This window comes from Crassostrea angulata, chromosome 7, assembly GCF_025612915.1.
Source record: "Crassostrea angulata isolate pt1a10 chromosome 7, ASM2561291v2, whole genome shotgun sequence".
NCBI lineage: Eukaryota > Metazoa > Mollusca > Bivalvia > Ostreida > Ostreidae > Magallana > Magallana angulata.
In genome coordinates this window covers 37,259,736-37,320,683 of record NC_069117.1, presented here as the reverse complement: position 1 = coordinate 37,320,683, position 60,948 = coordinate 37,259,736, and the positions used below count along the sequence as shown (strand labels likewise).

Below are 60,948 nucleotides of genomic sequence, written 5' to 3'. Positions count from 1 at the left end.
TTTGAGAGAAAAAGAAAACCATTAAAAATCACGGCGTTTTTTTTAACTCAATTTTCGGGTCAAGGTGAGCTCCAGTGCATCTGCAATCTTTCATCTACCATCCCTGAAAATTTGAACTCAATATCTCTTTTCGTTTAGGAGGAGATAACAGGACAAGCAGACTCCTGAAAATCGCTAAAACGTCAATATTTCACGAACGGAAATTACGTCATAAAAATAAAAAAATATATATAAAGTTTGTATCAATATCTACCAGATCTAAAAGATTCACGAAAATCGATAGAGTCGTTTTCAAGAAATCGCTTGTACAAAAAATCGTAAGGAAAAATCACTAGGTCTTCCGTTTCCAACTATTCTTAAAATGGGTCTCAAAAACACAAGATTTCGGGCAGGAACAAGGCAGTTCAGGAAATGTTTACATTCTTATCCTTATCAAGATGGCCGCATATCCCCCTTAATAGTACACAAGATTTGCCAAATACACCCGTTCACTCCATTTAGTCACTGTGACTTCTTATATGCGACCCAAAATTTTATTCGGCTCGGGGTGTTTGTTTAGCTCAATGTCAGTTATCAACTATCTCATTTCGACGTCAATACTTAGGCCGGTTGCATGAGGTACATTTTACACTATTGGTAATTATGCCAAGATAATAGAATTTTTAAATATTTTTTTTTATTCTTCCTTCAACCGCATGGAATGCCTCCACTTTCTTAGACTACCCGACATACCAACTAGCTATACAATGTGGACCCTGTACCTGACAAATCATGCTGATTGCATACGTATATTTGTTCCTTATACTGTAATCTCATTAGTTTACATAAATAGATTTATAAATATATTCATCTACGGTATATCATAAACTGTAGAACACTATTATGTAAGTACAACGTTTACTTGCAATTTAGGTCGAGTTGTGCTTATGATTCCATATTTGTGGATTATGTAATAGATGTACATGTATATATTTATATTTAGAACGTATGCATTTGAATTTCACCTGGAACAGTTGGTATTTGTTCAAATTCAGATATATATGTTAACCGAACTTATTATCGCCGTAGAATTTTAAACAGCATAAATCGAGATATGATTAAAAAAAGAACAGATCTATATACATGTATATTAGTATATTTTTAACAGCAATATTATTAATCTACAACTTCTTTATAATTTAGTATTGTATTTTACTAGTTCTGATCTCATAGGTTGGTGCTTCTGTAATATTAACAAACAACCATCTTTAAGGTGGCTCTATACACCCACAGTTTATTCCAATTTTCAATAGAAGACCACAAAACATATACTTATCAAATATTAAAATGACGATAGGGATACTATAGGTATTTTTAAAGAATTTTTTAATGTTTTTTCGTGTTTTTGTAAAATATTTTTTAAAAAGACAGCTATCAACAAATTGAGAGAAATTATTTTGTCATATGATGGATATTTCCTTCGGACACATAAAAAAAAAATATAACACTTCTTAACATTCAAAAATGTTATTATTGCAATTTTTTTTAGTATTTCCCCAAAACATATTTTTTCATATTTTCTTACTCTTTTGACAAATCATCTGAAAAAGTTGCTTGATGTTATAAGAAAATGTATTTTAATAAATGTCAAATAAAAAATTGAATGAAAACAATTGCAAATAAACACAAAAAATATTTTAAATTTTATTTGGTATGAAAGTTCCTCATGTAAGGGTTATCGTTCCTAAGTCCCAAGGCCCAAATACCTTAGGGACTTTTCATTTCTGAGTTGAAGAAAATTTCCTAAATATAATGTTGGAATGATAAATACATGCATATTTCATTATAGACTTTGCCCTGTATAAGTGAATATATTCGCTTTAGTGCAAAACTAAGTCAAATAAATAAAGGGGAACATTGACTAGGCTAATAGGATTTATATGTATCCCAACCTGAGAGAAATTCAAAGCAACCCTCTCATCCCCGTTAGGTGTCGATATTAATGTGCATTAAAGTATATTATAATTGAAATATTTTCACCTGTTTAGAATTTTCTTTCACGGTATTCAACCAAAAAAAACGTTTTAGAAATTTTTGGAAAGTTAAAAAATTTATTGTTCTCGATCGGAATCGAACTCATAACCTACTGATTTGTAGTGAACCCACTAACCCACTGCGCTACGGTGTAACATATCGTTAATGCTAAAGAAACTCTTTAAAAATTTATACTTGATTTTATTGTTTATTTCGATAAATAATACCACACAACGTGAAGGTGTCACATACCACATTACTTGTAAGTAATGAATTTTCCAATTATCAAATTAAATCTATCCATTTAACAAATTTTTCAAAAAAGCGGTTCTACGAAAGCCGAATAGGGCCACATAAAAAATATTTTTATCTCGTAATTACGAGAAAAGATCTCGTTATTACGAGTAAATCATCTCGTTATTACGAGAAAAGATCTCGTTATTACGAGATTATTTTCTCGTTATTACGAGATTATTTTCTCGTTATTACGAGAAAAGATCTCGTTATTACGAGAAAAGATCTACATAGAATTGTGCGTTTCTGAAAAGAATTCGACTGGATCACCCTTTCAGTCTTTTTCAATCAAGAAACGTTGATTCAATTTTGATTAATATTTAAAAATAACAACGATCATTTTTCATTAATTTCTACATATCAATAATTGGATTTGACATTTTATCTTATATGAATAAAAGGAAAGAACTTCATGTTATTTTACTATTTAACTTATATATATTATAATCCCACTACGAAGTAAATATACCAGGTAGTCCTATAGTCGTAAAAGTTACAGATAACTTTAAAGACTTTATAGTTTCAGTCATGGATATGGATATACACGATTTACCCGATTTTGTGTTTTATATGTTTATACACAACCTACATGTATATTGAAAATAATTGATTTTTTATGCTAACATTTTGGAGTCTGAAAACAAATAACACGTATCCTTCTTAATTATTGATAAACAGTTCGATGAATTTATTAATCAATCTGCTTGCTACTTCTCCTGAAATTCCTTTAAAACTGCTTGATCCGATTTTATATCAAATTATGCGTACGCTTTTAAACGATGATTATGCTAAGTATGTATATATCAATAGACATTGTAGTAGTTCATACACTTTACATAAAAAGACTAGAATAATGAAACGCGACATTTTAAATAGATCTTTTCTCGTAATAACGAAATAATTAACTCGAAATAACGAGATTTTTTCTAATAATAACGTGATCTTTTCTCGTAATTACGAGAAAATTATCTCGTAATAACGAGATCTTTTCTTCTAATAACGAGATCTTTTCTCGTAATAACGAGATAATTAACTCGTAATAACGAGATCTTTTCTCGTAATTACGAGATCTTTTCTCGTTATAACGAGAAAATTAACTTGTAATAACGAGATAATTAACTCGTAATAACGAGATCTTTTCTCGTAATTACGAGATCTTTTCTCGTAATTACGAGAAAATTATCTCGTAATTACGAGAAAATTATCTCGTAATAACGAGATCTTTTCTTCTAATAACGAGATCTTTTCTCGTAATAACGAGATAATTAACTCGTAATAACGAGATCTTTTCTCGTAATTACGAGATCTTTTCTCGTTATAACGAGATAATTAATTCGTAATAACGAGATTATTAACTCGTAATAACGAGATCTTTTCTCGTAATTACGAGATCTTTTCTCGTAATTACGAGATCTTTTCTCGTAATAACGAGATGATTAACTCGTAATAACGAGATCTTTTCTCGTAATTACGAGATAAAAATATTTTTTTTAGTGGCCCTATTCGTCTTTCGTACGGTTCCCATACAATTCACCTCAGTTTAAATCAGCCAGTACCGGAAATGCATGTTTCCAGATTTACTTTTTTGCGTACTGCGTCATCAAAAAGTGGTGTATAGAGCCACCTTAAAAAACCCACGGCCAGTCTCACATACGCCCTGGGTAAACTCATTGAACTTCTTGTTTTCATGAATATTAATTATTCTCAATTCCCCAATGAGAAAGCGGACCTTTTTTGTTTTGTTTTTTCTGAGGTATGAAAATGACGATCATGTTATGAGACAATGCGTTGTTGTTAGACGTTTGTGTAAGCGGTAACAGAATTAATGAGGGTTTCTCCTCATGAGAACGAGAAAAATTAAGCTAGTTGGCCGAGGGTCAGTCATTGTACATGTATATGAGACTTTCGTAGCTGTCCGACGATGACATTAGCATAAACAATATGATAGTACTGTGTGAAACATACTCTTACTTAGAAATATAGTTTGGTTTATTTTAAAATAAACCAGACTAGATTCAATAATGAATCGTTTTATTAATGTCAGGAACCTTTAGCGTTATTTGTATGGAATAAGTTTTATATCGTACGGTTGTCAAGTTTAAACCATTTTGTACAATAAACATGATAGTGGGATTATAATATGAAAACTCTGCGAAATAGAAAACACAGATATTAGTCATTAGCTATCCTCGACTTATCAGTTCATATCCCGATAAATGTGACAGCACACAAATGTCAAAATCTATACTACTATATCAAAATAATAGACTCGAGTTTTTGGGCTGTAATACCAAGAAATCGGAAGAGAACTGTCTTTTGTTTTATATATTTTAAACACCATTGGTACTTGAACATTACCAATTTGTTTTTATATCTTCCCAATCAAGCTCCGCTTATTAATAATCAACGAAAATTCCTTTTAAAAATCCGGAAATCATCTGGATTTTTTGGATTTTACAATCTTGCGCATGCGCATTACATTCACGCTAAATCATGGGAGGCTCTTTACTTTATGTTTCCACAATATCACATTTGCAATGATAAACTCAAACGATATCAATATACGTGTAAATTTTCATTGAAAATTTGTCATATATTCTGTTTATCAAAGGAAATACGGGAGATAACTCAGTGCATTTAATATGAAAAATCCCGAGAGTTCCGAATGTCAACATGGTGTGTAGATTCGAAGCGAGTAAAAAAGTAAAAAAAATTGGTGAAAAAATGTTTAATTCTTCATTAATATAAATAAAGTTTTAGATGAAAGGTATTTACAGCCTCAAAATGGTTTGTTATGAATAATTTGACTGTTATTTTCAATGCAGCTTCATTAATTTTCATAAAAATTGTTTGGGAGCGATTCTGCAATTTTTTGCTACATTACAGGTATATGGGAGGCGTTTTAACTGTGGTGAAGGCCTGTCCCGAGACACATTTAGATTATTTTTACTAAGCAGAGTGTAGTGAAATTAATAGTATTATTATAGGCTTAAAGCTTGGTTATGTAAATGCCAACAATACGTTAATGTCCGATATCATATGCAATGTCAACCCGTGTACGCACGGGTCAAAGTCTAGTTGGTACTAAATGTATCTTAAACGAATTCCCAAGTGAACAATGTAAAACTTGATAACTTTTTAGATGACCCTCAAATATGAATTGTAAAACAAAATGTAAATACAATATTATATAAATATTTAACTTTATACATGATTTATGAAATGAACATTCATCTTAAAAAGGAAACCACAATACACATGACATGCATGCAACGAGACGCTAAGGTAGAGTATTATTGTGTGTTGTACTTGATGTATATTCTAACTTCATGTACTTCAGTATTTCACAAATCATGCTAAAGCATGCTTTCAAGACGACAGTTTTACTTAACCAGTAGGCATTATCTGCAATTTAGCTTCGATTTCAAATCTTTAAAAAAAAGGGGACAATTTTTGGTATTTTTACACTCTTTGAATTTATTGAAATGGGTAATTTGTGATCTCAGTTTTCATCTGATGGAAATAGTACTTTGCTACTCTGTGGGGTCAAAATTCTTCCCTTAAATTAAGCATCAAAGTAAAACTTGAGAATAATTTCATTATTAAGAAATTAAGCACAGTTAGAATAATAAGAACTCTATGTTGTTCCAGAAAGAACATATACCATATTGCACAGACCTTGAAAATCCATGTTTGTCTGTTCCCCTTATCTTTTGAGAGTCTCTACTGTTTGTTTTGCTCTATATCTGTTACAACTATGTCCAGTTACACAGGAACGCCACTCTAGTCTATCCATAAATGAGGCCAACTTCTGAGATCCATCTCTTGAAAATCCACCATCAAACAAATTACAAACGTAAACTGTACTATATGCACTCAACAATACTTCGAACGAATAACGGCGAGGCCATACGATTTATTGCGGTCTTTGCCTATTGCTTATCTTTGTGCAAAACTTGATTTCGCAACGTTGGAATGCCCGCTCGAAACACTATTTAACCCAAGCTCTTCCCGATAAACTAGACAGAAGCGTTATATTGTCTACGGAGGTAAGCCGATCTTTTGATAAAATCCATATAAAATATGCGTAATAATATTGATTGCACTGGTTGATTGTTTAAAGTTGAAACATTTAATCCAATCAAAATTATAAAGTTAAGATTGAAGAGTAAATCTAATTTTTAAAAAAAGTATATCTATATATATATATCTATATATATATATATATATATATATATATATATATATATATATATATATATATATATATATATATATATATATATATATATAATATCAAGAAAAAGAAAACGAACAGTTCTAAAGTTTCTAGACAATGTGATCAATGTGAATAAAAACTTTGGAACTGTTCATTTTCTTTTTTTTTTGAATATTTATACTGTGTGATATCACCTTTCACTCTTTTTGGATTATATATATATATATATATATATATATATATATATATATATATATATATATATATATATATATATATATATATATATTGTCGTTTTTTTAATTCACAAATATTCATACGATAGACCAGAAAATGTTTATTTGGTTATAGTCGTAGAATTCATAATTATTGCAAACCATTCCAAATGGGTTTATGTACATCAATGATCCGGTGATCAAGCATAATGCGAACACAGGAAAAAATTGCGGATAAAGAGGTGTAAATGTACAATATCAAACTAATTTGATTTTTACTTTTTTAACACAGATCTCCAATTTTAGCAATGAAAACTGTCAACAATGTGCCAGTTAATTATCCCATTATTGATTTGCTTTTATAGAATGTGGACAATTTTCTTCTTAGCCTTTTTGGCGACTGCCATTGCACAAGAGTAAGTGATAAATACATGTATATTAGCCTTAATCATCAAAGCAAGTAAAATTATTCCAGTTTTAAATGTTTATATGTCATCGAACAATGCAGTTATTTTGGAGAAGTAAAAGTACATTTACATTAATTGATCATAAGGAATTCCATGGACCATAAATATATCAGATTTTTTTAAATTAATAATTAACCAATGTAAATGAATTTAATGAATTTAGTTAAATAAGAGATAAGAAAATAGTTCCTTATGATAAACTTTTCCTTTTATGAGTTCTATATACAATTGACCAAGAAGAATTCTACATGCATATCAAACAATTTTACTGATAGTAATATCAAATAATTGATTCATTTTACTGCGTTCTTTAACCGCTAAACGTGTTGAAGATTTTCCTTCCCGCAAAAAACCTCCATTATAAACTAAACGAGAGATAGAGAAAAAACACAACGAATTAAACTTTCCAAACACAGTATATCATGCATCACGAACATTGTAAAAAAAACTTAACTGTTAAACATACTTCTTATTTTCTTTATTAAAAATAAAACTAATAGAACGAAACTTTATCATGGATGAAACAAGTGGTAGAGCTAGCGGGCTGATTTGATTGACAGATGCAGCACGTGGACTCAAATTTGCAATTGCATGATGGATTCAATCACAGTGTACCATATTCTTTTATGAATACTAATTTTATGAATATTTAGTATTGGATATTAGTATATTTGACATAAGTGTACGTTAATTACGCCTAAACGCCCCCCCCTCTCTCTCTCTCTCTCTCTCTCTCTCTCTCCTGTAAGTTGTTGTGCAATTAGACGAAGCCGTACGCGATATAGACTTTTTCTTTGGTCGTGAATAGGTGTGAAAACCCTCAAGGGCATGTCGTTTTCTACCCTAAGTTTGTTAATCACTACATGTATACACAGAAAATGATCGTGACTTAAACTTTATATGTATACACAGGAAACGCATACTGATAACACGTTATGATTCCATGTGCTTTAACGCAGCACTAACTTTATATATGAATGATAATTTTATCATTGAATGAAAAATAGATTTGTTAGTTGATTCCCGACATTTGTTCATTTCTCAATTTAAAACATACACTTGTATTGACAGTTTACGGCGCTATGCGTGTCAACTTATAAAAAGAGAAGATGATATTGCTCTGCATTGATACGAGTTCATCTAATGAAAATATTTAATTTTAAGATTGTTATAAAAACAGGATTATCAACTAATAGAAATAATAACTGAAATAAGCCCGTCAAATACAAAGTTATGTGTTCTTATTTACACATCACAAAATTTAACAGCGTATTAATCATGTTATGTTGTAATTCGAATGTAGTTTCCGATTTCATGATATTCTATTTCATAAATATAATTTATTAATTTTATAATAATATGGACCACAATTTATTTACAATGCAGCTGTTATGCTTAAATCTGAAGTCGCATATTTGATGTGGATTTACGCGACCCGCATTGCCTGTAATGTACAGTACAGGTAAAGTAACAACAACAAGCAGCAGCAGGAATAACGGTATATCACACCGTCGCGGTGTCATCATGGTCGCAATCCATACCGCGATCAAAAACCGCGATGGTGTATCGCGGGAACGATAAAAATACCGTGACGGTAACGCGGGCCAATACGGGATCCGCGTTGCCTGTACTGTAAGCGGGTTTAAACTTTTTTTGTGAAGTTATAAAGATGTGACATACATATATGTAGCTGTCTTTGTTACATGAGCTACATAGTACATAAATAATTCAGATTCACTTCTTGTATTCAGCACCTACCTAGTTGTCGTACCCTCAGACGTTCGACCCGGGGTACCCCTCAGTATCAGCGTCAACATTCTACAGTCCCATGGCAACGTTAACGTGAAAGCCGACCTGGTGGACAAGAGAACGAAAAATCATGTTGCCACAACACACGGGACTTTCTCTCAAAGTTCGTATTTAAAATAACCAATTGTTTTGCATTTAAAGCACTTTCCCTTTTTTTTAGATTATAACTCAACATACAATTATGAAAATTACTTTTTATACTTGAAACTATATACATGCGTATAAATTCCCAAAACTCGTCGATAATCATTTTCTCTATAGATGTATTATATATGTTACTACAAAATATGCATTACAAATTATCTCAGTGCGAACATATTTCTCGGAATAAAAAAATCTACAGTGAGGTAATTTATAACAACATTTCATTTACTTTACCGCCACGTTACTTTATCAAATAAGATTTATTTTTTTATATTCTAGATGTTCCAGGCACTCTGACCATCCAGGTAAGATAAAGGGAGCACACATGTTTCTTGTTTTATTTCTTTACAAAGAAGTCTTTATTTCAGTTTTCCCACAAAAAAAGTACAAAAAGCTAAGGAAAAGGAAAATACGAAGGTGTGATTGGTTTGTAATTCTACGGATGCCTTAGTTATCCTAACCAATTCTTGTGTTTGTCATTTCGATTACAACAAAGATTAAAAAAAAATACAACCAACCTGGATATCACTCTCTGTTCCTTTTTATCCAACCGCATTAGTTTTCTTATCTTTTTTAATGTAGTCCATCCATAACTATCATAGTTCATGTCTAATAGATTGCAAGTTTGGTCACAAAAATCTTAGTGTGATTTTTAGGGGTTTATATAATAAAAAAGATTACCCTTTGAAATTTTGAAAAGAATTGGATATTAACAAATTTATCATATGTTGAAGTTTACATTGAAGTCTATGGAACAAAATGCATTTTTAAATATATTTTTTAGTATTTTTCTCACATTTCTCTCGGTAAAACGTAGGAAAAGCTTTCCCTTTCTTTGAATATGCGAAAATAAATCATAATTTACCATCCAACTTTTCAGAAATTGAATTTTTTTTAAATTTTCGTAAAGGGCAGACATATCTTTAAAAAAGTTTTGAGTGCAAAAAGTTCATTTAATTGACTACATACATACACCCGAGTTTGGTTTATGTCAATCTCATAATGACTTTAAAATATGTATTTGATGTAGTATAGATCAATCATAATTGTTACACTTGCCTTAGTTATCGATGGACTACCTTAATAGATAAGCTTGTGAAAGTAAATTAAACATGAATAAATTTAAAATTGCCTTCTATTATTGGTTACTCTTTGTGCTTGATTTTAAATAAGGTACCAGACAGTTTGGGACCGGGATCTTACTCACTGGCCGTTCACGGGACTCATGGATTGAAGTTTACCAATGAGACGGATCTTAACTATCAGTCCAAGAGTGTCTCCATATTCATCCAAACGGACAAAGCCATGTACAAACCAGGGCAAACTGGTGGGTGAAGTTAAACAATTTAATGCAGTATTGCACAGGAATCTTATAATTTGGTTCAATTATTTACAACAAAAATGAATTTTCGAATAAATGTAAAGAGAACGACATTTATTTTAGAAATTAAAAGCGGTATGATAGGTTGAAACTTTCTAAGATAATTATATTACTTCAAAAACCAGACTTAAACATTTTCTGATACGGTAGATTTCATCTTTCCTGCAAGTCCCTATTTGATCGTCGTGAAATTGGCAGAATTGCCAATTGCATGATTGCCAAAGCAAGACACGTAGCATCAATAAATATAAAATACATGTAAATGATAAAGTCATACTAAGAATAGAAGTTAAACATACTAGATTTTTGTATTTTGCAAAGGGTTTTTTTTTTTTTTTTACTAATTTCTCACGAATGAATTGTAGATCAATATATGTGTATGCTTTAAGCTTATCATAATTTGTTGTTTTAGTCAACTTCCGAGCATTTGCTATATATCCTAACATGAGTACCTACACAGGAGCCATGGATATCGAAATTTATGTGAGTAAAATTAACTTTTGCAAAACTAAGACCCAATTAACATTGTAATTTGGGGGAGTTTATATGAAAATTCAAAACAAATGTCATTTCTACAGTATCATTTAAAAACCTCAAAACACAATATTTATTACGCCCAATTGTGATTATTTGGGTTATGAGGCAGCGAATATTTAAACGAAATTAAAATACATTTAAATTGTACATTGCGATCTTAGCTATTGAGATTTTAAGAGCATTAAGGGTGTTTTTTTTTTTACTGATTTCGCCGTAGGTTTCTGATACTTATATACGTATGTTGGGACTGCCTTCTAAGCGAATATTTGTATTAGAATTAACCAATTCTATTTTTGTTGCATTTAAAAAAAAAAAACAGGACCCCAACACTAATAAAATCAAGCAGATTTTGGGCGCCAGGGACTCCACGGGGGTGATCACCAACTTTCTGGAGGTGGATACCCAACCTGTTCTGGGAGACTGGAAAATTAAGGTCATGGCACATGTAAGTCACTACTTTATTGACATTGATTGACATTTTGATATATCGAAATATTATTCTGATACTTTGATATGTTTCTGTTTTTTATCTCAGGGGAAATCCACCGAAAAGACGTTTACAATTGCCCACTACGGTAAGAATAATTTTTCCTGAAATAATCTGGGCTAAAGAAACGTCTGACAATGTTTCAAAATGCACTAAAAATCGTTTTAAAAAGATTTTAATGAAATTGAAACTAAAATAAAAAGTATTTCAAAATGTAAATTAAAAATTTAAAAAACAAATAAAAAAAATGGTTTTAATAACGTGTTAGATAATCAATCACAATTTGGATCTCCATGATGGCTATATTCGAATGTTTTTCGTTCAGTTTTACCAAAGTTTGAGGTGACAGTTGAACTTCCGTCATTCGCTCTTTCTGCCGATGACAACCTTATGGGAACTGTGAGAGCCAAGTATGTATTTGTGTTTGATTTGTTTCATTTTGTTTTGTATTGTTTTGTTTTTTGTTGTTTCAATCGAAATTAATGCTGGTATCAAAATTTGTTGGACATCTTTTTTTTTGTCTTTTACGAATTTACTGTTTCATATTTTTTTTCGAAATCTGTTCGGCATTTTCAATTAAACGGAAGGAATAGGGCTTAAAGAGTAAATATATTTGAAAAATGTAATATACCGATAATATTGGTGACACATCAGTATTATAGCACGAAGCAATTTATTTGGAAGCCACAAGAAAAGGTGCTGATGTGGTTCAGACCATGACATCTAGTGTAAAAAAAAAAGGACACAGAGAATAAACCCAAAACATACAGAGAAAAGAAAAAAAATACTTAATCGAATCGCTTCTTCTCAAGAATTATTACAGTATGTGACATGTGCATGCATCCGATTGAAAATTCATTCAACTGTGAACTCTGTATATATATTATGAGGCACATGAGGTGCAACGTTCTTTGAAGAAATATCAAGAATAACGTCATTAAAAACTAAAAAGTATTAAGAATTTATTTAAAATTTGAAAATACGGCAGAGCTTTAATTAGTTGAATCCCTATGAGATAATGTGGATTCAAGTTTGCTCAATTTATGGTACCTGATACCGATAGAAACCGGTTCACAGAATGGGGGCAAATTCAGCTTTAAAATCTATATGGGTAAATTTACTATTTAGAAATTATTTTCTGAAGTATGTAATCGTAGAACAATTTAGTTTGTGATGTAACTTTGGAAGCATCCTGATAGGTTTTTCCAATCGTGATCCTAGTACAATAATTTAGTCCCAAATAGAGACTGAAAAAAGTTCTTTATGTTGTTACATGGATTTGTTTTTAAACGCTATTTTTTCTTAAAAGTTGCAAGAGTTAATAATCATCAAATCAAATGACCAATTTTCTACACAATAAAGATACATATTTTTTTCAAAGTGAATTTGATTTGAACATATTTTATTATGCAAATATACATTTACATAAAAAGATTAGGCAGCAGGCAATGCCTATGTAAGCCTTCTCCATAATTTTCAAATTAATGACCATAATAGGTATTCAAAGTTTAGAATTGTTTGTTTGGTTAGCGAGGTAGGGTCATGGACTTCTGGTTTTTAGATGTGAAGAGTAGATTAAGTAGTTTCGGTATGTTTATATTTACCTAATCATTTGACACCAGATATACTTATGGTAAACCCGTGGAAGGCACTGTCACGCTGCGCGCTAAAAACGAGTACTGGTACCGACCCTGGAACTACCACGGAGACGAACCAATGATTGAGCAAACACTGACTCTGGTACTTTGCACAGAATTAGTTTAGATTACACATTTTTATAAAACTGTATAGAATTGTTCCTCTATTGCTTTTTATACGATTACTTCGGAGATATTTGCATTTAATATACCATTATGTTGATATTATTAAGATCTCGTTTTAAGCGAAAGAAATTTTGTCATTTTTTCATTTTTTTAAATTTAATCTTAAAATAACACAACATTCATTGTTAACACTTTCTCTGTAAAATCGTATTTTTAGACAAACGGTGAAGCCAAATTCACTCTATCCGGTCTCAGTACACTTAACAAATACCTTAATGAACGGTACATCACTGTGGAGGCCAATGTGACAGAGAGTCTGACCAAAATAACACTGAGTGGGAACAGTAAAATACAGTTCCATCAGCATGCTGAGAAAATGGAGTTCCTCGCCTCGAACCCTAGCACATTCAAGCCCGGACTTCCTTACACTGCCTATGTAAGTACTGGCACATTTATTGGGGCTGAAAGGCAATGGTCACGATTTGAACTGAAGTTTTAAAATGTTATTTTTTTCATTCTTAACGTTAACAGTGCTTAACTTAAGTTTTAACTGACCACAAAAATTGAATGTCATTGGTAGAGGTGAAAAAAGTACTAACAATTGTTTCTTATATAAACAATGCAATAGACTTTAAACTTTTGCTGCTCAAATTGTGACCATATCCCAGTAAAAGTGTTGCTTAGACTCACTGTAAGATTGATTTTTTTCCATTTTCTAAAAAAATTGCGTCTTTGTGTAATCTATTGAATAATCCATAAAACAATATTATGTTAGTTAAACTTTGCGAGAAAATCATTTCTTACTTGGGAATATTAATAAACATGAAATGACTAGTAGTATTTACAGATTTAAAAAAGGCAAGTTTGCAACACCTTTCTTAATATTGTTCTTTGTCATTGTCTTTAACTTCTGTTTTAATTTCCTTCATAAAATGCATCCACGCCTTCAGAGGTCTTTAGATTTTCTTTTCCGATTACTCTTATAAAAACAAAAATATCTCATTACAGTTGTAAATGTAGAAATTATCGAATATAATTATGAAATCCTTGAAAATCTTTTGAATGACTAATAAAAATAATGACTTTTTTCAAAGATAAATATTTTATACAATTTTACTATCATATACTGATGATGAAATTATTTCGATTTGATTTATAATAATTCGAAAACCTCATTCAATATTTGAGTTCTTTGCCTATAAGCACTATCGTATCAATGATATTTATAGATAAGAGTCACCCGCCAGGACGGTAGTCCAATTACTGGAACAAAGCAGTCTGTAGTCCTTCATAACACAATAACCGCCCAGCTTCCAACCCCTTCCACAACACCCCAGTACTACTGGGGACCACAGACCACTAACTATAAACTGGGTGACCAGACATTCACCCTTCCTGATACTGGCGTTGTTGCCATCCAGGTACAGATTCCAGAAAACGCCACAAGTGTCAGTTTACGGGTGAGTTGCACTGTATTATTTTATTTTGTCTATATAATAATAAGGTTTCTATTTTAAAGCTTCTTTCCTTGTGAAAACATTTAAGAAAAAAAATCTCTTTTTTTTCAGGCGGAATATGGATCTGTTTCGAGTTACAAGTCTCTCCAGAAAAGCTATTCTCCTAGTGACAGCTACATCCAATTGTTTTTAAGATCTACCACCTTGCGTGTAAGTTTAAACTTAAGCTAATGTTCTCAAAATAATCTGTATTAAAAGATCTTTATTAGGGAGTTGAATTTCTTATGCTTTTTAGGCAGGAAGTGTTGCAAACTTTGAAGTTCAGTCAACAGAGGGTGTACAGCAGCTTACATATCAGGTAATTTATTAACTTGTTATTTAAGAAATTGAAGTGTGAAAAGTTTTAGAAATTGATTCTCGCAATATTGCTCTCGTTAACCTCTTACCCATTCGTTCTATATGTGCATGCAGATGCATCATCTTGAAAAACATTTGATTAATCGGATTTCTTTGAAAATATGAAATTATATTGATGAAAAATGTTCATCGAAATGTAATTTTTAATGTCATCAGATTTTATCTCGGGGGTCTATTGTACACGCTGGATCTGTGGATGGAAACAACCAACAGTCATTCACATTCAGTGTACCTCTGACGGACAAAATGGCACCCAATGCTCGGATCGTGACATATTACGTCAGAACTGACGGAGAAGTTGTTACCGACAGTATCAGTTTTAACGTTGCAGGAGTTTTTCAAAACCAGGTATGTAAAGTGAGATTTGTTCTTCTTTAAGTGAAGAAATATCGCAAATAGCAGTGTGAAAAAAAATGTCTGATAAAAATTCAGCATTAGAGACTTGTAATTATGAGTATTCCTTCATGATTTTTCTACATAATACATGTATTTACATCAAATTATTGTTAACAGGTTGCTTTAAGTTTTGACAAAACAAAGGCTCAGCCCGGTGAGAACGTCAATGTCCGTGTGACAGCTGACCCTATGTCCACAGTCAATCTGTTGGCCGTTGACCAAAGTGTTCTTTTACTGAAGTCTGGAAATGACATTACCCAAGAGGAGGTAATAAAACATGATTCAAATTGAAAAGATCACTTCCATTTTATTATGTACTTTTAAAAAATTAACAGCAACATTATGTTTTGATATCTTCATTACATTTAATGTCTTACGGGTTTAGCTCAGTTCGTTAAAGCGACAATGAATGAAATGCTTGTCGAAGGATTTTGGATAATTTACATCTTACACCTTAATATCGTTAAGATGCATTTATATGTTTAAATGCTGTCGTAAATTATGAAAATTTAAAAATAGTTATTATTTTGTGAGATACCAGTTGTTAGCAAGAATTGCATCCATCATTATAAATAACATGTCAAAAAAAAGATTAAGGATCCTCTAAAAGTAGTTTAATAATCATAGGTAATTGATGAATTGAAAACATATGATACAATTCATCACCACGACAACGGACCTATTTTCTTTGGCGGCGGAGGCATTATGCCATTAGGAAGAAAGAAGCGTATGATTTGGTGGCCATATCCTACTTACTACGGTGGATCCGATGCCTCTCAAATCTTTGCTGTAAGTGCCAATGTTTATATTGTTATCAGCTCTCTGTTAATTCTATTGATCATGCCGATGAAGACAACTTTTTAATGGGATCACACTACATTTAAAAGACGTTCCTATTTCTTCTCCTTTTTGACCTGATTTTTAAAGAATAATGAAAATCGATTTATAATGGGAAAACAATTACTGGCTTTTGTATAAGCATCTAAACTATCTTAATAATCTTAAAAGTAAAATCAAATTGTGTGATTTTCTACAATCATATTTGGTGTATGTCTTTTTACTTTCAGAATGCCGGAGTAAAAGTGATGACCGATGCTTTGGTGTTTAAACATGTTGAACAACATCCATGTAAGTATTTCATTTTAATTAAGGCTTAGAATTCACCCCACTATTCATGATTATTACATATATTTATTGCAAGTATCATATTTAATGTAAACTTAAATAACAATGGTTGTCTATTGTAACAGTATTTAAAGTCGCAACCCAAATTTGATCTGAACTATAAAATAAATTGTGGTTCACAAAAACACATCAACGACTCAATGCTTTGCATAAAATATGTTTTTAAACATTTCAATTTAGGTTTTAAAAAAAATATAAAGACAGGGGTAGTCAGGTTATATACCTTAGCGAAACAGACAAATTTAAAATAAAATCTTGATGTTTAAGATTATCATTCACACGGATTTTTAATGGGTGGTTTACCTTTACCAATGTTTGTTACAACAACTGTCCCATCATTTACAACAACTACATCAAGCAACAACAACAACAACTTAAAAGAACCAGGTCGTATTCGGAATGTATTTCCGGAAACGTGGTTATGGACAAATGCATCGACAGGGTAAACTCTTGAAATTGCCTTATTTTTTTATTGTCTCAAGGTGGTCTGAAGATTATTACCTAAGGATCATGTTTTGGGTATCCCAGGCCATTTTCATTGTTTTGCATGCATTTGTTTACATGTTTTGTTTTAAACAGCTTATTGTCAGCAAAGTTTGAAAGCACATTATTATTGCAAGAATAGTTTCTGGAAGTCGAATTGACATTTATTAAGGGTTACTTAAAATGAGATGATATAAAAAATGTGTTTAGAACACCTTAAGTTTAAGCGCGTTGATTTATCACTTAGATAATAGTAAAAACGATCCACACAGTCAGAACTATTTTATGTTTTACACAGATTATTGTACAAAATAATTATTCTTTAAGCCTCAATATATTTAATACTAAATAGGGCAATCTTTTTGATAGAAAAATGATCGTTTGTTTAATTGTTTACAACATACGTTCATTTGCTGAATTGATCTGATTCACATCCTTCGCACACCTGATGCATTACAAAGCGAAAAACAACATATGTATTTGTTTTGCTTTGTTTGAAAGTGATTTATCCGGAAATGGCGTTTGGTGGCGCAATAGCTCCAATGGCTCCAATGCCAGCAATGGCAATGACAAATGGCATGGCACCAAATCCGGCTCCTAGTTCCCAATTAAAAGAAGTTGGTCGCGTTCGAAGTGTCTTTCCTGAAACTTGGTTATGGACAAATGCTTCAATTGGGTATTTCTAACATCTGCTTTACACCTGTAACAACTAAATATGACCCCTATGCTAGTATTTATTAATTTCGGAATCGAATATTGCTGTGAAACGGTAAATTTAAAAAAGATATTTCACATCTTATAATCTAAACGTCTGCTTGTCCTTTGCGAAACAAAACCTCGATGCTTACTTTATGATTACCGTACTTTTTAAGGTCTTCCGTTTCCAACGGAAGACCTTATAGTTTTCGTACTGTTTCTTATTAAGGTCTTCCGTTTCCAACGGAAGACCTTATTGTTATTGCTTTGTTTCTTTTTCACTATTATTTTTATTGTTTTTTTTTTTCTGTCACGTTTTCTCAAAAATGCTTCAGCAAATTTTTATGAAATTTTCAGATCTTATTCATGACAAAATTTGTAAGAAAAGTACCCGGGCTTTTTTTGATCGTCACTTCCGGTACCGAGATATTAAAGATTTTACGTTTTTGCTTGTTCACGATTTTTCTCAAAAAGTATTTACGATAGAAACTTCAAATTTTCAGAGATGGTAGAGAGTGAACGGCCGCAGTGCCCTTCGTATATCCGAACGTCCGCCGTCACTTCCGGTCGTCACCGGAAGGAAATGAAAAACCTTGATTTTTCAAATTTTTAGATTTGAATTTTATTTATGTTTTTATTCGATAGAGACGCTTAAAACACTTCAGAATATGAAATTCGTGCTAAAATCGATCCAGGCATTCCCGAGATTTTGAGTTCAAAAGTTCTGAAGCGAGAGTCCGCGTAGCTCAGTCGTTAGAGTGTTGGACTTGTGCCCAGGCGACCCGGGTTCCATCCCCGAGTGCCGATTATTTGTTCCTCCCTAATTTTCTTTTGTTTAACGATTTTACCTTTAAAATGATGGTTTTTATTGTTTTCCGTTTTATTTCTATCATAAATAAAAATAATAACAGCTTTTTTAGTACAAATATAGAGCTCGTTTTTGTCAGCAGTTGGCATCGCCGCCATCAAAGACATGCCGCCGAAGCGCCCCTGCAGTACGACCGCATTAGAGTTCACTGGGTCGCTTTGCCGGCTTCAAAGAAATGCCGCCATCTCAATGACTGTATGCACACAACATTTAGCAATGCACCAACGTTATTCTACATGACCTTAAAAGGAGGACTGATTAGTATTTGTTCACATATATAGATACACGCTTGCCTGTATGCATGCGTTTATTGACATTCGTTGCTGATATACTGATTCCCTAAACACTATAAAAAACTAGAAAATCTCTCTCTCTCTCTCTCTCTCTCTCTCTCTCTCTCTCTCTCTCTCTAAAGTACTTGTACAGGTAACATGCAGTAAATTGGATAGAGGCTAAATGTACATTGGCGTCCAAAAAGTATACATGTATTTATTTCAAGTTACGGGATAATGTCTATGGATTCAAATAATTTGAAATTCATTGCTTAATGATTGTCTTCATACTGATTGGAAGTCAACGCTAAAATTAAAGATGGTGGACTTTTTCCTTTTTTTGTGCATGTCTATATACTGATACAAATCTGTTGCCTGTCTGGGATTAAGAAAAACCTCCAAAGTTTATACACGTAACTATACAACCGAACGGGTGACTGCGACAAGGTTTGAAAACTGACCAGCCGTTTATGAGTGTTTGAGCCTAAGATAAACAGATGTTAAAAAATCAAAAGTTACATCTTTCAAACAACGCTTATACATTGTTCTAACATATGTATATTGTTTAGAAATTGTGTAATTTGTGATATTTAGAATTTAATAGTCTACGTTTAATATAGAAGTCACCGACCGACCCCCCCCCCCCCCCATTCATAAAATCATTTAGTTTTTCTGGCCCGATTTTCCTTGATCTTTGATCTTGGGCCTTTAATTTCAACTAAGTACCATTCTAGATTACTGTACTAATTACCAGACCAATTCGTTCATTATTAACAGAGTTATGAAGTTTTTGGCATTTGAGTTTCAATTGTCGTGATTGACATGTACTGTAAAAAAAATCATAACTCCCAAGCCCTTCACTCAATCCTAATGAAAATTCGTGAAAATGAACCTCGGACACCATTCTTATTGTCTGCCAAATATGCAGCAGATTGAACAATCAAGTCGAAATTCCTGAGATTAAACGGCGCTTATGACCTATACCGGAAAATTAAATTTACACAGTACACGCACCGACACCCCCCCCCCCTCCTCCTATTCAGAAAATCATTTAGTTTTTCTGGCCTGATTTTACTGGATCTTTCATCTTGAACCTTTATTTTCAACCTAGTTCAATTCTAGATTACTGTACTACATGTAATGACCGAATCCGAGATCCACACCTCAAAATTCTATTTTCGATTTATTTACGACGAAAATCAAGCTCAGGTTTTTTCACACCCCCCCCCCCCTCCAGACACCCCTGCGAATGTTATTGTCATTCAAATTTTAGACCACGTGGTTTTATTTTACCCTTTCAGTTTCGCAGTAAAAATCGTACCTCGTGTATAAGGTCTATTTCACAGTACATGTATCTAGGTTCTTAATATAGGTAGTCAAATATAAAATCTAGAGGTTTATTGATTTTAAACTTTATCTTCATTAATTGGTGAATAAAATGTGTTCTAGAAATAAATGTGACTATACAAAAATTAGTTTTTGTTTGCTGTTGCAACAACTAACATGTTTAAAAGAGATCCCTCCTGAGGATTAATTTTTTATCCGCGCCTGACCTAGTAATAACATCAATAGTGAAACAGACTATACCATTTTATGCAGAATGTTCCTTGAAAATGGCTCGATATACTAAGTTTTAATGCAAAACAGACACCCACTATTTTTTTTTAAAACATGGTATTGCACACCACAAGCATCAAACATGGCTATGATTTTATTAAGCAACCCAATGGTTATATTTTCAACCACTCTACACGTGTTTGAACACGAACGATAACTCTGTTCTGAATATTATCGTTTAATATAAATAACTGCTGGATGGTAAAATAAGACATACATCTTGAAAGCTTTTCCTGTTTTAACATAAATCATAGTAGGATGTGATATGAAAAACGACCAGTACTTACGTATTTTGAAAATATTATCCGAACACTTATACTTCCGCTCGAAATTTCACAGGAAGTGAACAAATATCGGTGAAGTCTCGTGAACTTTCATTCGAGCACCTCTGGATTTATTACTTACTTAGCAACGATAAAGAAAACATTCCGAACACATTCGCAGGGGTGCAGACACAAACACACATAAATATTTCAAATGACCTTGCACTGTTACCAAACCTGAATAGTCAGACATCTTACACGTTGTTTTTCATCTCATACAAAAACTCAGCTCTTCTCCCGGGCGGAAACGCCCCAAATTCAAAGACAAATTCGGGAATTATTTCGCGTCAGCCATGTTTTGAGACATCTGCAAAGGCTGTGTGTTCTAATCTCGCCGGAGCCAAGATTTGTTCTTTCTCTCTATTTCTTTCTCTCCTTTTTATTTAATTTTCTAACTAAAATATTCAACATAAAAGGGTTGTTGGACTAAAGTTCAAGTTGAAAAACACTCTTCAATTAAGATTTAGACAAAAACAGTCTTTTATTATTAGGGTCTTCCGTCTTCAGCGGAAGACCCTTCTATTCTTATTGTTATTAGGGTCATCCGTTTACAAAGGAAGACCCTCTTTTTTTTCTTCGGTTTCTTTTTATTACAGGTTATTAGACGTGTTATTAGGTCAAAAGACCTCTTATTTAATATGAAATATATGGGGCTGGTCCTTCAAATTAGGGATCCAACGGGGTGTATAATCCTTCATCCATCGCTCTTTAAGATCACATCTGCATTTCCTGATATGTTTCGTTGATGAAGATAAAAGTCAAGGTCATTTCCTCTTCTAAAAATCGGACGGAAGACCTCCTCGTTGCTCGCAACGAGATCGTGTCTAGTTATTATTATTTTTTTCCCCAAATTTTGTGCACGCGATATCTCGAAAACTATTCGGCCGATTTCGACCATTTTTTCACAGATGATTGCCAGAGGTCATAATTCTAGATGTTTTTTGAAATTTTGAAATCGTCACTTCCGGTTCCGATTTACGGCCGATTTTGTAAATTTTTACGACCAATTTTGTGCAGACTTAAACTCAGAGACTATCAGAGATATGAATATAAAATTTTCAGGATAGGTAGACCATAGATTGAAGTTGTGCACTATGCAGTTTTTTTATGCCAGAGGCGTAACGTTTAGGAGCTCGCCTGGGCTCGAAAATTGGATACGAATTTTGAATCAAAATTTTCATACGCTTTGATCTGTATCTTTTTATCAGTTAATATTTTGTTAACATATATATAACAAAAGTGGTAGATAATAAAAAGTGCTTTCCAACAAATTCAACAAAAAGGGGCTGGTCCCTTTTTTTTAGGGGCCAAGACACTTGTAAACTATAATACAAATAACTTAAATACGATAAAGATTTTGTAATGCATTATAGAAGCAAAGTTGTTAATCGTACCAATATCTATTAGAAAAAATCATTGCCACGCCCATTTATTGCGTAATTAGGGATTTTTAGGGGCCAAAGTACTTCAACTTTGACACGATCTATCTAGAGAAGTAAAAATATTTTGTTAGACATCAAAGAGGAGAAAATGTTTGAATTTATGATTGAAACCGATTCCACTTATCAAAACATGAATTTTTGTCCCCATTAAGGATCTAAAGGGCTGGCTTCTAAAATATTCAATCATTTGTATCTCAAAAATGATCAACAATTTTAGATGGGTGTAAGAACAAAAAATGTTAGTATTCTTAAGACCTTTTCAAAGAAATCAAGAAAAAGGGGCTGGCCCCTTTTTTTTGGGGGGGGGGGGGGGCAAATGACTCGTAAAGTCAATTACAAATTACATGAAAACGATTAAGATTTCGTAATGCAATTTAAAAGCAAAGTTGTTGATTGTAGCAATATCTATCTGGAAAACTCATTGCCACACCCATTTATTACGTAATTAGGGATTTGTATACATTATCTGAAAGTGTGTGTGTGTGGGTTGGGGGGGGGGGGGGTAATTCTGAAATTGTATCGACTATTCATGGTATGATTTAAAACAAAAATCGCAAGGAAGACCTACTCGTTACTCGTAACGAGATCGTATCTAGTTTTTTATCGTATCTTGTCACTATCATCTCTCGAGTGCCCAGGGACCTCTTCTGTATGAAAATGTCAATCGTAGTCAAGGCTTATATGTCTTTATTTTGATGTGCAAGCGGTTTTATATTTCTTTAAGGGTGTTGTTTACTCAGGATTTGAGTTCTCAAATTCGGATTGTTATAAAGTTCAATATAATGAGTAAAATTTGTTCTAAACGAAAAAAGTATTAATGAAATGAATCATTATTGACAAAACATTGGATATTTTTATTTTATTATGGAATTAGGCTCAAACTAAAATAGACTTTTAGCCAAACAGAGGGAATTCGGACTAAATTTTGCAGATTGTGTTTTCTGCGTTAACATTTTTGGCAGTACTCTAATATCAAAAGTTGAGGTTCGATACTTAGCCTATTTAATTTTTCATATTTTTTTATGGTTTTACTTCATTTATTCATTAAAATAAGTGCATGGCACGAATTGCAAAAATATTGAAAAATGCTTAAAAATGATAAAAGATACCATATCTCAAAATTTTGATCATTGACCTCATATAAATTTTATGTCAATAGAATAAGGTCAATATAAGTAGTTCCATACTATATATGTTTTTGTATTATCATCATTCAATTTTTTGTAAATTGGATCAAAAATGGGTAGGGATTTAAAAACTAATAGAGGAAATTCGGACTGGAATATTTCTAAAAAATTGTTGCTGAAATCTTTGTATGAATGCTTTGTACCTATGAAGTGCCACTACAATTCATAAACAGTATTTCATTTTTTAAAGTGTTTTATTATTTGTAATATATTAACATTTCCACCGTAGTGTAAAATTGTATGGGATTTTTCTTGATTTTTCAAAAAATATTCAAAAAGGTCTTTGACCTACTTTTTTGAAAGTGAAAAATAACACTACAATCAAAGGTCTATAACATAAAATAGATGGTTTTTCATTATCATCAGTGGATTTATTTTTCATTCCGAGTAAACGTCATCCTTAAGTTTAAGTAAATGAATTGGATGTTAACTCATCGTAATTGAATCTTGAAAGACGAATATTTCATTGGGTTTTGCTCAGACAAGATGTCTTTTTTTTATTTTGGTTCATTGTTTCTCCATCCAAAAGCTCTTTTTAAGCTGTATTTAACTGAAATCAAAGTACTGAAACTTTTTTGGCTTCTTGAAACGTTGATGATTCTTTTTCTCTCGCTTCGTCAACAACTTCTCACAGACGTTTTTACCGACGCTATTTACTGGTATTCTTGCACACAAGGACTCAACTACACAAAAACTAACATGTACCTAAGAATGTAATGAATTAAACACCAATGCTTATGTAATATTCTTAAATGCTCTAAAACGCTTATATTTATTGTATATGCGTAATATTCATTGATAATAATCGTTTTTCACATGTAAAACTATATTTATAAAGAAGCGGTGTCTGCGCAGTGTTACTCTGACGGTTGTTCAGTTAACATCCGTTACTGTGTACGGTAGCTATAACAGCCCATTGCTTTCGTAATGAGCCCGGCTAATTATGTCTGCCCACTAAAAAACAAAAACAAACAAACATAAACAAAAACAAAAAAGACAATGACAATTGTGTCAATTGTCAATATTGCCTTTTTTGTTTTAATATTTGTTGGCATTGACATTACTTCGACTAGATATTTACATATTGAGGTTACGATCCTCCATTAGAGGTTTTGCAATATTGCCAGATGCTTTTGTGGATGTTTTCATAGGTTTCCATATAAGTGTATTCTATTAAAAAAGGTATCTATTAATTAAATCTGCCCATAAGAAATCCATACTTGCTAAGTAAATGTTTAAAAGATAAATTACCGTTTTTAATTTGCCCCCCCCCCCCCAATAGGGTAATATATTCCTTTCTTTCTAGACGAGATTGTTCTTTAAATTAAGTTAAAGAAAACATGGTTTCTGTAGCAGCAGCGTTTTCTACAATGCTATCAAATATATCTTTTGTAAGATTACACCGGTACCATGACGGGTGGTGGGGCTATTGATGGTATGATGCCAATGCCAATACCAATTACTGCTGTGTTTGGTTCACCGGTGGGAGGAGGAGCTAGTCCATCTTCACTCCAAGCTGTTGGTCGAATTCGAAATGTTTTCCCTGAAACGTGGCTTTGGTCAAATGCAACTACTGGGTACTAAATCAGTATAATTTTAGCACTCCGCAAATTATGTATACTCGTTTTTTTCGTCGTGGAAACTACCTTACTAGCAAACATTTCACTCCATATGTTCATATCCTGTCAACTAAACGAGATGCCTTGTTGTTGTAAAATTCATAAAAATATGAAGTTTTATCTTGTATTTCCGTGGAATGTGTATTTTTCACAGATAAAATGTGACTGGGAGACAGGGCTTATTGAATTTTTTTGTTTTAGTCGATTATGCATTATGCATTTGGATAGTTTCGTGATAATTAATGTAATATTTTCAAAACTTTCGGAAAAATAAGGTAGTTTCCCCAATTTTTTCAAATAAAAAATGCATTTGCTTTGCTTTTTAGTTGAAGATAGGTCTTGAAGACTAATCATCCGTAGTAACTAGTATTAGAATCTGCTGCAAAACATTAAAGATAAAATATTGGAATATCATAGGACCATTGGATTTAAGAAATTCATTGATTTCATTATAAATCTTTTTTGAGAAGTTACAGCTTCTATTTACGCAAATATGACAACCAAACTAATTTCATGAATATCGCTAATTTTCAAATCAAACCACACCGGAATTAAACGGATCTCGACTCGAATGATGGAAACTTTAAATAAATAACTATTTACCCGAAAATTCGGATGTTTGGTTGTAATATGGTTTTTAAATTAACTGAACAATTATGCTCAAATGGTATCTTGACTGCAAATATGAAATTATTTATTAGTGATTTTTATCAATTTTTTTTTTCAATTTAGATCGGGATCAGTTTGTTTTAAATCGGGATAAGTCAAATTTTTAAAATACGCAATGTTTAAAAAATTTCGCCATTTTGACCCAATTTCTATTTTAAAAATTATTATATTTTTCTCAGTGATATACGTCTCTTTAAACAGTTTTATCCAAATGTTTGAAAAACATGAATAAAAGATGTTCTTTTAAAAATTAAAAAAAAAAATAATTAATAAAAATCACTAATAAATAATTTTCTTTAATTATTAGATATTAATATCGTAGATTTATCACACAAAAATAAAGACTTTACAAAATTTTCATTTTCTCATTTAAAATCAACAAAAGAATCGTGTGAAATAATTCAGAGCATCTATCCTGCTTTGAACAACGGAATCATGTTTCAGAAACGATACTCTAACGATCCATAAAACAAAATTTGGGTGTAACATTCCACCTTAAACTTAATAATTAACACAGAAGTTTTCTTTTAATAAAAATAAAAGTATTGAATGCATATATCGTGCAGAAAATGGGCAGTACTCAGTCACATCCGGGTCAGAAATCATAAACTAAGCATGTTTGTCAATAAAGGGTGGTGGATTTAAGTTGTATTAAAGCTTCAATAAAAAGAATATAATGATGGAATGGTGAATTTTATTTTTAAACGATTTTTGTCGTTTAAAATTTTAGATTTTTACAGAAAGTAATTGTACCATTTGAACACTTAACCGTTTATCGTATTACATGCATGTATAATGATTTTTCTAAAATTGCACTTTAAACGGATGCAAAAATGCCACCATGACACCGGCAATATTTATCCGACACTGTTAACTATGATATTATAACATTTGAAAAAGAGAGACCGAAGTGAAAAAAGTTTAGTCTTTTAGAATTGAGACACGAAATGCATTTTTCATGCGTATATGGCCAATCGGGTTTAAATATTTACTTGGATTTTAAGAGTTTATGAGGTTTTCTATTCCATTGTTTAATAGTATAGGAAATAAAATGTAAAATCACCTTCCTCTTAGTGGGAAATGAAATCTAACACATCGGATGTTTTCAGTGATTGATTGTCCTATGTGTGGTATGGCATTTGGGGCTGGAGCCGGTGGCGGCGCCGGAGGAGGTTTTGCTGTAGCAAATTCCTTATCCACCGGCAGCTCAACAAATCTTAAACAAATTGAGCATGTTCGAAGTATTTTTCCTGAGACTTGGCTATGGCAGAACTCAACCACTGGGTATAAATTCTTGAAATAATTGGTTTAAAGGAAATCATTATAGCATTTTTTATATTCTATATACCACTGCATTAGAAATGTATTCAACATTATTAACCAGATCTCAACCAGAAGGATTGCTTGCTTAACTAAAAAATATATAATTTGACAAGGATATTTCTAATTTCCACTTTTTTTGTTTGACTGCAATTTTTATAAAACCTTTTATTAATTTTAAAAGGAGTTTAAGTGTTAAATAAACATGTCTTGTCTCCACTTACCACCATCTCAACTGATTGACCTTTTTCGTCTAGGAATCGCGACTTTTCTAGAAATCGTAATACTGTCCTTTGCGGTGGTTTTACTCCGAACTTATTTTCGAATCCGATGTAGTTTCTAAACACAATTCTCGTTAAACATTTTTATTTCAGTAGATGAATGTTCGAGCAATGAGAAGTGGCAGCCTTGTCGATCTGAAAACAAAATCATTTTTTAAAATAAAAAACATCAAATTAAAATTAAAGAGGACTGGATGGTCGCGGCCATTTTTAGACTATATAAACCGCCTTAAAAAGAGGAGCTCTGTATACAGATACAGGAAAACAATGAAAATTTAAAGTTAAAATTCATGAAGTTTTTCTTTACTAAATAATAGTTTAAAGCTTAACAAATCCTTTATTTTTTAGAGTTTAAGGTAGATTTGAGAGTTAATATTTTTTACTTAAGATTAAAATGCAAACTGACCATTTGGTGACCTTTTAAACACACTATAATCGATTTGCAGACTGAAAGAAATGTGAACACGATATTCCTTTCACGACTTTGATTATCTGAATGCACTTTTCAAAGTGTCAATACATTCAATGGATGCCTTTCTTTTCGTTATAACCAAATAAGGCTATGATGTGGTCTAAAAATAATATATTATATTTTGTTATTTTCAGACACATATATTGCCTTTGGTCATGGTTTTTTTTAATTACTAGTGGTTTAGTTTAGCCTTTAAAAATTATTGGTTCAATTTTGTAGAGGCCACTTCTGATGAAAAGCGAAGTAAAGATTGTTAGTCCATATAAGAGCGCTACAAATTTTTATCATTTATTTGGTTTAGTTCCATACGAATTTATGCGACCTCAGATGGGACCTAATGGGGGAGAATTTCTCTTTGAAAAAGGCCCAATGGCTCCAGCCCCGCAAGCACCAATTGCAAGCCAGACATTGAAAAACGTTGATCATATTCGAAATGTTTTCCCTGAGACCTGGTTATGGACAAATAGTTCTACAGGGTATGACCAGACGTTATTTGAACACATGCATGTGTTAGATTTTTTAATTTCAATATATTTTCGCAACGCTTGTAAATTAAAACAAATGAGATGTAGTAGTAATTTTACCAAATATTGGTCTAAAATGACATGGTCTGAAAAATAATATTTTAAATTATTATTAATATCATGTGTATAATTTGTGTGATCCTGTTTGTCCGATTAGCTTCGTTATCAGTTAATGGCCCAAAAATTATCAATAAACAATAGACATTTATCTCAATGCATTCTGAACAATACATTTATTAATTCATTTAAGGAATAAGGGATCATTTTTTAAATATAATGAGGTTATCACACGGTCGGTATGATCAAATCTATTAAAAACCCTTTGGCCTTTTTTTAATTTGATCACCACCGACCGTATTTGATCACCCCAAAATATTCAAAGATTGATTCTTTATTGTTTAGTTTACATATTTTTCAGCAACTATACGATTGATATTCATTAAATTAATTGAATAGTAATTAATGGACTATACATTACAAAATAGATCTGCAGTGTTATCTGACATTGATAAAGACAATGACAAAGACAATGAAAAAAGTAAATTTTTAAAAGTACAATGTATAATAACGCTAGCTATGAAAGTAACCGGGCACTATCATTTACCGACGAAACATAAATATTTCTTTCAACATCTTTATCACAGCAATACATCGGTATCCGGAAAAATGTTGTTCATAAATAAAAATAGAGCAAAAATCTATAAACCGCATATTTTTAGCTTTTCTGTATAAATTAAAGCTTTTAGCTAGCTAGTCTGCTTATTTCGCAAACAGCTGAGTAGTTATACTGTAGACATGTATACCAGTTTTACTAACTTTATTACGTTACATCATATGATTTCATTATAATGTGTTTTTGATAATTATAACACCAACTTACAGTGTATTAATTACTAATATCGTTTTTTGATGACAATTGTAATTTGGACAAAATAAAACTATGTTGTATTAAATTATTTAGCATAACATCTATATTTTTTCATTTATTTGAAAATGTTTTGATTTGAAAATGTTTCATGATATTTCACATTTTTGACTTGCTTCATCAAAATTCAATACTGTGTGTCAGATCTGACGGTCAGGTTCAGATTTCTACCACCGTCCCTGACACCATCACCTCCTGGATAGCCAGCGCCTTCGCCATCAACACTGCGTCTGGTTTGGGTATTGCTGATACCACAGCTAAGGTAAATGTTATCACTTAAACTGTTTCTCAATAGCATTTAAACACGCATATTCAAATAGAATAAAATAGTGTGGATTTCAAACCACATAACACTCTGAATATATACATGTTTGCCTTCGTACGGTTTAGATAAACATATGTAATGTGTCTGATATTTTTGTAGATTGAAGCTTTCAAGCCCTTCTTCGTTAGTCTTAACTTGCCGTATTCGGTTGTGCGTGGCGAGCAACTGGTTCTTCAAGCTAATGTTTTCAACTACCTCTCTCAGGATACTGACGTAAGATATATATTACAAAGTATTCTTTAAATTTGCATTCTTAATCATTTTGTGAGTGAAAATTAAGTTTATTGAGATGGAAACAATAGCGCTTCTGTCAATGGATACAGGTTTTGGTCACCTTGGAGAAGAACGACGATTTCCGTAGCATCGTGATGGACGCCAGCAATAACCCGACATACGTGTCTCAAACACAGACCTCAACCATCCATGTGAGTGCAGTCTTTTTGATAACTTATTCTGACCACCATTTTACCATGTGATATATAATAAACAATCTTTGATCTGTAATTATGGATACAGGTTCCCTCTGGACAAGCTAAATCAGTTTTCTTCCCCATCGTCCCTGCTGGTCTTGGAATGATTGACCTCACAGTTAAAGCTCAGTCCCCGTTGGCTGCTGATGGTGTCAGAAGACAACTGTTGGTTGAAGTGAGTTATAAAATCCCATTTCAACACAAAAAAAATACATTAGTTTTCTGTAATAAAAAGAGGATGTCGTGTGTGCTGTTGCATATAAAATTGTTTATCGGTCGTTGTAGCCTGAAGGTGTTCCAAAAGAATACAATGTACCGATTCTGATTGACCTCAAAGATAGCAACACCTTCACCAAAGATGTTCCTATTACACTTCCGGCATCTGTTGTTGCTGGTTCACAGCATGTTAAAGTCACAGCCATTGGTGAGTGCATGTATTTGTTTTTATGCCATTCTTTAAAAACACTAGAATCAATAACAAAATTAACTTACGTAAGATTTTTTTTAACAGGCGACTTGATGGGACCAACTGTAAATAATTTGGACAAACTCTTAAGAATGCCTAATGGTTGTGGTGAACAGACAATGTTGGGATTTGCACCTGATGTTTTCGTGTCAAACTATCTTTCTGCAACTCATCAACTTTCTTCCGATATTGAAGAAAAGGCCATAGGGTTTATGGAAAAAGGTATGTTATACCGTCTTAGCACACGGGATTTTACCTTTACGAAAAATAGTGAAGAAATGAAGCACAGAAACCTCCTTTTAAAACCTAGACAAATCTCATGTCTGCCATGTTCAAAGAGTGGATTTTATTTAGGTAGTATACTATTATAATTATAAGTAACAGTTGGAGTTCTGTGTTGCTCTACAAAGAATACATATGTTGATAATTTGATACACTTTCCTTAATCAGTGTGGTTGTAAAGAGGCTAGAATTTCATATATTAAGTAATTATTAACTTTGTGTATGGAAAAGGAAATTAGATTTTTCAACTTTGTATTTATGAAGGATATTGGTTATTATTTAATCACAGAATGTGTTGTTCTCTTTAATAATTGTCCCCTCTGGTAGAGGATTTAACTCTTTATCCTCTTGCAGGTTATCAGAGAGAACTGACATTCCAACACAAAGATGGATCATTCAGTGCTTTCGGAGATCGTGATAAATCCGGAAGCATGTGGTGGGTATCAGTCAATAGGCGCTCTCTATCAAACATTTATTAAAAGTTGATTTTATTTCGATGGATGATTTAAGCAGTTCCTATTATATGTTTATATCTGAATGTTTTTTTTTTTCATTTCTAAAAGATAAAATAAGAAAGTTTGTAATAAAATGAAAGAGTTTGCCAACAATTAATACCTTCATATCTAAAGGCTGACGGCCTTTGTTGTCAAATCCTTCCACCAAGCCAAATCTCTCATCTTCATTGATGACGAGACTCTGCAGAGAGCCATTGATTGGATGATCAGCCGACAGAACGGTGACGGATCCTTCCCAGAACCGGGTCGTGTCATTCACAAAGATATGCAGGTGCCTACTTATACATGTTGAACTAATGTAGTAAAGTTTACAAGTTGTAATTAATACTCCAGAGCTATTATTCTTTAGGTTGCAGTATAAACGAAATTAAAATAAAAAATACACAAATTGTAAGATTATGTTTCGTGTTAAATCATGCTCTTAATTTTTATTTCTTGGTAATTTGTTCGATTCATCGTGCTGTATGCGTGTTTACTACCTACAGTGTACGTGTTCTATAAATACACATTTGTTAATAGGGAGGATCTGCATCAGGACCAGGACTGACTGCTTTTGTCCTTATTTCACTGCTGGAAAACAACGATCTTAAAGGGGTAAGACTTTATTCTACTTATCTATATAGTGTTCTTTTATATTCTCTAAAATTCGTTGAATTAAGTTATTATAATGACATTGGCTTTATTCAACAAATAGGGAGTAGCACAAAGAATCCAGACGGCCAGTCAAAGAGCAGTGTCTTACCTTGAAGGAAGAGTTGCTACGCTCTCGGATGATTATGCCCTCGCCATAGTTAGCTACTCGCTCGCCTTGGCGAAATCTGGGTCAGCCGGAGCAGCGTTCAGTCGTCTTAACAATGACGCTATAATAAAGGGTAGAATAACCATTTTATTTTTTAAATAGAAATAAATTAAATAAAATTAAATGAATAAAATTAAATTAAATAAAATTAAATAAATTAAATAAAAATAAATTGACTCGACACTAAGAACAGTGTGAATTTTTTTTTCTCAATCGAACACCCTTTTTTGTACATCATTAGCCGAAACTTAAAAAAATCATAATGTTGATTTTCGTAGATGGCATGAAACACTGGCACAAAGCTCAAACTCAGACCGATTCCCACCACTACTGGTCCCCGCCTCATCGCCAGTCTAACCCAATCGATATTGAGATGACTTCATACGCCCTCCTTGTGTACGCCTCCAACAACCAATTCACCGATGGACTCTCAGTCATGAAATGGATCACATCACAGAGAAATCCCCAGGGTGGATTTAGTTCAACACAGGTTTTATTAATGATAGATTTGTAGACACTCCCAGGGGTGTTAAGGAAGCATATGGAATTCAAGTTACATGTAATTTGGTTTAAAAATATACGCAATTGTACTTTTATTTCACGGCCAATACAACTAATACAACACTACACCATATATTTTGAACCCCACCTCTAACACGTATCAATAGTTTGATCAGTGCTAAGATGGCGCACTATACATTAAAATTAAAATAGTTTCTTTAATCAGCAAATAAATTACTTGATTATGATAGAAAGTATAGTTGATAATTGTATATAAGTCAAATAGACGAAAAAATTACAATTCTAGATTTTAGAAAATTACCTTTTAAAAATATTTATTTCAATCAATATGAACAAAAGCCCCAGACATATTCTAACTCATGATCTGCGGTTCACAAGCTTGATACTTTAACCACTGAGCTATGGTGATATGCAACCAAATCGATCAATACAAACAATTTAACAAAACTTTTTATTCGCCATCTTATGATGTAGTGTCTTAAAAGTATAAGTCTCGGTGTACTGAGGTACCTTTACTTGAAAAGTCAAGGGGAATATAAGATTGTAGCAGTATTTTTTTTAAATATGAAACTGTGACGTTTTGCCTTTACTTGATATGTTTATTGTTAACCGGAAACCTAGGGGTATTGTTGTTCTATCTTATTCTATGCATAGGCTACTACGAGCTATTACGTGATAATGAACCGAAGTGGTAGTAATGTAGGACTAAGTTTTATTGCATTGAAATCTATTAAACGAACAAATACTCAAATCAAATTTGTCTAAATCAAACAGTAATTTAATTTAACGATTTTGTACTATACACTCAAAATAAGACACGAAATTGTACATATGCTTCCTTAACACACCCGCGCAACCACATCTTTAACCTCTATTAATTTTTTAGCAGCAAAAGATAGAATCGTAAGTGAAAATATGAAATTGGTATCAAAAGACTTGAACAAATTGCACTAAACTTCACTAGTGACTATTATTTCTTTTCAGTAAACTGTAATGGCTCTTCAGGCTCTCTCCGAGTTTCTAAAATGGCCCATTCTAACAAATTGCACTAAACTTCACTAGTGACTATTATTTCTTTTCAGGATACCGTAATGGCTCTTCAGGCGCTCTCCGAGTTTGCCAAAATGGCCTATTCTAGCAACTTTGACATTCAGATGACGGCGACGGCCGGAAGTTTCTCCCACCAATTCTCTGTGAATGCCAAAAATGCTCTTCTTCTTCAGTCTGTCGAGGTAAGCAGTTTGTTTTCAAGCTAATGCAAGCAATTCTTCTTTTAATGATTCAAAAATATTTTCTGTGTATATCTTTTAACCGTGTACAAGCGGATAAATTTTTGGCTTTTTTTTTTAAAGTTTTTTTTATTAGTACTAATTCATGCTCTCAATTGTTTACACCTAAGCTTCCGACCATCCCATCCCAAGTAACTATCTCTGCAACAGGACATGGTATGGGTCTCATCCAGGTAAACACACTATTGTTCGCATTGTTTCTAAAGAATTTTCTTCCAGATATGTTTAATATACTAAGGTTTGTTTGTGATGTAGGTGTCGGTTTTCTTCAATGTGGAGCAAGAAATCGAGGAACCTTCCTTTGAGATGACAGTTACTATGATGAAAGATACACTGGACGCCATTCAAATTGAAACTTGTGCTCAGTAAGCACATACAAATCAATAACAAAATGTTTGATTATTGTAGTTTTCAACATTTTCATGTACTGTTTATTGAATCGGTCTGGTAAGATAAACATGTTTTTATTTCGATAATATTTTTTTACGAATTTCAAGTTGGCTGAAGGTCGGTGCTAGCGGAATGACGGTACAGGAGATAGGGGTTCCTACAGGATTTGAGGCAGATTTAGAAAGCATCACTCAGTTACCTACACTCAAAAAGATTGAAACAGAAAACAGAAAGATCGTCATTTACTTGGATGAGGTTGGTTTGCAATTATAAGTAATAAGGTTAAAGAACTTTACGTTAAAGAGCTGTAAGTAAAACCCAGTAAATAAAATTGTATAATTATGTATGTCTACATTTAGTGTTGATGGTTGAGACAATACTTGTATTAAAGCAAACTTCTTTAACCCGTTTAGATTTCCACCACTCCAACCTGTATAGTCGTGGATATGTTCCGCACAGGACTAGTCGCCAAAACACAACCGGCTGCCATTCGAATCTACGATTACTATGAGCCAGGTAACCTTCGAGTTTTACGGTTTTATAAATCTGAGCTTATTTTGTGGTTCATTTTACTCTTTTTCTTTGATTTATTTGTGATATTTAAAACACGATTTTGTAGCCAACCAAGTGACCAAGTTTTACCAATCCCAGCGACTGAAGAATTCCAACATCTGTGACGTCTGCGCGGATTGTGGATGTACAGCTTAAAGCTGTTGTTCTGACTCCAATAGTGAATTGTTAATCAAGATACTGACTTGATAAAACCATTTGAATTTTATGGAGGTTTTCGTTACAAATTTTGTGTAGTTTACTTTTAAAAATAAATATCTTTGATCCTTTGGTTGTTAACTTTTTATGGTACCCCCCCCCCCCCCCCCCCCACCGAGAATTACAAAGAACGTTAAAACATTAGATGAAAATTTTATCTTCTTATCCTCTCATAAAAAAATGGGCGGATATCGTTTGCATCCAATAACTGAGTCATTCGGCGCACCTTGGCCGATTCCGGTATCCTACATTAGATGAGGTACGAATCTGCCGAGGTGTGCCGAATGTAACTGAGTCAATTCTATGTAAGAATCAAAATTCGGTGGCCACGCATAGTCACGGATTTTCTTCATACTTGACAATTTGATAGACTTTGGTGAGTAAAAAAGCCTAACACCATTTGTTTGTTGCTATGTGGTCCCGTTGCCATGGTAACCGAGGGTAAAGATGTAAATATGGCATTTTAATGCTTATTTGAGAACATATTGTGAGTAATGTGCAGAACTTGGGGTTTCCAGGGTAGAATGTATTATTAAAAATAGTTGTCATTTTTCAAATGAAACAAAAAAATTCATGGAGAAACGCATATTTTTAGAGCGTTTCCATGGTTACTAAACAGAAATTTTAAAATATGTTTTCTTCATCTAGTTCGAAAAAAAAGTGCAAATCTTGGATTTTATGGTAAACACTATTATGATTGTGCAATTAAAAATTTAAATATGAAAATTGAGAACCGTTGCTATGGTAACAAGCTGAAGAATAAGGAAAATTATAATATTTTTAGGCATTTTTAAATGGATATTATTCAGATATAATGAATAAATTTATAAAATCAAATGGTGAGAAAAAATAAAGTATGTCCTTAACTTTAATGACACTTGAAAAAATTCTGAAATTTTCTAAAAATAACTGCCGTTGCTATGGACTTTTCAAAAAGTAAGAATTTCTGTCTGATTTTTTACGCAACTTAATTTTCCATAGCAACAACACTTCTCTGTTGCATAACAAAGGTTTTTGTGGTGTATAATGAAAATTTAGATATATTTTTACCTGTTCCAACTAAAACAATTGCAAAAAAATTCTAAAATCAGGAATGAAAGCATATCAAAATAATCTTAAATTTCTCAGTTTTTCTTAATATTTGGCCTTGTTGCCATAGCAACCGATGTCAATTTTCATGATAAAATATATATTGCATTGACATTTATATGGATGTAAAAATTTAACAGTTTCCCATTTGGGCTTATTAAAAAACCGCAGAAAACCGATTTCAAAAATTTGTAACGGTTTCCATGGTAACATTTTAAAAGTATTGGTTTCTCCATCAATTTTCTTATATAATTAAATAATTGAAAATAGGAAAAACGCTGTTTTATGTCTTTGATAGTTTACATTAGTGGGCAAAACCTTCTAATATGGCTTCAAAGTAGGTAAGTTTTGCTATTTTCCCATCTTTAGCCTCGATTACCATGGCAACGGTTACCCCTAGCAACCAACTTTAAGTGTTTTTTTGCGTTTTACACCTAGGTGTGTCCATGTATGAAATATAAGGAAAATTGGTGACTATGCGTGGTCAGACCCTTTTATAAATCATTGATTCTTACATAGAATTGATCTTAAGAAGCGTGTTGTAAAGTTTCGTAAAATACTTTCAATTTGCAAAAAGAACTAATTCTAAAATGTGCAAAATGCATAGAAATTGAAATAATTTTTGGTGTCAAAAGCATTTGTAAAATCCACAATACGGATATCATTCTACGTTCATCTCCAACTTTTGCCATGTTAATTTTCAATTTCTATTGTTAAGCTCAAAACTACACGTCGGTTATATATATATATAAGGTTGGAGTACTATTCATGCTCTATTGTATCTGAGGAATCTCTTTCACCTAAATGCGTTATAAATATCATATGGAGTGATTTGTAACGTCGCGTACGTTTTGACGAACAACTAAAAGTCAGGGCATTAATAGAGAATATCTAATGAAACGCCAACCAAAACCATACTGAAATTCAAAAAAGGTTATTTCAAAGAATAAAATTAATACCAGAACGTTCCTTTCATTGTAACGACTTGGAGATAATAAGAAACAATGCGTTTGTTGTATGTTTTACCACATTTTACCATGCTCAATTAAATTCTACATTTACAATATGACCAAAACATTAGTTACCCTGTATGACAGCACACGTTCATTGTCTATGTGCAGCAGAGGTGGATCCAGCAATTTGGAAAAGGGGGGTTCCATTTGATGAAAATCAATACGTGCAAAATTCATCATTTTTCAATAAACAAGGACTTTTTGAACGTTTTCCGTGCGTATACAACTGTATTTAATAAACATTTATCTCATCACTATCTATTTCACATCTATTTCAACATCAGAGTGCACTGTATTATTGAGCGTTTTGCCGTTTTGGTTTAGGTCAGGAAGATTTGCATAATATCTAGCTTTAAGAAACCCAAGTTTCCAGCAATGAGAAAGTGCGTCTATGCTTGATAGAAAAGAGACACTTAGAAACAAAAATAACTCAGACTAATAACGACAAACTATTTAAAATCAAAGTACTGAAGAACTGATGGGAGTTGATTATGTCGATGTTTATTTATTTTAAAATCAATGATATGTTATTTTGCAGGACAAGTACATGTATATAGTTTCTATTATGATTTGAATTACGCCGGCACATTTTTATAAATGAATTTTTGTACTTTTTCGACAAGAATGTCGAGAAACCCCCATATGGATCAGGTTAAAAAATGTTTAAAGATAAAATTAATTCAATCAAACTATGTATCAGTAATAGAAATATTTTTCGAAAATTGCATGGATCCAAGCAATATTGAACTCTAGTCTCGTTCAACCAAACGCTCGGCTGACACCGTAAATCTCCGACAAGGATTTAAGGAGACAGCCGAACGTCAGGTTGAACGAGACTATAATATTGAACTCTGGCGTAGCAATACATACGACTACAAAAAATATTTAAATTGTTCGTACCATTTAAAGTCTGACTATTTTCAAGGTATTCATAAATAAGTTTCCTTGAAAAATAATGCTTTAGAATACATTATATCGAATTTATCAATTATTTTCAAGAACTAAGTCTTGTCAGCAGCAATGATTGTGCTGAGGTCCAAACACTGTTTCACTTTCGGTTTGTCTGAGTAACTGCATAGGAGAGTTGATTAAAATCAACTCCCAAAAAATGGATATTTTGGTAATTTTTTTATGTCTTTGATGTTTTAAATTCTGGACTATTTATCGATTTTGATTTCTTTATATCGATTGCCTTCTTAAATAAAGGTCTAAATGATAGGATATGACAAAAGAATAGGGACAATTTATCTTCTGAAAAGATTGTACGTGTGTAATACAATGGTAAAAGCAATTGCCGTCCCAGGGAAGTTGATGTGACCTCTGTAATGGGTGCGCTACATCATCCAGACTAGTACAGATGCGATCAAATGCGATTTAAAAAAAGTTTTTAAAAGTTGTGCATTTTCATAATGGTTTACATAAAAACCCTTAACACAGTATTTTTGAATTTCCGATTCTTGGAAACAAAACAAAAAAGGCTTCCTTTTGTGTTTCATTTGGGTATGAAGGTAGCTAGCATTCCAGAAAAATAGCATAACTCGCGTAAGCGGGTCATGAGTTTTCTATGTATTTTTCGTATGAGACGAAGTAAAAATCATCTATTATAATTATCTAACTTAATTAACTAAACAGTACATTTGAAAGCGGCTTTTTAAAGTAAAACGTCGTTTTACTCGATAGCTTGTCAGTTCAAAACTGTATGAACTATAATCGATTTAAAAAAAAAAGAAATCGAGTAGAAAATACATTGTAGATGTTATTTTAAATCTGTGATACTGCTTAATTTTATGTACTTTTTTCTTTAATTTTCCACATGTTTACTCAGTGTAGTATACAGCAGATGCTGAAGGGGAGTACAATGTACTTTATTTCGATAAAAAATCGATAGGGTTTTTTCATATAAGAACAAAATTATGGGGCGTAGTGTGAAATTCATTAAGAAAACAATTTTAAAGCATTTATTTGAGATAATTACAGTATTTTTATTATAAATGGGAAAACTGCCTTTAAATAGGAATTTAAACGTTTTCAAAAACAATCATATGTCCCAGAGAACCCCCCCCCCCTCTCTGGATCCGCCAATGTGCAGCAAGGCAATCCTTTCATATAGTTCGGACATTTGGCAATATTCGCAAATGTACAGCGCAGTCATTCACTTAATGCAATGTGCAATCTAGATTCATCGATGGGGAATTAATCAACCAAAACTTTCTTGACTGGTATATACTCATGTAGCTGTCAGAGAAGGATCAAACATGATACAGCCTAACAATGATTGTACATGCATGACCTTTGTTTAAAATGGATAGAAATTGTAAATCATTTCATATGACTGTAACAAAATTTCAATAGCATTATACTGTGATGCATGAAATTATTTGAAATATGAGAATCCTCAAAAAACACTACTCTGCCGTGGAGAATTACGGGGAGTTGAGGAAATCCTGTCTAAAAGGAGAGAGAGAGAGAGAGAGAGAGAGAGAGAGAGAGAGAGAGAGAGAGAGAGAGAGAGAGAGCATGAGGGTTATAAGAATCCGACCAATCGTAGGAGTACAAACATTTAATTTACTGTATACCTTTAAGTGAGAAGAAACATATCAGGCCAGATTTTGCCAAAGCAAAGTTTTGACTGTAGGAATGCAAATCGCCAATGTTATTATAAATAACACAAACTACTGAGAGGAAAAAGTCCCCAAACAACATAAAAAAGCATTTGTTATTTTTATTAAAAATTAGTTACACAGATAGCAATTCTTTATTAGTTTAGACAATTGAAATCTTAGCTCCTGGATGAATAAAGCGGGGAAAGATGAATGATTTTCTATTATTCATGTTATAACGACAAGACTGCACAAGTGCAAGTACACTCTGAGCATTCATTTTAATAAACAAGATGAACTACTTTACATTACATGTTTTCGGCTGCATATCGAAATAGTATTCTGTTCATATTTTGAATGTATGTTTTGTTAACAGCTTGCTAAATTAAGTCATCGCTACCCTTTCTTGTTATTGCAATCACGTTTCTGAAATCACCGACGAATACAATTCAGAGAGAGAGAGAGAGAAGGGGGGGGGGGGCGAGGGTTGTTTGTTCTATCAACCATGTATGCCTGTATGGTGCGATGCTATATAATATTTACAGCGACATATCAGAATATGGTGACGTGAAGGATATCGGAAACAGAAACACTCAGAAAGTTTGATATCCATAAGGATTTTGAACATCACATACAATGCACATAATGCACTTGAGGACGGCAAAGCGTTGCAACAGCTCACAGTACTGCCAGTTCGTGAAAAACAGATACATTTTAAACCAAATACATATATTTACATGCTGAAATTGATTTAATATTCTTAGTCTTCAATGGAACAGGAAATTTAATTTTGATACATCGATAACCACAATTTCATACAATGTCATTTGTAAATATTCAATCTCTTATTTCATCGTTTTAAAATAGCATGTATAAGAAATTGCAAAAATGGTATCCATTGTATTTTTATTGCGAAATAAATGGTGATGAAAGTTTCTGATCAAAAAATATAATAATGATATCGGCTGTACACTGTACCTTTGATTTTCAGGAGAGATATTTCTTACAAATAAGCGTAAATTTCCTAAGTTTATTGAGAAATTTATTGTGACAAAAGAAGCACCGTTTTCCGGTACATTTTATTACTAGTAATTGTTTTATATTCTTTTGATACCGTGCATTGTTTCTACATACATCGTATATATTAAAAATTGTATTCTCTGATAATAAAATATAGTACTTTCTGACCAGTATGTGATCTTCTCTCCAATCAAACATTATGCTGATCATCAATATTTGAGCATAAGAGAACTGCACGAAACACTCAAATAAATTCATTTTTATATCACAAGATTGTATAGTTCTTTATGAATATGTTCATTATAGAAGATTATAATTTTGTTGTTATATAATTTGCACAATTGGGGTTATTAATCTTGATATATTATTTTTATTGAATTAGTACCTCTAGTCTTGTTAATAGCGATTGCTTTTGGGGTATGTTGTAAAATGATTTAGATATAATGAAAACAAACATCATTTTAACGTAATCTGAGAAATGGGGCAAAACTACATATATTCATCATCAGATAAATTGATAAATATTCAATAAAAAGAATCATATTTGGTTTTGAAAGGTTTTGTAGCGGTACATTTGAAAACATAATAGTGATCGGAAGTAGAGAAAAATATTTTAAAATCTTCTCAAAAACCGATCGGCCAGAAAAGCTGAAACTTGTGTGAAATCTTCCTCAGATAGGAACCGAGTAGATTCAAGTCTGTCACAAAGGAAAGTATTTAAATTCATTAAACTGAAATAATGTATGGTTTTACTTATATGCAAGCATTTTGACAAATTGATTTTTCTTTAGAATTGTTTATATATAGACTTTGGCCTCTGGGCAATTCTTAGGTTTTACAAGGGGTTTATATTCCATATATAAACAATTGTTTAGGATCTTGTTGCAATTGCGAACTGCAATGCTCAGCCTGTGATATGACTATAAAATCATCCTGTTAGAAAGGGGACTTGATTATATAAATATCCAAGGGGAAAATGGATTTTTATTTATACAGGATCTACATGAAATCAAATCATTTGAAAAAAAGGCAAGTTTACACAAGGAGTTTTCTGACAAAAACAAAAGCATTCTTAATATATTAACCTAAATCGCACAAAATCTTTTACATTTTGTGTTGAAAACAGTTGAATTAATTGAAAGACAGAGGGTTTGATATAGTAGAACTTCTTAAAGATTTTTTTTTTAATAAAATAGGCATATCAATTTAAAATAATATAAAGGACAAAAACGTATTGTTGTATCAACCAGTTTCGACGGTAATGAGATGATAATCTTGATTTACAAATAAGTTTCTTATATTGTAAAGGAATTCTTCTTGCAGGCACGTAGCATCAGGAGGGGCCAGGGGCCCCCCCCCCCCCCCCCACTTTTTCTCGCAGGAACAATTTTTTTTTAAATTGACATATAAAAAAATGGAATTATCATGGAGTTGGCCCCCCCCCCCCCCCCACTTTTTTGGGAGTATGAAAAAAATTAATATGAAAATAAGGATATGAGGAGTGAAATTGAAATATATAGTACGCCAGCGCCCCCCGTCCCCACCCCCCCCCCCCCACCCCCGGATTAGGATTTTTAAGATTTTGGGAAACTGAAAGATTTCCTTTTTTATTTTTTTTTAATTTTTTTTTCTTTTCATCTACGTATACATCATTTCACATGTCCAATACTTGATAACATGTTCTTAACAATGGGAAAATTAATCCCCTATGCTAAGTCGTAAGGAAAAAAATAAAAATAAAAATATTCATAAGTAAAAAAGTGTACAGAAAACTAATGAGAGAGAGAGAGAGAGAGAGAGAGAGAGAGAGAGAGAGAGAGAGAGAGAGAGAGAGAGATCGGAATTTGAAATTCCGGTTATTTTAGTTTTTTCTTCTATGACTGTACAAAGACTTCCGACATTTATTTTCAACGTGAGACAGCAATCCACTCCAACATGTTTAAGAAGTAAGCATTATAAGCTCTGTAGAAGCAAAATTTAGATATTTAGTTTCACGAAGAATGGTTGTTAGTATCGATTGTTACATTGTCATATTGATTTTTTTCGATTATCAAATTTTTATGATACTATCTTTCTTATAGTGTGTTCACTTTCCACATTTGATCACAGGGGCTTAGGTAGGAAAACACAGTTAAAATCTAAGTACTTAAGAGAAAAGAGCGTTATTTTTTCTACACAAGCCTTTATTCTTGGATGAAGGCTGGGTGTATTAATTTAGACTGCATAAATGGTATGAGTTAAGTAGACACTATAGTCTGTCCAAAGTAATTGCCTCCATCACTTTTTGATGATTTTTAATAAAAATACACATACCTGTGAAAGTATCTAAGATATCTTCATTGACACATTATCATTTTTCACTCATAAAAGTTCAACGTAACAAAAAAAAATTTCTTTATCAAGATTTATAATGGGAAATGTTTACATCTTTTCACCTTTCGGAACTCACTCAGAATACCTCGCACAATTTTTTCAACGTTATCATTCGGGCTATTTCATGGCTGATGCAATGCAAAATCCCTGTAGACTCTCTATTTTGGGTCGTGTATTGAAGCCCGAAGCAGAAGAGAGGGCATTTAAAACAGATAATCTTGACATTTTTCATATTAATTAAACGTGTGGAATAAATATCCCCGTAAATTCGCGAGAATCACATCCTCGGAACTTTAAAATCTCGCTTTTATTTTTCAGACATTTTACAACATAAAACTACAATACAAATTCAGCATTCGCGATTTTATTTTTCCGTGATTTAATGGAAAATGGTTGAGTCGCAGAATTAAGTACTCATGTAAAATAGGGAATCTACAGTACTGGTAGATGTAGTTTGAGCACAAAAGTATTTATGATTATCGAACTACCAAGTGAAAAATGGTGGAAGCAAAAAACACAGGACAGAGTATAATAAACTTGACAGCAGACATAGTTTATTTGGATAATTAACTCTTCATATTTAAGGTATCAGGAGAACTCTTAGAAATCGTACCCATGGGAACCTGTATTCTTGGTAAAGGGTATCTGATCTCTTACAGAATTCATATCCAGATAGGGGCGCTCTAAGTTCTAAGAGAACCCCCCCCCCCCCCCACCCCAGGAGAACTTTAAATTTTGTTTGTTATACTGCACGCAGATACATATTTAATTTACATATTTAATAGTTATGATATTCATTACAAAGCAATGTCAAGTTTTCCACATTAAAGCTTTTATATTGTTGATTAATATGTATGAAATGTTTATGTAACTAGTTTATGTGTAACGCGATGGGAGAAATAATGACAGACCAGACCAGGATTCGAACCGGGCCAACTGAATCTCTAGTCAGGTGCTCTACCAACAGCGCAACTGAGCTATCTGGCACCGGTATTCAAACTGGTCTGACCGTCACATTCCTCCCCCATTAAATGGTCTTCGCCCTCGAAGATCACCCCAGGCTCTTCCCCTGGCAGGAGTTAACCTGTCAGTTCCAGGGGTTGGTCACTGCAACAAATGTAAAAGGATGGGAGAAATAATGACAGATCAGACCGGAATTCGAACCTTGGTCCCCTGAATCTCTTGTCAAGTTCTCTACCAACTGAGCTATCTGGTGCCGGTATTCGAATCGGTCTGACAGTCACATTCCTCCCCCCTTAAATAGGGCGAAGATCACCCCAGGCTCTTCCCTGGGCAGGAGTTAACCTGTCAGTTCCAGGGGTTGGTCACTGCACCAAATGTAATGGGATTGGAGAAATAATGATGGACCAGACACGTTTAAATACGGGTGCCAGATAGCTCAGTTGATAGAGCACCTGACTAGAGAATCAGGGGGCCCCTGTTCAAATCCTGGTCTGGTCTGTCATTATTTTTCCCATCCCGTTACATACCAGTAAGTAATACTGGTGTGTAGACTAGGGCATGTACTATGCCCAAATAGAAGTCCTGCATGGTTTGATACTTAGTGCACAAGTCGGAGTGCTCTCGCCTCTGGCAATTGCACTATATATATATCAAACCCCGGCTACTATTTATGCACAGTAATAGCACAACACAATACTACTGTTATTTTTATTCTTGCCGTTGTGTAAAAAATAATCATCAGAAAAGTTTTTATATGTCACAATTTAAAACACGTAAAACAACTTACTTTTGACCTCTAAGTTTGTCTGTTCTTTGTAGATATCTGCATATAACTTTAATTTTGACAATCAGTCTAATTTTTTTTCAGATTTGATGACAAAGAAATGGTATCTGGAGTTAATAATGCAAAGTCTTCAGTCCAAAAATCTATAAGAAATTCTGTAACAGAGAATTATCCATTTATAGAACCATATCTTGATCAGATTATCCCAAAGAAAGGAGACCTAAAGCTTGTCAAATGGTACATTTTGAAAATATGCTAGATGTTCTAGGTACTTCACAAGTGAGGTTCCCGTGATGTTCATTACAAAGGGAACCTCACAAAGTCTTCTTTTGAATAAGTATGCCTCATTATCAGGTGTCCAGGAATTGGATTTGCACACCTCGTATTTCTCGAGCCTTTAACCCTTGGTTTTTAAAAATCACATTCTGCATGAAATATGGAAACCTGAATGCACAATTATTATTATTATATTGATATGTTCCTATAGATGTCAAGGTTCTGTGTATCATATATACTGGTATTTTGATCCCTAAGTTTATACATTAGTATTAAAAACTTTTAACTATAAATGATGCTATATTGGAATGAAAAATAACTTACTGGTCATGTGTGAAAGGGTTAATACTTACATGTCAATTAGTGTTTTATTATAAGGTGATGTGAACTTCTGATACCTTAATTTATTCATGGTCAGAAAGAAAATCCAATGTTGATTATTCTTCATTCCTTTCAAGTGTAAAACAAAGCATAATCCACGATAGGATTCCAACAATGCCCTAGTACATGCTGTAGAAACAGAAATAGTGGGACTAATGTTTTATCATAATGACTTAATTCAAGGGGATTTGATTTTGTTGTTTCAAATAACATTGATAAATGTTTGATAATAGAGAAAATCCATGGCGGTTTTAATTTCTTTGATGAATATTATCAAATATACAAACAAAATTAATTCTCAATAAATATATCTGCTTTATATGAATATAAATATTTACATTTACTGTATATTTCCTCTTATCATTGCATTGGAAATCTGTGACATTCATAGTTCAGTAACACAAATAATAAATGAGTTTAATGTCTTTTATATTGTATATTACTATTAAAAATTGAGGGATCTTTATTTTCTTTAAAGATTAATAACTTCTTATTTTTAATGAATTGTATTTTTTTACTATTACATGCAACTAGTACTTGCAGTGTATTAAAAAATTTGCATGTACTATCTTTGAAATTGACTGGTAAAGAAATTGTGCATTTTTTCTAGCCATGAACACATAGAAATACTTGCCAATGCTGCAGGTGAACCTCTAATGTTCAGACACAGAGATGGGCCTTACATGCCAACACTGAAGCTGTTACACAAGTGTGAGTAAAATATGATTGTGTGTGAATCATTGAGATTATTCAATTCATTTCAATGGTTTATTGACATCACCATGTTGGCATACATGCAGTCAAAATGAAATCAAATGACAGACAAAAGAATATTAAAACATAAAGACTATAGCATGCAAGACAATTTTATACAATTCTTCATAGTCCCTGAAACTGTTTTCTCTGCATAAAGCATTTATCTAATTACATTTGTAGATACATAGACGTTTTGTAGTACATTATGTATTATAATCACATATATATGGATTAACAATTTCTCCAATGGGATCAATACGACAGTATAATTTATCAATAACAATATCAAAATTATTAATAAGATAAAAGAAATTAAAATGCTTTCTTTGATGATTCATGCTGGTAATGAAGGTAGCGATCATTGCAGAAAAAAATAACATACCCGCTAATGCGGTTTATATATTTTTTTCTGCAATGTCGCCACCTTCATATCTTAAATGAAAGTATTGAGTTAGAAGATGAGATTTTGTTCAAAGATCATATCAATTAATAAAAGTTTTATTCAACTAAAACCTCAAATCCTTATGGGAAATATCTAAAGATGTAAAGTTTAGTTTCTGTTAAAGATTAAAAATCTTGCTTTGACATGAAGTATAACTCTTTTTCGAAGCTAACTCTTTGTCTTCTTTAAAAGCTTATAATCAACATCTGATAAATGATGCCAACATATAAAATTGGATTAATTTCCTTTCTTTTATGTCTGCAGTCCCTTTCATGTTACCCCGCATGCAGGTAGACAAAGGTGCCATTAGATTTGTTTTGAGTGGTGCCAACATCATGTGTCCGGGACTGACCTCACCAGGTGCCAAGATGACCAGACTGGAGCCGGACAAGGTTGTGGCTGTTATGGCCGAGGGCAAAGAGCACGCAGTGGCTGTAGGAATGACTAAAATGTCCACAGATGAAATGTAGGTGTATAATAGTATTTCAACTTCTTGGTTATTAGTCGTGACAGCTCAGGTTTTAGAATATAGTAATTGGGAGTGTATCGAGAGCTTATTATTTTAGTATTTAATGATAAGTTTTTAACAAATCTTCTTTTTTTAATTTTCAGCATTTCTAAAAACAAAGGGATTGGGATAGAGAATATTCATTACCTTAACGATGGGCTGTGGAACATGAGAGCTGTTAAATGATGTTTCCTAAGTGATGAACTTTTTATTTTGATACATGGCCAACAATTTTGATATTTATTGCAATAATGTGCATAGAAAAATGCAATTCAAAATAAAGCTGTACTATTTAATTAACAATTTTACCCTCAATCCATTTTTACTTTGTGGAGCCATTCATTTCTGTACTTATGCAGGAAGTTTCGACATGTAATAGAAATTATTAATTTACATGAAAAATAAATTTTCAAATACATGTACTAGCTTTCAAAGTGTTTTTAAAGCGCTAAGCATAGCCCAGCGCTTTATTGTCGTTAGATATTCTACTTCCGGTGCATCGAATAACCGCCCCCTATGAGCAGAAGTATACATCATTTAAACTGGTTAGGGAACCAGTTTCAGGGGGCCAAGTTTTTGCACACAACTGCACAGGCTATTGTGAATCATACGCCCTATTGTAAATTTAATGTACGGGGCTTACATGCATCATTGCAGGGGGTGTCACGCAGTGATGAGGAAAAACGGTATAGTGCCAATACAGAAGCTGAAATGTTATATACATACACTGTTTATCCTTAATATACATTCAGAAGCTGGGTTAGCGCTTTTCAGTACTATGAGTACTTTGATTTATTGAAGTGCTTAAATTTTTCATGGTCTGAAATAACAAATGATTAAATATACTGTCGACAGTTCCTAACATGGGTTGTAGTAAATATGTAGTTTTGAGTTTAAATATAAATGTGAGGTTTGATCAGTAAGTCACATCTAAACCACAATATGTTGATAACAAACCATAAAAGATAATCTATTAGAGCACCAGTAATGACTGCATGTCATTTGACATCGTCAGATTTCCAAGGGTGATCACGTCTTTTACTCATCACAAAATTATTTCTTCGATTAACTAAATACGTGTTGTTTAGAAAAATAGTCATCTTTCATTTTAAAATGAAAAGTAAAGGTAGTACACTTAAAATTATATTTGAACAATTCAACAATTTAATTGAAGACTTGTATCCATTATGCCTCTCATTATGCCTCTCATACTGTATACCAGGTATATTTACGTCTATAGTTTGTCATCTACATAGTAATTTTTCCTCATTTCTAAAGAAAACTGATAGTAATTTATATAGCTCCATAGAACTGACAGGGCTGAAATTGACACAACTCAGTTCTAACCAGTTTATCAATCAGTTGAAACCTATAGCAACCAAAGAAAGATCACGGACCACGAAATAATCATGATGATGTCAGACTCAAATTAGACAATGCAGAAAAAAAATTATGTGGGATAATTATATTTTTTTTGCAATGTCCCTTCCTTCTAATGCAGCATGAATCCAGGCACATAGCATCCGTTTTGAAAGTGGGGGGGGGGGGGCAGACTCATCCAAAAAATCTTGACAAGCCAAAAAAAAGAGAGAAATTTGTAATTTTTCCAAAATTTTCCTTATTTTCATATCAATTTTTTACATACTCCCAAAAAAGTGGGGGGCCAACTCCTAGATAATTCAATTTTTCTATGTTAATTTTAAAAAAATTTGTTGCTGTGAGAAAGGGGGGGGGGGGCAAGGCCCCTCCCTGATGCTACGTGCCTGGAATCACCAAAGAAAGCTGCATCTAAATGTTTAAAAATGATACTGCTATATAAGTGCAGCCATGGAATATTGTTTGACCAATATCATATAGGGGCATGGTCACAATTTCGGTAAAATTTTCTTCTTTCATTTTCAAGTTTACAATGCTTCGCAAGACAATTCTAAATAGAGGTTGTCAGCCAAAATTTGAGTGTCAGTCGTCAAGTTAAATGAGATACAAAGCTCACAATTCTATATTATGTAAACAAAGCTCAGGTCATTCTTTTGGTTACATTTTGAATGTTGTAAAGAAACTCCAGGTTTAGACCTTAAATGAATGTGACAAATGCTAGAAAGAGTTTATCTATGTTTAAAACATATTAGCTTTTCGGCTTGAGAAGGAACTTTTACTCATATTTTGAACAAATGGAAACAAAAACCTGGCACAATCCTTATTTATAACTCTTTGACAGACAGTCAAGTTTTGGTTGATCGTTAAGCATTGTAAACAATAAAAATAAAAAACACAAATTTTAACAAAAATCGTGACTATGCCCATTTAAAATAATTCAGCCATTTGCATGGCAGTTATCAAATTCTAATTCATGAAGTCAATATCATACATCAGATTTCCATCAGCATAATCATTAAGTTATTGCCATCTTGATCAAGGTTTTCTGGAGAAAAAAATTATGAAATTACATTGATCAGGTTCTTAAGTCAAAATTAAATCAGTAAATTCAGACTTCGAGACTCAAGTTCTAGCTGCTACATGTTCTTGTTCCCGGTAGTAAAGAAAATAGCCATCAGTGCATTGCATATCTATACTTTAATTTTGAATATTAATTTAGTTTTTGGATGAATTCTTTTCAAGATAATTACCATTGCATTAAAAAAATTATAAACATTTGCCTACAAAATTTATTCATTATATAATAAATTTTGAAAAAAATTATCCAACATGGATGATATATAATATTTCCGTATGATATATATTTGTTTTCTATCATTTACATACATATATTTGTCTGTAATGATACTTTACAAGTCTGTACCAATACATTTACAAAAGAATTAACTTATCAAAAAAAAAAAATGCTACAAAAAAATACATGAAACATTCATCTACTGTAATTTCTTCACAATTAAATGACCTATGCATACAACTGTAAGTCAACGTTTTTAACAAACATGTGGATTTAGAACTACATTTATTTTAAGTCTTTTAAATCTATAATTAATCTTGATAGTAGCAAATCTTTCTGACCTTGGTAAGCAATCACATAGTCAGAAATAATATCATTTTTTTAATGATATCTTGACAAGGTTTTTTTCTCTCTTCTCCAATGTGGATTCATTGAAGTACAATGTTAAAATTACAAATGATACAAATTATTTATAAACATCATTAATTATCATATGACTCAATGATACATGCCTCAAACAGTTCCATGCAAGTCATAAAATATACTTAGGTACTTTTGTAAAAATACTAGTACAGGTGCCCCCAAAAAATTATAAATAAAATACCACATCAAATATTGAAAACAAATACATGTACATGTTATACAATATGTAAAATGTATTAAAAATTGATCACACTTTTGGGTACATATTCAATGGAATGTTAGAGAAATATTCAGACTGACTTCTAATATCTTAAAAAAAGGAAAGTCTTAAGGGAACTCTATATGAATATCAAATATGAGTATGATATGGTTTATTCTAAAGAGATGCTGGAGATTCGTTCCTGTTGATTTCCACATTGGGATCATTAAATGATATTTGTACCAACAAGGACAAAATTTAATACAATGTATGTATTATGTTCATGACCCCCACAAAACTGTCCTAGAAATTAACATCGATTTTAAAATTATCAACACATGATTAACATTCTGATGGTCCCTTCTGATTATAAATTGGAGATAGGAGACATATTTTTCATACAATTTTTTCTAAATTATATCAAACTATTGAATAATGAATATGAAGGTATATTATAATTTGATACATCTGACTACCCACACATAAATTCAACATGAAAAATGACAATAATATCAATCAAAGGAGTGCATGATTATCAATCATTATTGAACAGCCCCATGAAATGTTTGAATGTGTTCTTTGAGCTCTTCCGTCTCATAAAACTTCATATCACACATATCACACTCAGTTGCATTTTCACTTGTTTTTTCTTGCTTAATCTCAACAGCAAGTGACTCCTGACTATCGTCTGTTGATCCTTTCTCAGAAGAATCTTTATAATCGTCCTGAGATGAAACGGCCATCTTTGTCAGCAAAGCCTCTTTCTTCTTTACCACTGACTTATTCTTTGAAGAACTGAGCTTTCTGTTTGCCCTTTCTTCAGCAAATTCTTTAGTAGCTATTCCATGTCTGTCTTGCATGTGAATTAGTTTCGATTCTTCACTTCCAAAGAACCCATCACATAACGGACACTTGAAGAAGTGCTCAGCGCGCTCAGCGTCTTCGTGCATGTCCCGCAGAGCTTTATTGTCAAATATACGTCCACATATACTGCACTCAAATTTATCATTGCTACAAACCACTGTAGGTTTGGACTTGCCTGATTCCTCTTTATTAGCCGTCTCAGGGTTTTCTCGTTTACCACCAACTTTGCACCTTGGTCCCATTTTTCTTCGTTTGGCTCCAGTTTTGATTTCAGATTCTACTATATCAGCCTCACGGGTCACGACATTATACTCTGATTGCTGTGGAGTGTAAATTTCTTCATCCACTTCCCTTTCTCCTTGATCTTTTTCATCATCTGAGCTGTAATTCACAGCTCCTAACATTTCTTGATAGCTAACAGGGTTTTTTTTCCCTGATGAGAGACGAGTTGAATATTTCTGTTCAGAGTGTTGTATTTGTTTTTGTGTACTTGTTTTTGTGATTCCTGTTTTGGTATACTCAAGAGTTTGCAAAGTAAGCGGCTTTTTAGATCCAATATTTCTTTTTCTTGAAGTGTTGTTTTCGCTTGGTAAAATGTCTTGCGAGTTCTGTGGGAAAAGATCTTGGAATGACACAAAAGGCAGTCGATATAACAAAGAGTTTTCCTGTTCAGATGATTTTGATTTTTCCTCAAAGATTTGGGTATCAGGTCCTGGTGAAGACCCATGCTCTGTCTTGTAAGCTTCTCTTAAACTCTTTCCCTCTAAAATTTTCATTAAAATAGAATTTCTTTCTAAAGCAGAGTCTGAATTGGGACCTACATTACTGTTTTCGCTCTTGTAATCAGCAACATCACCATTTTGCTTCTGGTGGTTCATCCCTCCATACTCTCCATCCCATACAGGCTCGTCCTTTACAACTGGAGGCTGAGATTGTGTTGTCTTCTCCTCTACTTGAGTGACATGTTCCTTTCTGGTTACAGAACCATCATTCAATTTGATCTGATACTCCAGTCCAGATTTGACTGCCCCCTCAAGATTAACCATTTCTACACTTGGATTTACTGGGGTTGGCTGATTTGCCAGCATGGACCTTTTGTGGGGCTTTGCTAAAAGTTTGAGTAACACTGAGGCAGATCCCAATGGCTCTTCACCCAAACCGCCATCGCTGACCCCATACCGACCGTCCTGAGCATCAGATCCATATTCTGGACTATTAGAACCTTCTGAATCATATTCTGTATAAGTACTAATCTTCTGTGCTCTAGATTTCCTTTTGTGAAGCTGCTTAACAATTGTTGGGAAATGGTCTGCACTGTTTGATATACTACAGTTGAAATCAGGGTCACTATCCTCTGTGTTTCTTGATCGCTTTCTGGTTTTCGTCTTCTCTCCCTGAATCATCCCTCTCCTCTGCTGTTCCGTCCACTGTGTGGGTGTGGTTGAGGCAGGTGCTGGGGAGGAATTTCCGGAGACCCCCTGTCCATGGTGTAGGTTGTTGGGATCAACAGTATGGTGAATTTTTACGACATGACGCAGGTTTGTCTGTTGTGATGATATACAGATGATTCCATCAACCTCCAATTTTTCTGAGTAATGCTGAGAACAGAGGGAGATGATTGCAGACTGCAGTATCTGATTTATTTTTTCCTCCATTTAATCTACAAAGAAAAAAAATACAAAACATTAGAAATTTTTTCAGAAAAAATGCCACACATATTAATGATATCAAATGGCAGACATATCGAGTCATGTAGAGCTGAACATTCTGATTTAGTTTTGATGCAATCATGAGCAGGGCCCATACAGTTTTATTTTAGTGCCTTAACATTTGCAATCAATGTTTTAGATGTGGGGTTTTACCATTAAGAATTGAGACAGGTAGATACCACAGTGAACCTGTTAAAGAGCAGCAAATTTGTACTTTTTGTTGTAAAAATAGTGTAGAAAACGAAATTCACTTTTCATTACATTGTCCTAATATAACGATTATAGAAGAATCCTTTTCAAAAATACTGGATTTAATCAATTACTAGAATTGTCAGATACATGCAGATGCACTAATTATACTTATTTCAAATTATCCTTGGCAGGTTGCCAAATACTCATATCATTCTTTTATACGTAGACAATCATTATTGTTCAGAAAATAAACATATACTGTATTATATAAACTGTTAAATCAAAACAAGGGGTGCAAATTCAAGGGTTTTAACGGAAGCTTTATACTTAAACATGTATTTTTCAATCGTTTCTTTGTTTACCGCTTGATACTGTGTTACTTTTTTTTATTTTTTCAAGCATAATGCGTTTAAAATTAAAGTGAGATATAGGCCCGATAGGCCGGGTGTTAAATTATCTATGCTTGCCGTTGTTGATATTACACTTGGAAATGTATACACATATCACAATAAATAAATAAATAACTTACTTACTTATACACAATGTAAAGCATGTATTGCAATTAAATCCCTTCTTACTTTGAATTATGACTAATTTTATATTTCATACAATTTATCAAGGACCAAAGCTTTGATGTACTGTACCCTGAAGTATATATAAGTTTTTATTCCATATGACATATCACTTTAGCAGTAAATCTGCAAGATTTTATTTCAACCTTTTTTAGACATATCATGTAAACTCCTTTTGTCTATGCAAGTGTTACTGAACCCAACACCAACCCCAGAATGGAATACATGTATTATAATCCATAGTGATTATGATGTATTGAAACCAAATGAAGAAAATATAATCATGCATCATGTACATATAAATCAAGGATTTATTTATTTATTACCAAAAAAACTCAAAATTATCTTAATATGCATTGTTGATGCTATCTAAATATATAAAACTTAAGGCTATATCTATTTCATAATTATATCTTGAATTTCATATGTATGTATATCAATGAAATCTATATACATTTTAGATGTTTGAGAATTGATTAAACAGGGTACATAATCATTTTTCCAATTTCTGCAGCTCATTAGAGTAGCAGGTAGCAGGAACAGTAGCAGTGACTATAAATCTAGATCCACCAATGACATTGTCTCCCTTATGCATCGTAAAAATGTAAACAATATAACCGTGTTTATTGCTATTTACTGTAATAACACAGTATATGTAAGGGCATGAGATGGGAATTATCAAAACATCATAATGACACTTGCAAGCTTGTTCTTTTTTTACTACTGAACTCTCAAATATGTATATATTGACAAGATCATGACCATAACAGACATGAAAGTATCGTTATAGGTACTGTATACACGTAAAACAAAAAGTGTACGATATTTTTTCGACAGTAATGAGGTAAAATTTTAAAGAAGTGGTTTATTCAGTACAAGATGGTTTCCGCCGAGTTTCTCAATACTTTCGACCGCCATAAATCGGTCACAAGGTCAGAAAGGGATTTCTGCGGATCCAGAGTCTTATATTAAGTATACAATATAAAAATCAGTACCTAGAAAACAATATTCATAAACTTACGGGTCGTCGGCGTTTTCCAGTTTCTGCTTTGTTCCATCAAGCCTCAGCGGCGATTTGGTATGCGGGTGTTGCGTGTTTGGCCTTGACCTAGCGACCTCCGTCATGACGATTGCTGATTAGAAGGACACAAGGTCAAGAAACGCAAATGTTGATCGTGTGATTGTTTGATTGTTAAGATATACTAAATATAATGCTAATTTTCTTAATTTTAATTTAATACGCAAACTCTAATTCAAAATCGTTTTTATTTTTTTACAAAGTGTCAACAGGAAGTAAACAATGAATCATTTTTGAGATTATATGTTACAAAACGATATTTGAACGGCGGGAAGTTCAAACTTGTAAGGTCAATGTGGCGAAGTTTATGATATAATATGTAATGACAATGTGTATCAATTTACATGCTGTCAATGAAACAAAAACTGTACTGTGAAATAAATTTATATGTCATCAACAACTACTGCTAAGAGGTTTCAAGAAAAGACGTATTTGAAATATATATAGCTTTTTTTCATATGATAGTTCGATTTTTATAAATCATATTTTTAAAACTATATTATTAATTTTTCATGATATCGGAATGAACGATAAACGCTGTTTTAGATGGGAAGCGCCAATGAAAAATTATTTTCAACACTTACTAAATTTAAAATATCATGATAACCCCTCTGCCCCCCCCCCCACCCCCCCAAAAAAAAACACGTCAAAATCAAAATGACAAACAGCTGATCAAGCATACGAATGAAAGACAAAAGTGCTATTAAAAATATATATAGTTATCTCATACATTTGTATAATTATCCCATACAAGAAAACAGTTTTATATAACGTTGCGAAATTAGCACTATATATGTATCGCATAGCCCCCTAACTCCGTCACTACCCTAACTCCGTCACTTTCGGGAAACTCCTCGCCGTTTGAAATCAAGTGTGATTATGGCGTCATTTTTTGCATGTCAATAGTCTTCAATCAAATGTCAACAATTTACAACGGTTAAATTTAAGAATGTGTATAAACATAACAAAATTACACCTTGCACATTTTATGCAACAATAATTGCGTGAAATCAGCTAACATCTTTTCACGGATGCACTAAAATAACGGTATTTCTAACACGCGGGCCTATTAGATTACTTACCGTGGTCAGTCATTTTAAGAGAGGTCACGATGAAACATTTCACATTACACTTGATGATAACGTCAAATCGCTCATGCCGTAATTTTTTAATTATACAGGGTTACAGATATATACGGTATGTCGGTATTTGGAATATGCTACATTTATTAAAAATGTAATTAATAAATAAAATAATCATTGATATATTCATAGATGATATGATATATTTCAAATATATAAGGACAGAAATCAAACGGCATCCATACATTCTGAGAGGTCATTGTGATTTTTGTTACAAAGGCCCATTTTTTTTATTCTGGCGATCATTTCACTTTGATGAAATGATATACAATTTAAATTGTATACACCGATTTTACTTATAATAACTTGGCCTAGATACAAGTTGAGTTTAAACTAAATTGTTAACATGTCTTCATTCCCTGGCGTATCATAGATCATGTGGGTGACGGAGTTAGGTTCATAAGTTATGATAGCACGTGTGATAAACGTCTTATTCAGAGAGCTTATTTGAATAATAATAAAAATATTTTTGCTAATAATTTTCTAAATTATAACGTTTCAGATTATATTTAATGATTGCAGACGATAAAAACTGCAAAAAAATAATTTACAGAGAAACGCGGAATGTTTTCTGCTTATGGTGACGGAGTTTGGGTACTCGGGGATACTAAAAGAGTGATACCGGGATCCTTTCTTATTATTACGAAAGAAAAAAATAATCGTTACAATAATTACCTTTTTCTGAATTTTTAATAATGCCGTACAAGGGAAATTGAATGTTTATCACGAATAAGTAAAATTTTTTCGTTGAGTTATGGTTCGGGAAATGTATACCATAATACACGACCTCTCCCCATTGTGGCCATTACGTCCGTTAAAATTATTGTTGTTTTTTTTATTATGTCATAGGAAAATGGCTCCTTTACAAAACACGTTTCATCTAGATATGTTTATACATTTAAGTATTTTACAAAGTGTTTCATGGATACGTTAACGTTATGAACTGTCTGGTTCTTTAAGAAATGAACTCAATATCTACCCAAGTTATACGAGTATAACCTGGGTTGGGGCAATTTACACTTTATAATCCGCGAAGCAAAATGACCCGCTTTATAATCCGCCAAGCGGATTATAAAAAAGCGTAAATTGCTCCAACCCAGGTTATACTCGTATAACTTGGGTAGATATTGAGTTCATTCCTTATAATTTCATTTTCTGTAATTTGCTGTACAAATTGAGTCCGTTTTACTTTTAAAAATGATATTAATCTGTTCAAAATTCAAACGTAACGTCAAGCGGATTAGTACGTTTTTGACGTTGGTGCATTGTGACGTGATTATAATTTCGGTCCGGGCAGACTCGTCCAAAAAATCTTGACAATCAAAATAAAAAAACAAAAGGGGAAAAGGTTACTTTCCAAAATCCCTCAAATCCTAAACCGTGGGGGTGGGGGGGGGGGGTAATATACTTTTAACTTTTAATTTCACGCCGATTATTTTCTTATTTTCTATTCACATTTTTACAGGGTCCCATAAAAGTGGGGGGGGGGGGGCGGCAACTCCATCTTAATTCAATTTTTTGCATGTAAATTTGAGAAAAAAAACAACAAAAAAGTGGGGGGCAGCCCCCCCCCCCCCCGATGCTACGTGCCTGTGTTGTTCGGTATAAGACACGCCCATTTTGTGTCGCTCATCCTTTATGAAATTATTGGGTTATATGCTTCAAAATTGATTCGTAATGTTATCACAGACAAGGACAATTGAAAATGATAATATTTACCGCGGCTATATATAGTTTACACTTATGAAACATATATAGATGATCGCGTTTACTATGGTTTACGAATGTGAAATATAGATTAACGGCCGGCGTTAACAGTAGTTTCAGAGTTGATAAAGTAGGTTTATCGAATGTTAACTAGTTTACGAATCATAAACTATAGTTAATTCAACTTAACTGTACTGAAAGTTTATAGTTTCACAGTTAACCTTGTACTCGGTCTGTCCCGGGCCAAGATATTTATGCAGCACATTTGGACGATTTTTATTATAAATATACACACCTGTGAAAGAAGTGCAATTGAAATCGACGAAAGGTAAAATTTCCAAGAAATCTTCATTGACACATTTTCATTTTTCACTCGGTTCCACGTTAGTTACGATAGTTTTCATCGGTAAAACCACATTAAAATGTTATAAACTATAGTGTACAAATGCTAATCTAATGCTATAGTTTTGTAAATTTTGCTTGCTATACAGTAATGCCGTCAACATTTTTCTTCATTGTCTTTCCGGAGATTTTTTGAACAGCCAATTTTGAAATAAATTGGACAGTCCCAGCCGCATTTTCCGGGTTAAACACTTCCTTACTTTTAAATTTTATGTATTATATCGTCTCTGTATTTTCCTGTGTGTTTACCATACAAGATTATTTAGTTCCTAAACTTTCGTTCCTATTTCTCTGCGAGATCTGAACGGTTATCAGTCGTATTCAGCCGACACCGATTAACTAAATGAATTTTATTTGATCATCTATGAGTGATATGATTTTCCTACGGATATGAAGTTAGTTTGACCTACTTTCGTGAGATGTGAGATTGAAAACTAACTAAAGCAAGGAAAAGTTTATAACACAGAACATTCAGCATTTGAGTTTCTAAAAACAATTAATATGGACGACATTTTTACACAAGTTCGAGAAGGCAATGCGTTTCAAGTCCGAATGTGGCTGGACAACACTGAAAACGATCTCAACCAAGGGTATGTAATCATTTCCGGTCTTAAAATGATATGTTAATGCATCTATTAAACATCTTCATCACTTTTTTGGACTGTCCATAGGCAGTATTTGAAACAAGTCTTAAAATGAATAACATAAGAAGTGTTCTAAAGTTAAAACTACTATATTTGAAAGTATACAGTGATCACACTGCACCTCCCAAACATGGGTTTCCATTTTTTTGTAAAATAACAGATTGAGGCTCACCAAAGGGAGTTTGACTGCTCCGTTTGAAAAAATCATCTAAACATATTGATATTATTGAATCATTTGTGAAAATATGTGAGGTTAAATTTAATTAGTGCCAGGATTAGTATTCCATTCTAATGATTCATCTCTAAAGCTCTGAGTTTAACAAAATAATTTGGAGTTACTGCACTCAGCTGATGAGGCACGCATCTAACCACTTGTTTTTGTTTAGCACTTGCTCACAGAGCAGTACTCTACCACCGGATGTATTGTTTACAAAGGAATGCTAAGAATTTTGTGCTACACAGTACACTACACATATGATGTAATAAGCTGACTCTGCACCCTCGATCTACTATGGAGAGTCAGGAAGTGTAGGGGTAGAGTTTGGTGTGTCAATTTCAATGCACAGTTAAAAATTCACTTGATCTGACATTTTTATTATGCTATCCAGAGCAGATTTGAGGTGCCGCCTCACTGTTTTACACTCTTAGCCCCCCTCCCCCTCCTGATCTCAATTGATTAATGACTGCACTCATACATATTCTCTATTGGGTCACTCATATAGAAGCAAAGTTTTTTGCAGTACAATCTGTTATTTTAAAGATCTTTATTTCTCATTTTCGTTTATTTAAACAAATTTCTGACCTGGCTTATGAAAAATTCTGCAATGTTTATCTGCAGAACTGTAGCTCCATGTAAAATTTGGATTGACAGACCGTGAAGCTACAGTTCCAGCCCTACAAAAAACTGTATCTTTATTGCACTCAAAAGTTGTGCACAGTTTTGAAATTATTAAACTACTGGTAATTTAGGAAAATATTCTGTTAAGATTTGAATACTGTAAAATTCCTGAGACATTTTACCACTGATTCATCACTTTACTTGACTGAGTTGCCTCAAACATTTTCCTAAACACACCAACAAACCTTGGAAAGTGAAGTATGTAAAAAAAATTGTTCATTTCATGATGGGACCAAGAGCCGCCATTTCTACCTGTAAACAAACCACACAATTTCACTTTACAGGGCTGATACGGGTGTTTAAAAGATATTAAGAGGCAAGTCAAGTAATGATATCTAAAGTGAAATATTATTACAGAATACATGTATATTCCTAAATTAGTTTTAATAAGTCCAAAACCATGTGTAACTTTTTGTGTGCAATAAATATACATTTTTTGGTGTGGCAGGAACTGTAGCTCTATGGTCCCTCAACCTGATTTCCCATGGAGCTACAGTTCTCCAGCTACTGAAAAATTTAAAACATTAGTAAACACATGCTTTTAAAGTGAGTGGTTTATCATTTTAAGAGTACCGGGTATATATTGTTGCTTTACATATATACCCGGTACTATATATGTGTGTCTTGTCTAAACAATTATATTGATGTTGCTAACATCAGTTTCATATAGAGCTCTGTATAAATTTATGATAGATCTATCTAATGAGTTCTTTGGCATTTAGACTACGGTACTTTTAGGAAATTTTCTTACTACCAGTACTTTTTTGGAAACTTTCTTAACATCTGTTAAATATGACTCTTAATACTTACGATAAGTGTTCAAATAAATGAGGTGAGAAAAGAAAAGACAGGACTTTATCATGCAGATCCTACTGTAAATTCCATCTAACTCAGCAATAATCACTCATCGAGTTGGACTTGAGTTACTTTTTAT

The 60,948-nt window shown here is 32.8% G+C and overlaps 4 protein-coding genes across 10 annotated transcripts in view; 3 read left to right on the top strand and 1 right to left on the bottom strand.

The window, feature by feature from the left end:
* The first annotated feature begins 598 nt into the window (after positions 1-598).
* LOC128192930 (CD109 antigen-like) lies at positions 599-35,381 on the top strand. 6 transcript variants are annotated; one of them, XM_052866019.1, is made up of 36 exons: positions 599-618; positions 7,107-7,157; positions 8,960-9,120; positions 9,441-9,466; positions 10,335-10,488; positions 10,955-11,025; positions 11,399-11,524; positions 11,615-11,654; positions 11,892-11,976; positions 13,189-13,306; positions 13,547-13,765; positions 14,559-14,789; positions 14,898-14,996; positions 15,082-15,144; positions 15,360-15,551; positions 15,717-15,866; positions 16,227-16,388; positions 16,667-16,727; positions 28,335-28,509; positions 29,627-29,744; positions 29,907-30,020; positions 30,131-30,232; positions 30,324-30,452; positions 30,563-30,701; positions 30,789-30,965; positions 31,380-31,461; positions 31,655-31,811; positions 32,060-32,134; positions 32,235-32,412; positions 32,618-32,829; positions 33,944-34,093; positions 34,261-34,323; positions 34,406-34,515; positions 34,648-34,795; positions 34,954-35,056; positions 35,160-35,381. In XM_052866019.1, the coding sequence occupies exons 1-36, from the start codon at positions 614-616 to the stop codon at positions 35,246-35,248; spliced, it is 4,335 nt and encodes a 1,444-aa protein (XP_052721979.1). In that variant the 5' UTR covers positions 599-613; the 3' UTR covers positions 35,249-35,381. The 6 variants fall into 6 exon arrangements, with proteins under 6 accessions (XP_052721979.1, XP_052721977.1, XP_052721974.1 ...); XM_052866017.1 differs by lacking the exon at positions 28,335-28,509 and adding an exon at positions 27,070-27,244; XM_052866014.1 differs by lacking the exon at positions 28,335-28,509 and adding an exon at positions 25,069-25,249.
* A 7,531-nt stretch (positions 35,382-42,912) lies between these two features.
* Positions 42,913-47,933, top strand: LOC128191523 (malignant T-cell-amplified sequence 1 homolog). Its single transcript, XM_052863634.1, has 5 exons — positions 42,913-42,976; positions 45,235-45,387; positions 46,418-46,518; positions 47,270-47,471; positions 47,618-47,933. The coding sequence occupies exons 1-5, from the start codon at positions 42,966-42,968 to the stop codon at positions 47,697-47,699; spliced, it is 549 nt and encodes a 182-aa protein (XP_052719594.1). The 5' UTR covers positions 42,913-42,965; the 3' UTR covers positions 47,700-47,933.
* Positions 47,934-50,068: 2,135 nt separating this feature from the next.
* LOC128156481 (zinc finger and BTB domain-containing protein 41-like) lies at positions 50,069-55,421 on the bottom strand. The gene is made up of 2 exons (XM_052818649.1): positions 55,165-55,421; positions 50,069-53,330 (listed from the first exon to the last, which is right to left on the bottom strand). Exon 2 carries the CDS (start codon positions 53,323-53,325, stop codon positions 51,349-51,351), a length of 1,977 nt encoding a protein of 658 aa, XP_052674609.1. The 5' UTR covers positions 53,326-53,330; positions 55,165-55,421; the 3' UTR covers positions 50,069-51,348.
* A 3,267-nt stretch (positions 55,422-58,688) lies between these two features.
* LOC128192367 (integrin-linked protein kinase-like) overlaps positions 58,689-60,948 on the top strand; it is an 11,400-nt gene continuing 9,140 nt past the window's right edge. For both annotated transcript variants that reach the window (XM_052864977.1, XM_052864976.1), the window contains exon 1: positions 58,689-59,062. In XM_052864977.1, coding sequence (XP_052720937.1) covers positions 58,974-59,062 — 89 coding nt within the window. In that variant the 5' untranslated portion in view covers positions 58,689-58,973. The remainder of the gene's footprint in view (positions 59,063-60,948) is intronic.

Coding starts and splice junctions, on each gene's coding strand:
- LOC128192930 (XM_052866014.1), top strand. Junction 11,525..11,614: donor AAATTAAGGTCATGGCACAT/GTAAGTCACTAC, acceptor TTTTTATCTCAG/GGGAAATCCACCGAAAAGAC. Junction 13,766..14,558: donor GACTTCCTTACACTGCCTAT/GTAAGTACTGGC, acceptor TGATATTTATAG/ATAAGAGTCACCCGCCAGGA.
- LOC128191523 (XM_052863634.1), top strand. Junction 45,388..46,417: donor GACCTAAAGCTTGTCAAATG/GTACATTTTGAA, acceptor CATTTTTTCTAG/CCATGAACACATAGAAATAC. Junction 46,519..47,269: donor ACTGAAGCTGTTACACAAGT/GTGAGTAAAATA, acceptor TTATGTCTGCAG/TCCCTTTCATGTTACCCCGC.
- LOC128156481 (XM_052818649.1), bottom strand. CDS start 53,325: ATGGAGGAAAAAATAAATCAGATACTGCAGTCTGCAATCATCTCCCTC.